The sequence below is a fragment of the Ochotona curzoniae genome, unplaced genomic scaffold, assembly GCF_017591425.1.
Source record: "Ochotona curzoniae isolate NIBS_2020 unplaced genomic scaffold, NIBS_Ocur_1.0 contig_3190, whole genome shotgun sequence".
NCBI lineage: Eukaryota > Metazoa > Chordata > Mammalia > Lagomorpha > Ochotonidae > Ochotona > Ochotona curzoniae.
In genome coordinates, this window is record NW_024465751.1 from 6161777 (window position 1) to 6233865 (window position 72089).

The window sequence follows — 72089 nt, forward strand, 5'->3', positions numbered from 1 at the left end:
CAGCTTGCAATTTCCAATCTCTACAAAATATTTAAGAGATCTAAGCCTCAGTTTCCTGTTAATGACATGGTAGGAATACTGCCAACTACAGGGCTGTGGTGAGGAATAAAGAGGGATGAGCGAGTTTCCAAGGACAACCTCAACAGATTACTATAAACTTGCAAGCTTCAAGCAATCAGAAGTTACTCTCTTGTGTTTCCTCCATTTCTCCACAATGGAGGCCACAAATTTGAAATCAAAGTATTAGCAGAATTTTGCTTCCTCCAAAATTCCAAGGAAGAATCCTTCATTTCCTCTACTGCTTGCTCATGATTCTGGTAATTTCTTGGCTTGTAACCACCCACCCCCCAACTCTGCCTCTGTCTTTACAGGGACTTCTCCTCCTCTGTCTCAAACTCCCTTTTCTTTCCTCTTTGAGGAGTATCTGTCCTTTAATAGGAGGGGGATATAGGCAGTGAGGGGAAGGAGATGGTTGGTCCCTTATGCTTATACATCTATATCATGGGAAAAAAATCTTAAGGAATATTTTTCCTTGATTCATGACCCGGTTAAATAATCCAAGATAAATGTATCTCAGCATTTTTTATCTTAATTTCCTGTTCGAAGCTCCTTTCTCTGAATAAGGCCACGTAGATAGGTTTTGGAAGATATGAACATGTCTTTTTTGGAGGACGAGGGACAGGAGCAATGCTTCCTATCCCTTCTCTCTCTCTCTCTGTTAGCCTCCCTAATCAGGCTTTCTATATGGACTTGTCTATGTTAGATGTGGTACAAATATTGAGTCCTACAGTAGGTGCCTCTTTGTAGCTAGTTTCTTTTACTTAGTAAGTGGTTTTTAAAAGTCAACCACATTATGGTATATCCCAAGATATTATCCTTTTTAGGGCTGAATGAGCTGATGGTACTTCCAAAAGTTTGTGGATAACAATGAGTATCTCAGACAAACAGAATAACCAGAAACTATTACAAGTAACTCTATGCCAACAAATCAGAAGACCTTGAAAAAATGGATAAATTTTTGGACACACACAATCTACCAAAATTGAACTATGAAACAGTTAATGATCTAAATGGATCTAAACTAGGACAGAGATTGAGTCAGTAATTAAGTCCCTCCTAACAAAAGCCCAGGACATGAAAGCTTCACTGCTGAATTCTTTCAATTGCTTTAAGAAGAACTTGCCCTAACTATCCACAAACTATTGAAAAACAGTAGAGAGTGAGGCAATCATTCCAAACTCTTTTTAGGGAGCCGGCATCACCTTAATACCAAAGCCAGAGAGCAACTTCACAAAGTGAGCTAGAGAGTAATACCCCTGATTCACATAGATGAAAAAAATCCTTAATAAGATGCTAGCCAAGAGAATCCAACTAATAGGCAATAATAGAGCTATTAGGAAAGAAAAACAAAATAAAGGAATTCAAGTTGGAAATGAAAAAGTCAAACAATTCCTGTTTGCAAATGATATGATTATATACACAGGAAAACAAGAAGACTCAATAACGACTATTGGAACTTGTAAGAGAGTTTGGCAAGGTAGCGAGATACAAAATTAAGAATGTAAATCAATGGTTCTATTATAGACAAAGAACTTCATAGCTGAGAAAAAACTTGTAGGTACTGTCCCCTTTAAAATATCAGAGAAAAATCTTAAAACTCTTGGAATAAACCTCTATAATGAAAATTATGAAACACAGAAAAGAAACATTCAAAGATGGAGACATTTACCATGTTCCTGGATCAGTAGAACCAATATCATCAAAATGTTCATATTACTAAAAGTAATTACAGATTTGATGCAATCCCAATCAAATCTCAACAACATTCTTCTCAGGGCTGGAAAAGTTGATACAAAAATTCATCTTAAGGCACAAGAGACCTCAAATAGCCAAAGCTCTCCTGAAGAATAATGATTGCACACCTCAAGACATACTATAGGGCAGTGGTCATCAAAGCAGTCTGGTGCTGGTAGAGAAACAGAAAAGATCAATAGAACAGGATAGGAACCCCAGAAGTGAGCACACACATGTACAGCCAACTAATCAATGAAAAGAGAACTGAAACTAATCCAGGGAAAAAGCATGGTCTCTTAAACAAATGCTGTTAGGACAATTTTATAGCATCCTGAAGAAGTAAGAAACAAGATACCCACCTGTCACCTTAGAAAAAAAATCAGCTTTAAGGGGATCAGTGACCTAGAACTCATCAAACTATTTGAGGAGAACATAGGAAGCATTCTAAAAGATACAGGCATCGGGAAAGGCTTCCTAGAAAAGTTACCAAAAGCATAGGTAGTCAGAGCCAAAATAAACAAATGGAACTACATTAAACTAAGACGTTTCAGTACAGCAAAGGAAATGATCAGCAAAGTGAAGAATCAAACAATAAAATGGGTAAAAATAATCTGTGCAAACAACACAATAGATAGGAGATTAATATCCAGGATTTACAAAGAGGCTCAGAAACTCAATGATAGCAAAACAAACAACATTGTGAAGAAATGGGTGAAGGAAATGAACAGACATTTTCCAAAAGAACAAATCCAAAGGGCTAAAAAAATGATCAGGTTCCTTAGCTATTGGGAAAATACAAATAAGTAAGCACATTGAATTTCCAACTAACTCCAGTGAGGCTGGCCTACATTCGGAAGCTTATTGATAACACCTGTTGGCATGGATATGCGGAAAAAGGCACCTTACTTCCCTGTTAGTGGGAGTGTAGACCAGCAAAACACTATGGAAGTCAGCAAGGAGAGTGAAGAGAGAATGAAAATTGACCTGCTGTAAGACCCAGCTATCCTACTCCTGGGGATATATTCAAAGCAAGTGAAATCTTTATCTGAGAAAGTGACTTGTAATCCTATATTAATAGCAACATGATCTATAATAGCAGAGACATAGATACAACCCAGATACCCATCAGAAGAGGAGTGGATAAAGAAGCTGTGATATGTCTACTCCATGGACTAAACTATTCAGCTGTTAGGAAGAATGATATTCCATCATTTGGAACAAAATGGTCCTAACTGGAGACAATTATGCTCAGTGAAATAAGTTAATTTTCAAGACAAATATTATATGTTCTCTCTGATATAAGGAAAGGTAATACAAAATACAAAGATATATAGGTAAACATGTATTCTCACAGATGAACTGTATAATGACATCTAACACACTAGGAAGTGAATATACAATGTAGTATGCAGCTCTACTTCCAGATCAAAGAGACTCAAAATGAAACTGCTAAATATGTCTTAACAATAGGATATAAAATTTTATACCAATGCTTATACCTACAACGGAGTGATATACGCACATAGCAGAATGTTGGATTGGTGATTGTTGTTGAAGGGCTATACGATTGAAGTAATATAAGGGAAAACAGTGGCGTGGGGGGAGAATGGGGTGGGAGGAAGAGAAGGTGGTGGTGGGGATCTCTCTACCTTTAAAACCATATCATGCAATATAATAATAACAAAAATGGAAAAACTCATGAAGAATGAAAAAGATAAGTTGATTTTGCAGTATAATTGTTTTAAATCCATGCATAGTTTTTTGATAATATGCATTTTCACGAACTTTTTGAAGACACTTATGCATAGATTAAAACATTTTTACAAGATAAATTTATTTTAAAAATCATTTCTTAAATGAGTTTTTAAAAGTATTATCGTGTGTGTGTACTACAATCCTTATCACTTGGTGGGTGTTTGGGTCATTTCTTGGCTCTTCTGAGTCATATTGCTTTGAATAATCTCCTAAAAGTATTTGTGTAATGTATGTTTTTTATTTCCTTTGGTCATGTAATAGGGTTTGGAATTTCTAGGTCACATGTTAACTTGAAACATTTTTTTTTTGGGGGGGGGACTGTAAAGTTCTTTTCTACAGTTGCTGAATAGTTTTTAAACTATGTGGATGGAATTCTCACAAAATGCCAGGCACTCTGCTGTGAGGTTCTACTGAACCAAGACCTTCCAAGCAATCCGTAAAGGATCCAGTATGTTCTTTAAATTACAGGGGACGAAACTGAGGCCAAGAGGGATGAATCCCACTTGGAGACAGCAGGGAGGCAGCCCAAGTGTGGGAAGCATCATGTTCTCTGTGTGCTGGTGCTCTGCCACTGCCTCCCTTGGAGATGTTCCCCAGTGAAAAGTACAAGAGGGAGGCTTGCCCTTGCAGACTCTATAGTTCCTACTTTAAATAGTCTTCCAGGCACCTGGGGAGAAGGTTAAACATCTATATGATGGGTAAAATACTGCTTATATGTACCACTTTCTGAAACTGGTGCTTTGATACATCTGCCCACAATCAGAGCATGAAACAGAATTCAGCTAAACTCCCTTGTGTGGTCTGTTACAAATCTGGTCCCCTAGAAAGGCCTTATAATGTTGGTCAATTTTGCCACACTACAGGGCTGAATCACAGATCAGTTCCTTTTGCAGATATAGATTGAGGGAGATTGTTGGAGGATACCACAAACTGGTACAAAATGAGAAGATGCCGGTTTGAATGAGACCTTCGAGAGCTGGAGTGGAGAGAGTGGAATCAATGGGCATTTGGTGGAAACTGTGGACACCGTGTTTGGAAGTTTCTGGAGGAAGGAACTTAGCAGGAAATCAGAGAAGATAGTTAGGAGATGGGAGCAACAGGGGATTTGTGCTCAGTTCCATAAGACAGAAAAGGGGAGGAGACTTCCAGAGATGAAGCAGCCAGGAACAAGACAGGAAACAGAACAAAGCTTCATTCTAGTGGGTCTGTGAGCTCACCTGTGAGTCACAGATCCTCAACTTGTTCTGCAAATGCAAATCCTGTCATAACACACTTCTGCTTGAAGTGCTTCACGGGTGCAGAGCTGCCCGCAGGACGGAGTGCACTGTATGTCTGGCCAGTTTAACCTGGTTCCTGACACCTTCCGAAGTCTAATTGATTTCAAGTCCTCCCAGATTTCTACCATCCTCAGTTTCCTGTGAGCTTTAAAATATTTATTTATTTATTTAAAAGGTAGAGTTCCAGAGAAAGAGAGAGAGAAGGGGAGAGAGATAGAGAAGGAGATGGAGAGGAGAGAAGAAGAAAGAGAGAGAAGTCTTCCATTTATTAGTTTGCTATACAAATAACCGTGATGGCCAGAACAGGGCCAGATGAAAGCCAGGAATCGGGAAAGCTTCATCTGACTTTCTTAGAGGGGTGACAGTGGCTCAAACACTTCAGCCCCTTCGACTGTTTCCCCAGGCACGTTAGTAAGGAAGTTGGATTGGAAATGAAGCAGTCAGGGACTGAACCCATGCCTATATGGGATGACGGTACTACAGGGGGTTGCTTAGCCTGCTGTGCTGTAGTGCTGCCCCTCATAGTGGTCCTAATACTCCTTTATTTCATCTGTTTTCTATATTGGGAGTGCCTTTGACTTCTAGCGAAGACTCACCCACATTCAGCCTTTCTTTATGACTGAATTCCTCTCTGAATGCTTTCTTGTCCCCAAAGTATAATCTTTTGCTCTACCATCTCTTAGTTGGACCTCTGGCAAACTTCTATCCTGTGATTGTTTTTTTATAGGCCTTGTCTGTTGGTAGACTGTGAGTTTTAATGCTTCCTTATGTTTTGTCTCTCCTGTGTTAAGGTATGCAATCAATCTTTGGTGAATAAATGCTTGAGTACATCACTAGATTTGCCGCTGGTGAAGGAATTCTAAAGTTTAGGCTGGCAGCGAGAGCATCACTGTATGACAACAGAGTGCCCACTGACATCTGCCTTTTCCTCTTCCATGATGAGAGCAGAGCCCACACCACACATCAAATGCCTGTCATGATATTACCTGTCTTTCAAAAGCATTTTTGTAAATGAGGCAGTTAGGATAACCTGGACTGAATGAAAAGACTTTAGCTGGTAGTAGAAACAACGGGCTTGCCTATTCCCCAGAGTGACATGATACTGGTCTGTGATATATACATGTCATGCAATTCCTTCTCATCTTCGGCCAACACTGAGTGGTTGCTGCTATGCTGAGCACTAAGGATGCAAAGAAATAAGAAGGCCAAGTGCTGGAGTTGTGGTGCAACAGGTAAAGCTGCTGCCTGAAATGCTGATGTGCTAGTGTGTGACAGTTTATGTCCTGGCTGCTCTGCTTCTGGTCTAGATCCTTGCTAACTGGGGAAGCAGTGGAAGATGGCTCAGGTGTTTGGGTTTCTACCATCCCCATGTGAAACCAGGATGAAGCTCTTGGCTGTTGCTTCCTGGCTCCTGGCTTCAGCTTGGCCCAGTGCTAGTCAGTGAGTCAGAAGATGAGAGATCTCTCACTCTACCTCTGACCTTAAAAATCAGATGAGTAGATAAATTTTTTTTTTAAATAACAAGCCCATCTTGCCCTTCTAGGCACTTCCATTTATTGGAAACAGCCTGTGGGGCTGTTGTGCAGATGAATGTGAAAATGAAAAAAAAAAAAAAAGGAAAATCTACCTCCTAAAGAGTGCTGACGATGCGCTGGGCAATGCTCAATGCTCAACGCCTTCTAGGAGTGTCTCATTGATTGCCCACGTAAGTCAGTGAAGAAGACATCGTTGATATCTCATTTTTTCAGGTGTGGAAATAGGACTTGAGGAGTTGAACTTGACCAAGGGATTTGAATGCAAGACTTTCACACCCTCGAGAGCCATGGGCTGACACTTAACTCTGTGCTGGTTGCTGGTTGATGTCTGTGTGTATTATGGGATGGCAAGGTTGTAGCAGTTACATTTTGGGTTTAAGAATGTCAGCTGTCATTACCTTGACAGAGTAGAGGGGAACTTATAAGATCCAACCCTTAAGTTCTTAGCAACATTTTTTTTCTATAAGACTCGGTTTCTTCCCTGTGTAGGTATATTTTTCTTTCCTTCCCTTGCTTTTTTTCTTGTTCAGCAGGAGAGCAGCTGTACTGATTGCCTAATATGGTCCCACGGCCCCTCCCGTCCCAGTATCTCTGTATTTGGAGAGGGAGCTTCTCCCTGCTGGTTTATGGGGAAATGGAAATGATTGTTCCTGGCAGTGAACCAAAGGCAGGGAAAAAAGGGGGCTGTGGAGTGGGAAGAAAGAACGGGCTTATAGAGCAGACACTGGACTGTCGGTCTTGCTAATTAGAAGCTGCAAATATTTAGGTATAAGGGACCCTGAGTGTGTATCTTGTTTGTATCCAGGCACGTCCAAGCTGCTGCTGACAAGGACTGCAGCCAAGGAGCTCAGGAGAGGCGTTCAAGAGCCTAGAGCACTGCTAAAAATAAAGCCAGTCATCAGAGCACTGGAACACACTTCATATCTGACACACAAATACTTCCTCCAACTTCTGCTAACTCCTGGGGCACGTGAGAGAGGCATTGGCTCTGAATAGGGCCTGGAGGGGAACTGACTGTGGTGTAGAGGGAGCGTGAGCCGCTGAAGACACTCAGGACATACACTGGGTTCAGATGGAGGGAGGGTGTGTACAGTTGAAAAATACTGAGAAGTTGTAGATTCCAAGGAAGGGCCTCTGGAGTTTGATATCTTGATGGGGATGGCCCTCAGTGCAAGATGGAGCTGGGGCGCTAAGCAGGAAAGAGAGAGGGTAGTGCTTATCAACACCTGCTATTGCCAGATGCTGTGCTGTCCACTTAGAATGGAACCTTGACCCCAAGCCTCAGAAATGATGTCACCCTCCCAGAAAACTACAAACCTCAGGGCTCAAGACTTGCCCTGGGTCAAACCAGCAAGTGACAAGTGGGATTTCAAATTCCCAAGGACACAGGTACAACAGCAATGTCAATGCTGTATGAATACACCCAGGGTACTGAGGAGCAGGGAGGAATGGCATTGAGAAAAATGTCAAATGCATGAGAACAGCCTCCCTTTGGTCCACTTGAGAACACCTGCTCTTTCTTGAGAAGTAAACTCAAGTGTCACTTCCTAATTGAAGTGTGAGATTCCTACTGGAGGTAGATTTAGGTGTAGGACACAACTATGTTCATATTTAATCTATATCCCAAACTGTCTTATACCCACAAGACTATGAGGTTCCCTAAGACAGCGGAAATAGACATTTCATGATATTACTACTAGTGGCTAGTGGCCACTGAACATGTCTCCATGTACTAAACAATTCAAGTGCAGCATCCCAATTAATCATCTCATAGATGCATGAAGTAGGTGTGATGTCACAGTGATGTATAGAAATCTCAGTTGGGGTCACTGTTATGACATAATGGGCTAAGATGCTTCCTGCTGCACCAGCATCCCGTCTGAGAGCTTGTTCAACTTGTGACTGCATCACTTTTGATCGATCTCCCTGCTAATGCGTCAGGGAAAGCTGCAGGAAATGGCTCAAGTGCCCGCGTCTCTGCCACCCACGTGAAAGACCCAGATATGATTCCTAGTTCCTGGCTTTGGCCTGGTTCAGTCCTTATCCTCTCAGCTGTTTGGGGAATGAAGAAATGATGAAAAATCACTCTCGTTCTTTCTCTATCCATTCTCTATCTCTCTCAGCTTTGCCTTTCTTTAAAAGAAATATTTATTTTAGTACTGTTTGAGAGGCAGGATTATACACAGAGAAGGAGAGAGAGAGAGAGAGAGAGAGAGAGAGAGAAAGAAAGAGAGAGAGAATCTTTCATCTGCTGCTTTGTTGCCCAAATGGCTGTCAAGGCTAGAACTGAGCCTATCTAAAGTTAGGAGCCAGGAACTTCTCTCTCTCTCTCTCTCTCTCGTTTTTTTTTTTTTTTTTGTTTTTTGTTTTTTTTTTTTTTTTTTTACTTATTGGAACATCACTGCAACAACTGGAATTCTAATAAACTAAAGCTTTAGACATTAGAATTTCAGTCATATATAGAAATATGTGTTGATATTACACTTCATTGGTATGATGTAGTTACAGTGAGTGAACATTTGACAAGCATCCCACCACAGAATTTACCAGAAACTTCCAAGCAAACCAAACCAAATTATTGCTAACTGCTATCAATGACACTGGTGAAATGCAGTGCTGACAATGCTTTAGGGTCTTCCATGTAGCTGTGGAACCCATGTACTTGGGCCAAACTCTGCTACTTTCCTATGTCATTAGCAGGGAGCTGGATTGAAAGTGGAGCCACCAGGATATGAACTGGCCCTGGTATGGGATACCATTGCTGCAGGCTGAAGATTACCTTGATCCACTGCCACATTGATTCCATCTCAACTTTGCATTTCAAATAACGCAAATAAATATTAAAAGATGAAACCACCAAATCTTAGTTGTCTAACAAAGTAGTAGTGAGTTTGTTGTTTGCATAAATATGGGATTCCTTGTTGAGGTGGGGAGGGACTGCTGTGGGTGCTTCTCGTGTCTCTATTATGCTCCAACTGTTGTCAGTGTTGGCTGAAAATTGGGTACAATTGCCTCCTTTCCCCACCCCCCCCAAATGGACCCATGTGAAATGCTGAAGAAGGAGAGGGACTGTCTTGCTTAGGAGGTTACATCAGGGATTGTGGTGGGAGCTCTTAGCCCACGACTGTCTGATACAGCACCAAAATTGTTCTCCTTTCTTTGTACCTCTGGCAGTCAAGCTTTGGCATGTGATTCAAGGCTGCCCATGGATCAGGCCAGGGCTAGACCACTATGGAAACTGCTTCGCTGCTTAGCTCTTTGTCCCATTCTCGTTGCCTCCGCATTCACTTTCCCCAGAGACCCCCATTTTGGTGACTCATATGCTCTCCACATTCTGTCTCTGGATGGGCTGGAGGAAGTCTTGTCCAAGACAGGTGCCTTGTGCTACACGCACTTCACCAGGGATTCCAGCTGGACTCTCCAGACCAGGACCTGGCTTCTGAAGTCACCCTGGCCTCATGTACCATCAGGAGATGGGCAGAGGGAGTGGGAGGAGCAGTAAAGGAGGTGGATGACTCAGGCCTGGAAGTGGTTCTCAAGGCTTTGTCCCACATACCAGTGGTCTACCTCTAGTCTCAGATGTACTTCCTCGCAAGGGAACCTGTGGGAGAAATGCCATCAAAGTATGCCAGCTGGAGAAGAAAATGGCTTTTAGGAGCAGATAAACCAGTCTCTGTGAGAACTCTGAGGTTTTGGTGGCAAGATATACACAGTCTAATGTCATTACCCACACACGTAATTTCCATCTCTCCATCACTGGCAGCACCTCTGCCATCTGCAGGCGTGGTGATTGCTAATAAAGACTGATGGGTGGGCCCGGCGCGGTGGCACAGTGGTTAAGGTCCTCGCCTTGCACCCCCGGGATCCCATATGGGCACCGGTTCTAATCCCAGAAGCCCCGCTTCCCTTCCAGCTCCCTGCCTGTGGCCCGGGAAAGCAGTTGAGGACGGCCCAAAGCTTTGGGACCCTGCACCTGCGTAGGAGACCCGGAAGAGGCTCCTGGCTTCAGATCAGCATAGCATCGGCCCGTTGCGCTCACTTGGGGAGTGAATCATCGGACGGAAGATCTTCCTCTCTGTCTCTCCTTCTCCTCTCTGTATATCCGCCTTTCCAATGAAAAAATAATAAAAATAAATCTTAAAAAAAAAAAAGACTGATGGGCAAGGATTGAATCCAAGAGGATACGTACTGAGACAGAAGTCAGGAGGGGAGATGCTGTTGCTGCCCCCAGGGGTCCAGGTAACACTTAGGGTTGGTGTCTTAGCCTAGCTATGAGTAAGGAGGATACAGGTGAGTGGACAAGGAGAGAAATGGAGCTTGGGTGAAAGCCTGTGCAACGGTCCTGGGATGGGAAACAGCTTATGCATGGCAAGTCCTTCAACTATGGTGCTTTTAGAACACAAAACTAAGTACTATAGCTCAGCTTAGACAGCATTGTTGAAATGGGCTGGAAAGATTTACACAATTCCAGGGTCTCCATTGTATTTTTGGGAGGGGAGACTGTGCCCTCTTTTCTAAAGGGAATAGAAGGCGGTGCTTTAGGTTAGCAGATGAATCTATGACCAACTCTATTACGAGAGGCTGGACCTATGACCAGCCATTTGGGCTGGAGGGAAAGCTCAGCAGAAGAATCTCTGTGTGCTAAGTGAATGTGGTGCTGAATTCTCCACCCACAGAATGAATTGCAACCGATCATGTATGTCTCTCCCTATTCCTTTGATATGTATCCAGGGTTGTCACCTGCCACCAGGCTGTTGCACCTCTTAGGGGGATAGTAGCATGAATTTCCTCTTGAAGCAATCTCAGCCGGTCCTTAGCATAAGATAGAGAACAGTGTTACTTGGTCCAAACCTGATACGTCTGTTACAACTCCTTGGTCCAAAGTCACACTTGAAGCCGTGGGCACCACCCTTTTGCCAAACAATTGTCAGTCCCTGGCACTGTTCTTGGAGTGCTTATCACCAGGGCCTGGTGGGGCTTCCTGTCATAACTTTGCACAAGGCATGGGGTTATCTTTCGGAAAGCTTTGGAGTTGAGAGTTGACTGGCAAACCCTTTTTCTGCGGCCTATTTCATCCTGAGATGAGTGTGCAGAGGAAGATGAAGAGAGCCCTGCCCTGGGTTGTTAAGGTTCCTATTATCAGTTCCTCGAGCTTATATCAAAAAGACATTTGTGATGGTATTTGACCCCACTGAGGAATCTGGGTCATTTGCCTGCAATTATGGCAGCTTTTTCTGTCTGTGGAGCATAAGCTCTCCCAGGCAGTTGCTTCCCACCAGTTTGGGGTCTTAGCCATAAGCCCGAAGCAGGAGACATCACGGTTAGTAGGTGAGGCCTTTGGCTATGTCAGCTAGGAAGCTGGGAACTCAACAGACTCGAGTGAAAAACCCTTTCCTGCAATAAGCCCTCTTCCCCCTCTTCCATGTGTGGATTCTCCTGGCTTCCGCTCTCTCTAGTTGCATGATTTGGGAAGGTACCTTGATTGCTCTGAGCCACAGTTGTCTCATGGGTCGATTGGAAACCATCTTTCAGGAGCAGAGACAAGACCCTGGAGAGCCCAGTGCACTCCGATGCTTCATGGGGATTAACGGCTTCCCACACAGCTCTCTTCTGTGATTCCATGTCTGCTTCTGGAAACAGGAAAAGGAAGTGCAGTTCACCTAGTGGAAGTTAGCGTGAAGAGCTCAGCTTCCAGCTGTAGCTTTTGGAGCCTGATACTGTTTTCTGCTCATGTTGTCTTTCTTTTCAAACAGACCATACTTTTCACATGTATATTTCACACTTATAATGAATATTAAAATCAAATATATTTGAAATAAGTCCACTATGAAGACAGAAACTTATTTTGGCTTCTGGAACTTTGAAGGAAAAAGAATAGGTGTAGTTAGCCTCACTTTGTCTCCAGACACATACAAGGGCACCTATGCAACTGGTGTGCTCCAGGTCAGAGCTCATGCCACCAGCCTGCAGTTCTGCCACATCATTGCTTGCAGCAGGTACCCGACTCTTATCTTGTCATATTTTACTCTTATTTTATTTGAAAATCAGAGTTACATAGAGAGAGATGGAGATAGATAGATAGATAGATAGATAGATAGATAGATAGTGCAGGGATAGGTAGATATTCTCTGTTGGTTCACTTCCCAATGTTCACAATGACCAGAGCTAGGCTAATCTGAAGTTGGAAGCCAGGAGCTTCTTCTGCATCTGCCACATTGAAGCGTGTACCCAAGGCCTTGGGCCATTCGCTGCTGCTTCCTCAGGCCATCAGCAAAGAGATAGATTGGAAGTGTATCATCAGGGACTTGAACCTGCGCTCATTTGAGATGCTGGAGCTGCAGGTTGAAGATTAGCCTAGCACACCACTGTGCTGGTTCTGCAACTTTCATCTCCTAACCGCGTGAAAGCCTGTACAGCCTTCCCTGACTGTCTGGATGGTTTTAGGCAGCACTGTCAGTTCTTGTGTGTTCATCTGCAAAGATTCTCTGTTGTAAAGTGAAGAGCTTGTGTGGAGTCTTTTGTAAGGCTTCTTGTCCTGTCTCTGCCCCCTGCTGCAGCCATTCTTTGTCTACTGATCAGAGCTGACCTGTTTTTCAGGCCTGTGTTCTGAAGAATGGTGGCTTGCCAAGGTGACAGCATTTTGTTGACAGCTAGATATGTACTCAAATCTTAGTTTTGCTGCTTACAAATGTTGTCACTTGAGATAATTCACTTATTTTCTCTTTTTAGACCTCAGTTTTTTCATCTAGAAAATGGGAAAGTAGCCACAGAGGAAGTAACGACAGCATGAGCTTGGCCATGCTACACTACAGCTGTTCTGATTGAGGCTAGAATGTGAATTTACTGCATTTTTTATATGTTATAAAATCAGATATTTTGAAATGTTCTAAGCACGAACACATGTGAGATCTACACTTGATCCTAGTCAAATCGCCGAGAAATGATGCTACATGTGAAAGCCAGTTTTAGCTTGCCGGCTGTGTGTCAGGGCAACAGCAAGGCAGCTAAGCCCATACATTACACTGGGCAAACCCAGCTGTAGTCTTCCATCCCTGTGTGCTCCATGGCTGTGGAACCTGTCTACCATCTTCCCAGAGCCCCTGTCCTCAGAGTGTTTCACTCCAGGAGGAAATGAAACAGAGAGACAGCTCCTCACACAGCTCCTTCCTTCCTTTGCCAACTGCTTGCGGGGAGGTGGCTTTGTATGCTGCTTCCCTCCAAAGGCCAGCTCGTTCCCAGGCTGGCAGGACAGCTCTCATTCCTGTAGGGCTCCTTTGTGTCAAAATGCAAATTCCTCTGGAGTGGCATCTCAGGCTGAAGTGAGTCCATAGACTAGTTCATTCTTCTCAAAACAATAAGCACAGAAGAAATACACAAGTGGCTTAGGCTCTTTCCCTAACACATGCACACCCAGGAACGTAGAGGTTACATAAGTGGGCATTCCTCCAACCTCTCTCCCTTGCCCCTGAGGGGTTTGCATCTTAAATGAGAAAAGTTGAATACCTGGGTTTGAGTTCAGAATCTGGTTCCTAACTCTAGCTTGCTGCTAATACATTCCCTGGAAAGCAGCAAACCATGGCTGTTGCCATTTTTGAGGGGTATTTGGGATCCCAGCTTCAGCCTGGCTAAGCTCCAGCCCCAGCTATTGCAGGCATGTGGGGAGTGAACCAGTGGATGGGGGCTCTCTGTTTGTCACTTTCTCTCTTTATTTCTGTGCTTGTGAAATTACAAAAGAAAAAAAATCTGAGAAGTGTGTTTGATTGACAACATCTCCTTATGTCTGGGATATGTGAAGACGGGAAATGGTGTTACGTCTTTCTAGGGTAGGTAAAGAAGACCCAGACCCAGAAAACAAATCATTATCACTTCCTCAAAGAATATGTGTGGCTTTCAAGGCCAGAGGATAAACAGAGGCAATGAATTCACAGCTCAGCTACAAAATCCAATTAAGTTTAACTGTGTGTCCTTACCTTGAGTCAACTCTCTGCAGGACCTTCGAAGCCAAGGCAATGCCTTCTGCTGCCTGGGAGTATCTCAGGTTCTATTAGGCAGCTGTGGAAATTACACTCAGGTCATTTCCAGGGTAGGTGGGACTGTGCGCACTCAGAGTCTCTGTTGCATGATCTGGAACAGAGTGATCCTCTGTTCCGGTTTGCCTGGGAAAAACCAGGAACGTGCTCAGCAAACTGGCACAAATTGCATGACTTGGGAAAGATGTGGCTGTGTGCCTTAAGGGAGTGTAGGTCATCTTCCATTCCAGTTCTCCAGAATAGGCAGCAGCAAACTTTCTGGAAGGACCAAGAACAGATAGTTTTGGCTCTGTAGGCTGTGTGGTGGTCACAGCAGTACAAAAGATAATACATGTGGCTGTGTTTCAACAGAATGCTGTTTGCAAAAGTAGGCCAAGCCTTGCCCTGCAAGATCTTTCTTTTTCTGAACTTTTTTTTTTGCATCGTATGTGTACAGACTTGCATGCCACACTATAATACTACTTGGAAGTAGGACATCCCAGTGGCCACAGAAGGATTGGACTTGGAATTAAGACAGATGTCCACGTTACCTCCAGCTTGGCTAATTGCTCACTTAGTGAGCTGCAGTATCATGTTCCTTTATCTGCAGACTAAGGATAGCAGGAGTGGGCTGATCTCAGACTCCAGTTCTTGATGGAAGGGTTGTTAGAGAATGTGAGGCTGTCTGTTACACATAGGGAGAGTGGACCTGGGTAGCCAAGAAGGATCGCGAGCACGCACCTCTCTTCACCCTACACCAGGATAGTTCTGCAGCCTGAAAACTCAAAGCAGTGAGCTTTCATGTGGGATTTGCAGTCTGTTAGCAACCGTAGCCAGGCAAGCAGGTCTGTGTAATGCACAGGGTTGAGTGATAAATGGAGAGGAGGCCCTAAGTCCTTTCTTCCTGACAAGCTTCTCTCACTGCAAAGTGAGTCTAGAGGAGCAACTGCTGAAGGGCTGCTGGGGTCAGACAGTGCTGGAGGTGGTTTCTGCTTGGGTGTGGACCGGAGAGGAGCTGTTTGCTGTGAGGGCGTGTGTGGGCGTGTGTTTGTGTGTCTCCCAGTGGACACCTTGTGGGTGTCGGAGCTATCTGATGACAGAGGAGGGGTAGCTCTGATGTAATCAGAGATGTTTACATCTGTGCTTTGGGGAAACACCGGCTTTAGGGCTGCGAAGGTTTTACGGATGCTTTGTCCACATCCTCCTCCTCCTCTTCTCTTCCAGGTGACTCCATGGAAGCCTGATCCAAAGTCACTTTGCTAATTGGTCTCCTGATCTCTCATCTGAACAACACGTTCCACAATACAAGGTCAATTAAATTCTGGATGAACCCAGCAGTTGAGTTCACACAATGCCCCTCTGACTGGTCCTGCTTGATTTTTGGGTCCAACAGGAAGGCGGGGTGAGAACTGGAAAGTAGGAGTGTGTTAGAAACACGGAGTGTAGCACAGGGCACACTTGCTGAGGGGGCTACCTGAATTTGAATCTACATTTTTGTTATGCTCCATATAAAATAAATTCAAGCTGGACATCTAAACAAGTTTGGGTTGATATCATAAATCGTATACTTCCACTGAAACTAGTAAAGAGTCGAATTTAGTTTGATTTCGGGGAAGTGTATTGAGTTCCACATGGCCCTTACAGTGGTATAATTCTGATGAGTTTTAGAGAATGGAAAACACTGCCCTGAGTAGGACTTTTTAGGTCCATGGAGCAGGCAAACTGTTGACCAGGGGGTTTGATCACAGCTCTGTGCAGATGCTTGGTGATGTGTTGGCCTCTTCACACCTCCCTCTCTGCTAAGACTCCTCAGTGCACATCTGTTTCTCTGCCAGGCTATAGAGCCATGAAGTCTGACTCAGTGTTGCAGCTCCTTCCTCCCCGGCAACATGGTGCCAAGTGTGACGCCCTTAGTACGTGCCTGGCAAATGTTTGGTTTATATTTCCATCTGGGAGATGCCATCTCTGCGCTTGTTTCAAAAGCAGTCAAGTTCAAGGGTTATTAGACTGCTTTATGGTCAGAAACAGAAATAAACCTACAAAGTTCTAATAGGAACAATGCCTGATTGTTACTGAAGATGGAAGGCAATGCATATAATTTAAAAGAAAATAAAAATCACAATATTCAAAAAACAGCTACCTCTGTGGTTTTAGAACATATCTTCCCAGACTTTTTCCTGTATGTGGCGTGAGTGCATTTTGCTTAAAAACAACACAGAGAGCAATAGGCACAGACCTTGCTTTCCAGTAGCATAGGAGTGATGTTGCCTAGGAGATGTCTGTCCTCTCCCCGGCGCTGATGCCATGCTGAGGACACGACACCGGCTCAGGCAATGGATAAGTGCAGTGTGGGCCATGCCCCACAGAGCCCAGACTCCAAACAGTGATTTATTTGTTTATTTCATCTTATTTGAAAGGCAGAGAAAGAGAGAGAGGAAACGCAGGAGTGTACACACACACACACACACACACCGCGTGTGCACACACATACACACAGATATGCTACACTCACTGCTTCACTTTCTACCTGCCTGCAGTAACCACTGAGCTTGGCAGCTAAGCCAGGATCCTGAAATGCAATCCCGGTCCTCCTTGTGGGTGACAAGGACTCACACACTTGAGCCATCACCAGCTGCCTCCCAAAGTGCACATTAGCAGGAAGTGTGATGGAGTTTGGAGATGGGCATCCCAAGCAGTGCCTTCACCGCCAGTCAAATGCCATTCTCTCCCCACCAAGAGTTCAGCCTTTAGTCCTCTCAGCCCAGCCTTGGTTACGTGCACGATAGCAGTCCCCAGCCACCTGAGGCTCGCTTACTGACCTGAGCCTTCCTCATTTGACCTCGGATATTGCAGAGAAGAGCAGCCATCCTTGCCATACTCTGAATTGCTCCTTGCAGAAGCAGGGCCTGTGGAGGGTGGAGACTGATTCCCGTCACACCTGATGCACAGTGTGCTTTGCTTTGCAGCATAGGGAATAGGACCAGGCTATGAATTTACTGAACTTGAGGCTCACTTCAGAGGGAATCTGTCCCACACCTGTGTCCTGAAGGCACTTGTTCCTTGGCTGTTTTTTCTCTGTCCTCATTCTTTCTTTGCTTTCATGCTTTTAATTTGGCTCACAAGAGTACTGTAGGGCCCAGTGTGGTATTATAATGGCTAGATCCTTGCCTTGCATGTGCTGGGATCCCATACGGGTGCCAGTTCTAATCTCAATTCTAATCTTGTTAACCCCACTTCTCATCCTGCTCCCTGCTTGTGGCCTGGGAAAGCCATCGAAGATGGCCCAAAGCCTTAGGACCCTGCACCCGCACAGGAGACCTGAAAGATGCTGTGGCCTCCTGGCTTTGGATTGGCTCAGCTCCCACTGTCAACAGTGCTAGGGGAATGAATTATTGGAGGGTCTCTCCTCCTCTCTGTATATCTGACTTTTGAATAAAATAAATCTTAAAAAAAGAGTACTGTAAAAATTCATAAAAATATATTTGGAAAGCTTATTTTGGTGTAAAAAGTTTGGAAATTAACACGTTTATTTCAATATATGCATCTTCCATGAATGTTTTGAAGAGCTCACATGCAGGAGGCTTCCTGCCCTCTCCCAGTGGCCAGTCCTTGCTTCTGTCTACCTTGTTGATGAGCAACTCTTCCACCTTTCACTGATATCAATCCGCACTTGCGAGGAAGTTACAATTTGGTCAGGTGCAGTCTGTGATATGCCAGCAGATAGTCTTGTGTCAAGTTCACTCCAAGGCTCTGCTCAAAGCGGCTTGATCACGTTCAGGGACTTGTAGGTCTCCCTTTTAAGCTTCTAGGTTTCTTGAGCCTCTCGTGTTCCTTCCCTTTTCCCTTTTGAGTGTTTGCTAATTTCATCTCCTGCTAGTTCTTTGAACCGTACCAGGTGGTCTTCACTGCTGAGATCATTTAGTGACTATCTCTGTAGTGTGATTTCAAAATTGGCATTTTCAGGGAGGAACTCCTGAGCTCCAGGTCAGCATTGAATCCACTCAAAACACAGCCATTTTGACAAGGCTGAGAGCTGCAGACTGAGAGCGAAACAGAATACGTTCCTTTCTTTAAAATCTGTGTAAACGTCTGGATTCTTTCCATGACAGCATTAGGTGTCATGTGGGTTACAATTGCAATGTGGACTCTTTGTGGATGCTGATTTGTAAGAAGCTTACGCCAGCTCCCTGAGTCTCCCTGAGTCTTGGGTATTTCCTCTCTGAAATGGGTGTGCGAATGCTGTGACCTCATAAAAGCATGACGCTACCACAGCTGTTAGAAAATCTAATTATTATTAATAGCAACATTAAAATAATCTTACTTTTTTGGAGCATAATACATCCTTATTTGAAATGCTTGGACATTCTAGAAAACATTTTACCATTCAAGGATAAGCATGGTCGCCTTCTTCCACTTCTTCCATGTGTGTACAAGCTTGCATGCCGTGCACATGTATGTGTAAGAAGAGGGGTGGTCCATGTGTTTCCCAAGCTTTTCAAACTAGAAAGCTTGATCTTATTCTTTTCTTTCCCACCTCATATTCTCAGCCAGCAAATCACTCAATTTTTATTTGTGTATTATTTTTTAAAAAATGATATTTACATGGATGATCAGGGTGGGAAGACTCAATGGTTATGGGAAAGTAGGTGAGACCATTGTTGCCAATTTTTTCCTTCCTCCTGTATCTGGAGGGAGGGGAAACATAAGGGGAGAAGTCACACCTAGCCTCACAGCCTCCTCAGTACATGGAGATGGGGAACAGCCACCGATATCATCCTAGGGTCCCCGATGTGGAGCATGCTTTGAGAGTTCTGCTTAAGTGGTTTCAATAGTTCTGAAATGCTATCAATCTTGCCAATTTTAAGGATGAGGAAATCCTTCCAAGTTCTGTTTGCTGACACAGTCCACTTTAGAGTTGCCATTCAACCAGATATTTGCTGTCAATGCTTGACTGGAGTAGTTGTTCAACATATTCTGCCCTTCTGCCTCTGCTATGTTACCAGATGTGCCCTGAAGGCTCCAATGGACTGCTGTATTCTCCATGTGCATCTGGGCATGCCATCCACTGTCCTGTCTTATCCGCTGAGGGGGGCCAGCTCCGACACATGCACTGTTTGCTCAGTCCACTGATCCTGCAAATTTCCTCATGGTTGGAGCTCTGAGTTCAGTGGTTCAGTTGTGGGGATCCCCAAAGAGACCTCATCTTATGAGGTGACCCCAGACTCCTGGGTGTGCTTGCCAGTATGGGGTCTGGCTCAGTCTATCACCCACTTCAGCCTATTCACACAAAGAAAGGAGGAGGAGTTGGAGGAGAGAGAGAAATCCAGGCTGGGCCAGGCTGAAGTCAGGAGCCAGGAACCCTGACCTGGTCTCTCATGTGGGTGACAGAGACCCAAGAACTTGTAGCATCTTCTACTGCCTTCCCAGGCACATTAATAAGCAGTAAGAATAGGAAACAGAAGATCCAGGGCTAGAATCGGTACTCTGACGTGAAATGCCAGCATTGCGCATTGCAGATTAGCTTGCCATGCCTGCTTCAAACAACTAAATCTTCTAATCATATCTGTAGTTTTCTCTTAGAAACAATATTCGTTTTTCCATACTTTCTCATAACTCACTTGATTTTTCTACTTAAAAATGTTTGTTAATTTGGAAGTTTCACTTCCCAAATGCTGCAGTAGTGTTGACTGGCTCAAGGCTGATGTTGAGCAGTAAGAATGTTACCCAGGCCTCCTATGTGCAGTTGTATGGCAGAGACACAAGTAACTAAGTCCATACAACTATCTCTAAGGTTTGTGTTGGGAGGAAGCTGGTAGTAGAAGCCAGAGCTGGAAATCAAATCTAAGTTCTCTGAAGTAGAGCTGGGGTACCTTCACCACTAGACCAAGTACCTGCACTTTTTATTTTAAATGCCACATAAAAAGCATATCCAAATCAGAAATCTGAATGTTCCAATTCCTTCCAGAAAATATAACCCTGGCCACCATTTGCTCACAGTACGCAGTATCTGCCTTCCTTTTCACAGCCTCCTCTTTCTTCTCTTCAAACTCTCACAAGTGTCCATCCTAATTATGTCAGTGTTGCTTCTCTGTCCAGAGCATGGCCCTGCATCTCCACCCATTAGGCACACATGCCTTCTCCTGTGTAAGCCTCCTCACTTCTCTCTGTCCCACCGGACAGCCCTCCTGCCCTTTCCCTGATGTGTGCCAACTCTTGAAACCTGGCCTCCACCCTGATTAGAGACCCAACCAGGCAGTCCTGTGGTGTATTATGCTGCTTATTCTCTATGAAGTCTTTGTGAGAGTTACATCTCCAATACCTGGTGGATGGATGTCTGATGTGGTGAGTATATCAAAAAGGACAAGTATTATGTGATTTGTTTCTTCATCTCTTTACTTGCTCAGCTTGGTACTTAGTATATCTGTGTCTTGGAGTTTTCTTTCCTCACTTTTTAGCAAAGTTGTGGAGATATGAGATACAGGTGTTTGGATAATAAAATGAAACACTACACAAGCATGGCCACTATCAGTTGAAATAGAAGTAGCGAGTGAGGGTTGGTCTGGTTGACTTGATGATCATGGGCATGATTGAAGATATGGAGTCGCGAGCCCAATTCCAGTAGCTGTGTTGCTTCAGGCAGACTTTTCCTGGGTTTCTTCTGGGTCCGGAGAGGCTATCAGTGGCCCTTCCAAATTACCTTTGTTGATTGTGAGGTTCAGGTGTGATAATGCATGCTAAACATCTGTTGTGCTAAATTGTCTGGAAAAGGTGCTGGTGCTATGCAAATACATGGTGCTTATTTCAGCTAACTTATGTTGGTTCTAGAAGGAGGCATGTGTTCTTAGCCCTTAACTGGGATCCCGTGTCAGTCCTGCTTTGGGTCTCATTTTATTGACATCTTGTCTTCTGTATCCAGTGGAACTTCAGTTCTTGTTTTGGATTTCACATCAATGTCATCTTGGATTCCTACCATGACACTTCCCTGCAGAGTTCACTGCTAAATGATATATACTCCATGTCCAGGAGGGCAGAGCTCGGTCATTCTCAGCAATGCTGTATCACAGAAGCTTTCTCCAAGCTCGCAGATGGGTATAGCTTCTCAGATCTATGGCCTTGTCCTTCTGTGTCTTCACTGTGATTTCCCCCCAGTTATTCTGGTGTTCACCTTAGCATTTATTGTCAGTTTATCTGCTGGGCCTTCTCTGTTTCCCTGTTACTTCTTTTCTGTCAAGCAGATGCCTGCTAACTAGGGATGACAAGCAAAAGTTGTGAAACAAAGAAATAGTTTTCTGAACTTACATAGTATCTCAACATGTATGTTCTTACTTCCGTATCTTGGCTCCTACCATTTGCCTAGGGAGACACATGCCTTCTTCCTTCCTTGCACATACACACACACATACACCCACATGTTCACACACTCAGCCACCATTTAAATGAGATGACATATGGAATGCTATTAGCACAGGAAGAGCACTTAGTGGGAATTAGCAGCCACTGCTACAAGTCTATCCTGTTATGCCTCTAATTCATAGCTCCCATAGCACCTGTTTCCCACTTGCTGCTGAGCACACACAGCCAGTGCACATTCAAAGCTCAGTGCACAAATGCACACTTGCTACATCTGTCTTCTTTCAGGAAGATGGAATGGCATGTTCAGAGCCTTCAGTTGGCTGCTTTCATCCATTTATTCATAAAAATGGGTGGTTCAGCTTGGAGAAGAAACCTGCCACTTGTGGCTGGTTTCAGCCTTTGCTTTCCTGATGGGTGAGGATGCAGAGCTGGACAGATAGTAGGAAGAGCAAGCACGACAGAGTCTTTGTGCTCATGGATCTGGAAATAGGAATCTTCAAGAAGCCATGGACTGTGAGCACCTATGTCCACCCTAGAGTCAGACAGATGTGGCTTGAACCTTGGCATGCTCATCATTCTTGGTATCTTGGGGATGCACTAAGCTCTTGAAGCCTCAGTTTCCACAAACCTGAAAATGACATCTGAGCAGTTCAATGTTGCAGGCTGTTGTCATGTTTGGAGTGCCATGTGACGACTCATGATGGCTGGATCAGCGCAGGCTGCTTATTGCTAGCCATTCTCCTCACTCTTCCAATAAGGCAGGTGTGTTGTATTCCTGCTCCCACCCCCATAGAGATGGAGGAACAATCCGCTAGTAATCGTCCTGATTTGCCTTTCTCCCTCCATCACACGGTGGGGGCTCCCACTCCTGCTTGATACTTCATGCACATCAGTGAGTGGAGTAGGTAGAAATCGCTGTGTGCGAGGTCATTGAGATGAAGACAGGTGCCTCCATGGCCTTCCCCCAGGTCCTACATTTTTATGTGTCAGCAGGCATCAGGTGATGCTGTTTAGCTCAACTCAGGTCTCCCATGTGGGTGAATATCTTGGCTTGACCTGGACATGGCCTCTGGTTTTTCCCCTCAAAACCATTCTATCTCGTTGCCTCACTTACCTGCAAATGTAGTGGCCTGGGTTTTGGAAGATTCCAGAAGTCAATCCTCTGCAAAGCATGACATCTCTCTCCCTCTCTTCCTCTTTCCTTCCCTCCCTTCTTTCTTTCCTTCCTTCCTTCACTCTTTTCTTTCTTCCTCTATTACTTTCAATGGTAGAGTTGAGTGTTGCTACATAAACTATTTTGCCTTCAAAACCTTAATTACTTGCTACATGGCATTTCATAGAAAATTTTTTCTGATCACCATTTCAATATTTAAAATAACCAGGTGTTGGAAGTCTGATGGAGCTAGCGTTGCCTGGCCTAGCAATATTCTTGGCCAGCCTGCATAGCTAGTGTCAGATTTGTGAGCCCCAGGGGTGGGGGTCTGGTGGGATCCAAGTTGCTTATCTCAGGTATATGAACCCTGGGGATGCATGGTCTGATGGGGCCTTGGTCACCTGGCTCAGGTCCTTGGCCTGCCTGCATGCTAGGTGCTGGGTCCATATGATCCTCAGAGACGATGGGTCTTTTGGGGCCAGGATCGCCTGGCTAGGGTCCCTGGCCAACCTGAGAGAACTGGTCCTCCTCAGTGGAAAAGATGGGTTAGTGGACAGCTGGACCAGATTCACATGAAGGAAATGGCAGCCTATTGGACCTTGCAAAGGACATCTGTACCATCCCAGAGGAAAGAGGACAGAACAATTGGACAACTACCCCAGCCAAAAGGTGACAGAAAATATCTGGGCAAATGGAAACTCTCAGGTTAACTATATGAGCCAATGGACATTGAAAGCATTCTCTCATCCTTAGATTGATGAAATTGACAACATTTCAGAAGTATTGAAACCACCTGAGCAGAACCTTTGGATTATGTGCCTCACTGGGACCCTGGCTTGATATTGGGTGGCCATTCTGGATTCTGGAGCAATTGGGAGGCTGGATTTGACTTCTCAACTTCTCCCTTCCCCTTCCTTCCCTTCTCCCTTCCTCTTCTCTCTCTGCCCCTCCACCCCTCCAAAAAAAACTAAGAAGGAGAAACAGAAAATTTGGAAATAAGGATCACAATCAATTTTTCCTAACCCTTGATCCATCCAACTCTGATCTACTATGTTAACATTATCCAAACTTAAAATGTTAAATGTTAAAAAAAATAATAAACTAGCCAGGTGTGAGGAGGGGTTTATGATGCTGTGACAACTTCCTTCCCACTAGCGACATGACAAGAGAATCTGAAGGGCCTGTGTGAAAACGTATGGTTCCCCTGGGATTTCGGAATTGTAATGGACTATTTTGTAGTTTCATCTGAAAAATCTAAATGGACAGTATGGGCTTCCTCACTGAGGATCCATCACAGAAAGAAAGCTCTGCCCTCCATAAATGGTGATGATAAGGATGTTGGAGCCTTTCTTATCAGCACAAACAAATGCAAGCTCATGTGGTCTTCCTAGTACAGAAATTGGTCTGCAATAAGAAAGAGGCCATGAAACACTACTGCCTGCACGAAGGCCCAAGAGAAGCGAATGTCCCCTGAGAAATTAATACAGTAATGTTTGGAAGCAGGAATCAGTCTTTATTACCTCTCTGTGTAGGGAGCACCGATGCTGTGTGGAAACTGTACTGGTTTAATAGCCCTAAGTTTTTTTCTTGTAATTCATTTTCCCATGAACCTAACCATGGAATATTTAAGAGCCAGGCCTGGCTGGCTCTGAGGGGGAGGTTTAGCAGAAAGGACACAGCAAAAATCTGCACTGTCTCCCAAGCTTGGGATTTTCAGTTTCCCTGGAGTCTAGGACAGATGAAAAATTTTCAACTTTGAGCGAAGCCCAGAACTGAGTCATTGTCTGAATCTAGACAAAATAATAAATGAAGAGAGAGAGTGGTTGCACTTCTTTCGGTTGCCAAAAGTGACTGGAGATTCTATTACCAAGAAGTAACTGGAAAAACTGTAAATTGTCTGAGGCTTCATCCAAACCTTAAGGAACAGTGGAGTTAGAGGGACAGTGATAAAAAATAGAAAACTTACCCCAAACCTACCTTGTCTCCTTATTTTTGTGAGTCCAATTGCCTGTTGACACACACTTGTTTTGTTTCTCATGACTGACACATCAGCTGCGCCCCATTCAACTCATTTCTCTCCTCAAACTGCCCTTCTATCTCCCTGCTTTCCAGTGGAAATTGGGTTTTACCTCTCTTTATTTTTTTTCCCCTTTTCTGCTCAAATCTCCCCATGTTCTCTCTTTAGAACTTCAGCTCCCTGAAGACCTGGTTTCTGTTTCCGTCACCTCTGTCTTCAGCACCCAGAACAGCATCTCAGAAACTAGGTGCCCAAGTCACCATCATTTAACATAGATGACTCCATGAAAGACACCGCCTGTTTCTATAGGTAGCTCTCAATTCTCAGCATCACTGATTAGTTTACTTAACATAAATACATCTAGGATTCTTTACCCAGGTCAAGAGGACAAAGGAAAAGATGGCAGAGAGGAGGAGGGCAGAGTAAGAGAAAGCTGAGGTGGAATGAAAATATTAGTGGGGAGAAGATAAGATGGCGAGCAGGGGCCCAGTGTGATAGCTAAGTGCTTAAATCCTCACTTGGTATGCTCCAGGATCCCATATGGGCACCAGTTCTAATCCTGGCTGCCCTGCTTCCTATTCAACTCTGCCTGTGACCTGGAAAAGCAGCAGAGGATGGCCCAAGGCCTTGGGACCCTATATCCACGTGGGAGACCCGGAAGGAGCTCCTGGCTCCTGCTGCAGATCACCTCAGCTCCAGCAGTTGGGGAGCTCTAGCCATTGCAGCAATTTGGGGAGTGAACCAGTGAATACAGGATCTCTCTCTCTCTCTCCTTCTCTCAGTAAATCTGCCTTCCCCATAAAAATAAATAAATCTGTGAAAAATAAGATGGAGGAAGTGTTAGGACATGAGATGCAAAGGCATGTGTATAATGCTGTATTTTTCTGTCTCAATGGGTTATTAGTAAGATGAAGTACAGTAGTCACTTTTGTTTTTTCTTCTTTTTAACATTTATTTTTAACTTTTTGTTAAAAGGGTGGAATTATAGAGTGCCGGGAGAGGAAGAGAGAGATCGATCATCTACCTGCTGGTTCACTCCCCAGATTGCTGCAATGGCTGCAGCTGAGCTGGTCCGAAGCTAATCCAGGAGGTTCTCCTGGGTCTCCCATGGAGTTGCAGGGGCTCAAGGATTTGAGCCATCTTTCATTGCTTTCCCAGGTCATAAACCTGGAACTGGACTGGATGTCGACCAGCTGGGACTTGAACTGGTGTCTGTATGGGATCCTGGTGCCACAGATGGAAGCTTAACCTAATACATACATCTCAATGCCAGCTCTACCTTCATTTCTACAACAAAACCAGGCAGCAGGTTAACTTTATAGAGAAATGAGATTTATTTGGCTTATTGTTTTGGAGGCTGAAATATTTATTCTTCATCAGTAAAACTCATTTTACTCATTCTCCATTCTTGTCCAATTGTCTGTGGCACAATTCCCTCTGAATACTTCCTCAACACCACAAAGCTCCGTTACTTCAGATGTCCCATATTTTTCCATGAGATCTGATCACACATCCCAACCTCCCTCTGGGAAGCAGTGCACCAGTGAAAACCTCTTGTCTGCAAGGGTGAAGGACACGGCAGCACCACTGACTTCTCTGCTCATGTCCAGTTGGTCACCAACTGGATCCTATTCATGTCTCAGAGATTTATTCTCTGCTCCCCACCTCCACGGCCATAGCTGAACCCCAGCCCATGAAGTGGTCTTCTATGTTCATGCCACAAACTTTTGCTGTGTAGGACTGTCTTTTCTGACTGCTGCCAGAAGACATATGCAGTTGTCTGAGCTCCACACTCATGCCCATTGCCTACCGGACAGGATGTGAGCAGGGGTGGAGCTCTCACAGGTGTTGTCTCCTCACCCTTTGTTGCTCTTTTGAGTATCTCATGCTGCTATCTGCCTAAAATCGCCTTTCTTTTCTCATTATCACAAAATTTCTGCTTTCCTTTCAGTCTTGTGCCAGGAAACCTCCCTTCATAAACAATACTGCTTTCTCTGTTTGCTGCTGCTATCTTGGTTTCTGTCTCTCTTCTGGCATTTAGTCTGTGCTTTCAATTACATTTATTAGTGTTCATATCTGTCTGTCCTCCAAGTGGACTGAATGTTCCTTAAAAGCACAATTTTATGCTTTTTTTTTTTCACTCACTGGGGCTTGAGACAAAATGGAGACTGAGGCAATAAGTCTTGTACTGAATAGCACAAGCCCTGATTTCCTCTCTAACTGGTTGAGAGGCTTCTGGAGTTGAGACTCAAACTTTGGGATTACATGAGTAAATTTTGCCTTTTTTCCTTCACAATTTACCCTTAAAAATTGGTATAATTACCATACCACAGAATAATCTGTTTTTGGTATGCAATTCAGTGTATGAGTTTCAGCATATTCTAGAGTTTGTGCAACCAACACCACTGGCTAATTCCGGAACACTGTCATCATTCTAAAAGGAAATGCCTTATCATTTAGCAGTCATGTCCATCCCAAACTCCATCAGGTACTTGATCAATGATCATTTAGCTTCTTCCTTTTTGAATGTGCTGCTCTAGGAAGTTTATACAAGTTGTACAACACAGCACATGGTCCCTTGTGATTAGCTTGTTTCATGCTTCACTCATGTTGCATTATCCATCAGTTTCTTCATTCATTTTGTGAAAGGCTAACATTCCACTGAATAGGTGCACTGCATTGTGTTTACTCATCAGTTGACAAGCATTTAAATTATTTCTACTTTATGACTTCATGGAAAATGTATCTGTGAATTTAATGCACACTTTTTTGCAAAAATAGCTTTCAGAATTCACGTATAAGCTGAATTTCTGGGTCATATGACAGGTATTCAGTGCTGACTTAGAAAATGTATGCTATGATTTCAATTGATAGCTATTTATGGAGGACTTACTCCATGTCAGACACTAGTCTAGGTAGTGGAAATTTAGAGTAAGCAAACCAATAAAAATACTGCCCATGGGGAACTTACATGTATTGGTGGAAAAGAGACAGGCAATATACAAGACAAATGAATGAGACAGATAGTGTAGTAGATGGCATTAAGTAGACTGTATTTAAAAAATAAAGCAGGGAAAGGGAATTAACAATTTCAAATAGAGCATGCAGAGAAATGTCTCACTGGGAAGATGACATTTGGGCAAAGACTGAAGGAGGTGAAGAAGAGTCTTCAAGCCACAGGGACTCATAAATTAAAAGAATGAGGTAGTCAAGCTGGCAGGCCCACAGGATAACAGGAGGCTGGCTAATGCTATGAGAATGGAGGGAATGATGTATGTCAATATGGGAAGGAGGCAAAGGGATTAGACCACTTCTCAACTCTGATGAGTCAGTGAATGACCAGATATAAATACAGGTTCACACTTGATATGCCCCATTTTCCCACAGCTTTTCTTTTTTCTGGCTAGTATGCCTAGAATAGACAATAGAGGGGTAAAGCTGGAATCAGCCTTCAGTTTGAGGGTAATACCATTTTCAAGATGGCAGATGGTGATGACATGGAATGAGGACTAGATGAACTGATAAGATTTGTTGGATTCTGGAAAGAATTCTCATTCATTTAAAAATATTTAATGACTGCCTATACTTGCTAAAATGAGGGCAATCACATTTTAAACTTCTTGCCAACTAGTTTAACCCAAAGAATACCTAGATCATCATTCTTGAATTCATTCACTAATATTGAATAAATACCTAGTGTGTGCCAGGCCTTTTGGTATCTCTGATTGAAGATGCATAAGACGTAGTTCCCCCTTCAAAGACACAACCTAAATCACTGCCTATGTGATCACAGTCTATGTAAATGATGAACAACTTCAAAATCAGGCTCCTACTCTGCCTCATCTGTGTGGACCCAGAGCAGGAGGGGTCATTGTCAGGACTGAGATTTTTAAATGGGTTTTAGATGTCAACTTGCCAATCTATTTATATACTTCTGATTGTGTGAACCACCTTATACCTAGTATATCCAAAGTTAGATAAAAAAAAAAAATGACCTCCCTAGCTTTACACCAGACTTCTCAGGAAGGCGAGGCCAGAAGAAGCCAGAATTAGAAATACAAGGAAGTGAGATGTCTTTCTATTCTTTTTCCCACCCATAAAGAGGCTTTTCCCTTGGTTGGGATGCATCCCGAAAAAGGCTCTAGGATACTGGTTTTCTTTTGTTTTAAACATGTAGCCCCGTGACTTGTCCATTTATGCTATGAGCTTCTATTTCCTCTTGGGCCCTCTTTCCTGGACCCAAGATAAAATGCCTGAGGAGCTTCTCTTCTCTAGTGATATCTACAATGGTACATGGGCATTTCCAGATATTTATTCATTAGGTAAAGATGAGAATCTATGAATCTGCCTCTTGTCATGTCCATCACTTAACAAATGTCAACGTCTTCAGTCCTCACAACAGCCTGATGGATTGGACACTACCCTAAGTACTGCAATACAGATGAGGGAACCGAGGCTCAGAGAGGTGACTTCTGCAGGGTCGTGGAGTTCTGAGATGTCAGCACTCATGTCTTACCTCAAAGCTTGGCTCCGAAGTCTGTGCCCTCAAGCACAACTGCTTGTTCTGTTCACTCACAGATCTCGGAGACTGAGAGGATGAGCACTAGTAGGGAGTGCAGATGTTAATCCATAAACACCTTCGAGAGTGCTTTGAACTCCATCTGAAAACTGGCAAGGCTAGACAGTTCATGGTCAGACTGTTATGGTTATGGTTGGCGGTACCTCACTGAAGAAATTCCTATTTGGTCACTGAACACTCTTCACACAAATATCTTCACGAGGAAGGAGGATATTTGATGACTGTCACGAGGCTGATTTTTTTTTTTGTGTGTGTTCCTGTCTCTGTCTATATTTCCTCCTGGCACAAAAAACCAAGTGAGATATAAAATTGTTTCTGAAGAGAATATCTTGTTCAATGATGGTATTGCATGTTTAAAAGATGCACCTTGGGACCAAACACCATCAGTCTGAAACATGATGCCCAGTTTTCCAATTACTCTATGCTTTTCATCTATGTTCTTTCTGGCAAATCGGGGAAAAAGAAATAGCTCAGGATATGGTGCTTCTCCCATTCTATTTCAGTCTGATCTATCTGTTATGGGTTTGATAGGCTTCAGAAGTCTTAAAGACCAACTGAATATTTTGTACAATTTATGCAATTATAGTTTCTAGAGGTGCATTCAATCAACTCAAGACATCTTGGCAGTTTTAATTGTTCTAGAAACTCCATGAGACAATTACTTTCATCTCTAAAATGCAAGACATTAAATCTTTTATATGATTACTTAATATAGACTCACCAGTACATTACTTCAAAGCATGGGAAGTAGGACGGAAAACGGTCACCCACATATACTGACATATACTGCAGCACTAGTTGTAACAGCCAGGAGATGGAAAGAAGTGATGATTCACAGATGAATGGATAAGCGAAAGCCAGTATAGATACACAATGGAATGCCACTCAATCACAGAAAGATTGAAGTATTTTCATTCTCAACATGAATGGAATTGATAATTCTTATGTTAAATGAAATAGGACAGACATAGGGAGGAAAATATGGCATCATATTGCTTGTATGTGGAGCCCAAGACAAAAGTGATTTCATAGAAGCTAAAAACATAGTGGTGGTTCCCAGAGGCTGGGCAGGGAGTACTGGAGGGAGGAACTGGAAAAGGCTGGCTAATGTATACTAAATTATAGTATGCTAGGACTAAGAAGTTCTGGGGTTCTATTGCACAGTATAGTGAATATTAATAGTGTTAATATACTACGCATTTCTCTACTCTAAAAAAGAAAACAACTGGAAGATAAGATTTGGAATTTTCCCCTCTAAAGAAGTGTTAAACTTTTGAGGAGATAAATCTATTAACCCTGATTAGACATTACAGAAAATATACCTGCATCAAAATGACATGGTACCTCATGAATATATGTGAATTTTATGTATGTGTTAATACCAAAACCTAATCGCATGATTACCATGCCCCAGAGGCAAGAAAGAATCCTTCAAAGACTAGCATTTATTCTTATTTTATCCTACTTTTGCTCAAGATATGGAACAGGCAAAAGTGTGGGAATAGGCCATGAAAAATGACAGCTAGCACATTTTGAAAGCATGTTATTCACTTGAATTAAACCTCATAAGAACACTATGAGACCAGGAATATTATTGTGCTTCTTTTTATAGATGAGAAAACTGAGATACAGGGAGCCTCATATTTCTGAAATCATGTAGTTAGTAAATGACAAAGCTTGGATTTGAACCCCTCTAATCACCATCCCACATCAGTTGTTAACTGGGGTTATTGTACTAGCAAGGCCAACCATAAGCCAGCTATAACTAGCCACCCAATCTGAGCCCGTTACTGTTTTTTCCCCATCTAGAATATGTTGTCAAGCACAGTTTAAAATGTTTCCAAATTAGAGCCCTGCGCTGTCCTGTCTTTGACAGCCTGGTGTCAACACTCTCAACTCCAGGAATAGCTCTTGGAAAGTTTTTGTAGCAATTGCGAAAATATTCCTTCCCTCCTTCTTCCTCCACTGGCTAGCTTCCAATTCATAGGTTTTAGGTCGGGGAGTCTAAACAGCATGAACCTGCAGGATAAGGCACAGTTTGGAGTTTCGAAAGAGGGTTACTCTTGGAAAGTTGGAGGCAGAAGGAAGAGAAATCATGTTAACCACAGGCCCCTGCAGTTTCCTTCCACAGAAAGTATAAAAGTCCTTGCACAACCTTTCTCGCTGAATGTCCATACAGAGTACACAAAATTTACTATTTTTGCTCCGAACAGAAGCTGACATTCTTTGGCAAAGATGGAACAGAACTGGTGTCTCTGAACTTTGACATGGCATGAACCTGACCTCTCTGCTCAACATTGCCCTTTTACTGCGCCAACTCAGGGGATGTTATGGAAGTTCTCCTGGATCTTAGTCTAACTATCTGTAAAATGGGATAAGAATAACTTTCAGGATTGCTATGGCTTATATCAGATGTTACTCATAAATACTTAGGCCGAGAGCCTGGTGTAGAATAAGCAGTCAATACTTGCTGCATTGGTAGTTGTTCTGCTTCTATTCTTTCCACACAGAGATAAACATTTCATGAATTTGGACCCTTGTCCATGTGGAAAATGATCTGTATAATATGGGGTCCAGACAAACACCTTTGGGATTTGTTTGTTCTACAATCTTTCTTGTGCGCCCAGAGCTGCAGCAACTTCTTGGAGGTGATAGGAGTGTATAAAATGGGAAAAGTAGTTGTCCTTGTACCTGGGGAGTTACCCTTTGATCTAGACTGATGCAAGTGAAACAGTAAGTGAGGGTTCTTTAGACACTTGCTAGCACATGGCTGTGTTGAACCGATGTGAATTATACACATTAGTGATTGCTGTGTTTATGACTGACACTCAGGTTTAGTCAACACTTGCCATAGTTGGATGTGTCCAGCCTATGATTCCCTGTCTGCTTTGCAAAATAGAACATGGTAGATTAACATATGTGATTTCAAAAGTATGGGTAGCCTTCTAAGAAGAAGCAACTAATAATGATGAAATTACTTTTAATGATACATTGGAGTCATGCAATTGGCAATTAAGGTAAAGATTATCAGTGTGACATCACACCAAGTCTATAAAATATAGTGTGTATTTTGTCATCACAGGAAATATTAGTTTTTCCTGATCACGTTTCAAGCTCTCAGCGACCACACATGAAGTGTGGCTCTCATGTTAGGTAGTGCAAATGCAGATAATGACTTCTTCAAGGGAAGGGAGAGTTTAGCCCTTTTATGCATCTAAACATTACTCATATTTTTGCCTAAGATCTGTCTTCTGACACTATGGTATTCAATCTTTATTGCATGGATTTGAGGCTGATTTTCACACCATTGCAAAGACTATCTTACTCTATCTACTTTACTTACCATTTCTTTTTTTTTAATTGATAAAGATTTATTTTTAAATTTTTATTGGGAAGTTAGATATACAGAGAGGAGGAGAGACAGAGAGGAGGAGCTTCTGTCTATTGATTCACTCCCCAAATAGCTGTAATGGCTGGAGCTATGCCAATCTGAAGCCAGCAGCCCAGAGCCTTTTCCAGGTCTCTCATGCGGATGCAGGATCCCAACGCTTTGGGCCATCTTTGAGTGCTTTCCCAGGCCACAAGCATTGAGTTGATGGGACACAAGGCAGCCAGAATTAGAACCGGTAGCCATATGGGATCTTGGCACATGCAAGGTGTGGATATTAGCCATTAGGCTACCACGCCGGTCCCCTTACCATTTCTTTAATTCAGTGATTATCTTTTCTGTTGCTTGAACGTTGCTGATTTAGCCTTGGTTACTAGTTTGTAACTGTGCATTGCTGGAATGAGTGAGAATTTGTAATGGGTCAGGTAATCATTCATCTTGGTATGGGTAGGATTTCAAGGTGTTCTAGCAGGTTATTTGTGGTTCTGGATTATCTGATTAATAAGTGAATATTAAGGGATTAAAACTAATGAAAAGGAGAGCAGCAGAGAGTAAAACAACAACAACAAAATCTCAGAAGTTGAATTTATGTAGACAGGTTGACAATTTCAAATAAATATATTTATAAAGCTTAAAAATAATTCTGTATCTGGAGTTAAGAAATAATTGTATTCAATATTTACAAAGAAGCCACTGTGTGTCAGGCTATGTTCTGAGCACCTTATGGACATTAATTTAATTAAGACTCATCTTCAACAACGTAGGCACCACTTTAGTCCAAAATTTTAAAGGTGAGGAAACTGAGTTTTAGAGACAAAGAGGTTAAAGAGCTCACTGAGAATTTCATAGCCAGGAAGTGGCAGCTCGGACACAGGTCTGCACATGTAGACTCCTGTACACGGCGCTGTGTTGCTTGATGCGTGGGGTCAGTCCACATTCATTGCTCTATCTAAACAGGAGCCTCCTGCCCTTGAGTTAGAAGGGCTTGGCATGCGCTTTATCACTAGAGCAAAACTGAACAGAGTGAGGGTTATTCATCCTGTGGTTGTCAAATCATGTGGAGACACCCAAAACTTAACCACAAAATACAATCCCACGGGTGGGGCATTTTGTGGAATTTATAGAAAGGAGACGACCTCTGATTGTCCTTGCTTAGAAAAAAAAGTAAACCATTTTCCCATCTAGAATAAAACTCATTTGTTGAGAGTTTCAGAACAGCTAAGGGAAGGCAGGGTTGTGGAAGGTCAGGGAGAGGATTCAGTTCTGGTTGGGAAGGTAAGAGGCGTGCTGTGATTTGGAACGGTCTAAAGGATACCCTCCATGTCCTCAGTGTGCTGATGTCCAGAGCTAGTGGAGTCTTGGAGAAGGGGCAGTGCACGTTGATTGGGTCACTGGCTGCTGTCTTCAGCAGGGCTTTACTTTGTGTAGCTTCCTCAGAATCCTGGTTATTTGTCTCCAGGGGCTTGTTACGCAAGACCGGACCCGGCCACTCCCCAGGCTCAGGCTCCTGCTTCTGTGATGTCTCTTTGTGTCACGATGTGGTACAGCCACGAGAACTCCTGCCAGACACAACACCATGCTTCCTGAAGTATCATCTAAATAAGCCTCTTTCCTTACTAAATTTCTTGGTCTCAGGTATTTCATTCACATGATGATAGAAAATGGACTAAGACAGGGAAGAAGGGAGGAACCTGACTTCACTGAATGCCAGTCATATGCTGTGCACTTTCTTGGATGCCTGTTTTCAATTCTGTATGGTAGCTCACATCAGTTCTGTCTATTTGTAATAGACAAAAAGCAGACTGGAAAACTATATATAATGAGTTTCAAATCACAGAATTCTCAAGATACAGTTCCATAGGCTTCCATAGAATTTGCCCTAACATGGAGATTGGAGGAAGTGAGCCCATTTTAAGGAGGCAGTTTTCTTATCTCCCACCCCTCCCCTACCTCTTGGGCTGACTTTGTAATTCTCCTGACAGCAGACTCTTCCTGTGCTCTCTGCGTTTCTAAATGTCTGGAGAGATTATAATGAGATTGTGAGAAGGCTATGCTCTTTGCAGTTCTTTTTCCATTCTTCTGGAGAGCGTCTCAGTTTGGCATTGCCCTTTCAGACCTTTCCAACTTTGGCTCCGGTGTTTATAAAGGGAGGGAAAACAAGGCCCAAGGAAAGCGCTTTGTTGGGCAGCATTATCAAGGTGGATTTTAGTAACATGGCCGTATTTGCATTGCATTTTCTCTTTTATTTACTTGAATGCAATAGTTTCTTTGCATAGCAAATTAATTTAGGATAGAAGTGATCACAGTACACAGATCAAAATCATAAAGGTGTTCCAAAAATGGCTGAGGTTTGAGAAACAATGGTCCACAATAATGTTATCCTTTTGTGGCATGAATCTGGGCGCCAGGGACAGGAAGTTTCTTGTTTACCTTTTAACATCGTCGCTCAGATTAACATGAAGGCAAGCTCTGGCTCGGTTTTGGAGACTTGGGTGTTAATTTCAGTCTTATAACCACAATGTGCTTTTGGGCATGTCCTTTTACGTGCTCGGAGCTTCTGTGTCTGCTGCATTACAGAGATAGCTTGATTCCTCTGGAAATATTTCTGTCTCTCGTGCTCTGATTTCAAGAGTGCTGAGAGCCTTCGTTCTCTGGTGGTGCAGGTGAGGGACTGATGGTGGAAGGAGAAACGACTACCAGCTGCTCAGTGTCATCAGCATTGTCATCTCCCTAGCGACTGTCCCCTCAGAATGGAGTAAGAGACAGTTCCTTTCAACTGAAATGCCGCCGATTGCCTCCGAGGATGGTTTGGCATTAGCCCCTCACACAGTAAACTTTCTTAGCTCTCTTGACTCATAAGATCTGCTTTCATTCTATGGGTGGCTTTAGCTTTATTTAGAGACTTTCAGAATTTATGAACAACATGTTTTCAATTTGTCTTGTAAAATAGATATTTAATTATATGTATATTGTTTGATAAATTTTTAAATTCCTTTCAGTATTAAGTATGACCAAAGAATTAGCATCTTTTAAGGTCTGCAGCTACAATGCATGGCTTCTATTTACACATTCATTAAGAGCAGCATTGGCGGATCTTTTCTTTAGAGGGTAAGATGGTAAATATTTTAAGATTATGGAACACGTCATTTCTGTCTCACCACTCAATTCAGGAACATAGTATGAAAGTGGTCACAGTGTACAAATGAATGACCATGGCAGTATGCCAGTAACACTTTATTTACAAAATAACATATCTGGCCTGACTTGGCTCTTGGGCCATGGCTTTCCAGTTACGTATTTATTTTTCTAGATCTTTCTCTGTGCTGGGTGCACATGCAGATGCATTGATAACAAGGCAGCCTCGCAGTTGTGGATGTCTTGGACTGACTAGACCTGAACACGATACCTAGAGCTCTATGAATCAGGAAATTCATACACCTTCCAGAACTCTTATAAGAATGAAAGATGAAATACAATATGCTGACTCAGTGGATGCTGTATTCCCAATGTAAATATCCACGCTGAGTCCCAGTGCAACCTTAAGTCAGAACTAGTGTCTCTTTCCCGTACTGAAGTGCTTGTAGAACAGGCCTTTCTACCAGTACGTAGGCCTGGATCGCATAGATCCAGTCTCCTTAGGTGCAGTGTGTGATTGTTCTTGGCTTTCTGACTTGCTCTTCCATAACCTAGGGTGTGGAGAAAATCAAGCAGCCTCTTCCAGGAATTCAGTGGGAAAGAATTTCTAGGCAGACTGCCTAAAAGCTACACTGTGTTCTTAGAAAGCAGCTGCTCTATCTGTTAAGAGTTGCCTGTGCCTGCCATTGCTAGGAGCTGTTCTTTGAGGACCAACCTGTCTGTGAATGACAGCATCAGCACTACCTCCACAACCAAAGATCTCTACCTTCAAAACCATCCTGATGGAGCTTTCACCACTTCTTGAAGACAAAGTTCTGCCCAATCCAAAGCTAGAAACAATGGGAGGAGCAGATAGGACTTCATCAGGTGACTTGATTTCTTTTCCTTGGCTCTGCCTCAGCAGGACCACGTGTTACCCAAGTTGGTTTTCATTCCACATTAATGAGTTGGTACAAGTCTTTTGCCAACCTCGTCAGAGCCAGAGAAGCCTCTGATATGCCCGATTGAAACTTTTTTTTTTTAAAAAGGATTCATTTATTTTTATTGGAAAGGCAGATATACAGAGAGGAGGAGAGACAGAGAATAAGAGCTTCTGTCTGATGGTTCACTCCCCAAGCGACTGCAATGACTGAAGCTGAACCAATTCTGAAGCCAAGAGCCAGGAAGTTCCTCCGGTCTCCCACACAGGTGCAGGGTCCCAAGGCTTTGGGCTGTCCTCGACTGCTTTCCCAGGCCACAAGCAGGGAGCTGGATGGGAAGCAGGGCCACTGGGACTAGAACTGACTCCCATATGGGATCCTGACGCATTCAAGGCGAGGACTTTAGCCACTACTCTATCATGCCAGGCCCTGATTGAAACTTCTGAGCTTTCTCGTCAAGGAAGTTGAGGCTTAGGGATAATATCGCTTGACTTAAATCACATACATTTCCTGGACATGTCTGGGGTTGTGTGTCATAGGAAGATAACTATATCATCTCATTCAAATGTGGAATTCAAAAAATTGTATAGAAGTAGAAACCAGTAAAGTGTTTAGTAAGGGTTGGGAAGGGTAGGTGAGGAGGGAGAATTAGAAGTTGGTCAAAGGATACGAAGTTATGGTTAGTAGGAACAAGTTCTAGTTTTCCATTGCCCAGAAGGTTGACTTTAGTTAGCGATAGCATATTTTCTATTTGTCTAAGGAAATAGCTGGAAAGTGACTTTGAAAATTGCTTCCACAAAGAAATGGTGAATCTTTCGAGGTGGTACACATGCGAATTATCCTACATTAACATTGTACCGTGAACACAAATATTGAAACAGAATGCTGTTTCCAGCAGATATGTACAATTGCAATGTTTATATTATAGATAAAATAATTCAAATATATATACATATATAGAGGTTAAGTATTGAATGTCTTATAAGGAATGTTTTCACTCTTCTTTCGTATCTCAAACTACTATGCAGCTCTTTATGACCATACACATTTATAAATCACAAATATGTATATATGTACAGGTAAATGTGTTTGTGTGTATATAGATGTACACATGTATATATGTGTGTATGTATTTAACGTACTTTACATATTATGGATTATTTATTTATTTCCTATGGAATGAGTGCCATTATGCTTCAGATATTGTAATCAGATCTTTGTTATGTGTGTGCACACATGTATTTCTACATAGGAGGAACAATGGCCCGATATTAAACAATTCATTTTTCTGGTCCTGTGGAAGCTGCTACTTTCATGATTTCTATGGGTCAGAAATTCAGAAAGAGCTCAGCTGGATGAATTTCATTGTGGTTTGTCATTGGATTCTAGTCAGATGCTGATTGGAATTGCATTCTTCTGAAGGTTTAATTGAAAGATGAGGCTGTTTCCAACTTGTCTCTATCACTGCACTGGAGTTAATCTAATGCTGATTGTATGCCAGGGTCCTTAACTCTTGTTTATAGGGATGCCTGGGTGTTCTCATAGTATGGCGGCTATTTTCCCCTGAGTGAGAAATCAGCAAATCTAAGATAGAGCCACAACACCTTTTATAACTTAATCTTCATAATTAAGTATCTTCACTTTTCTCAATTTTGTTGGTCACAGAGGAACAAAAATGTGTTAGTATAAGAAGTGGCCACAAAAAGTCGGAATACTAACGGGTGAAGCTGGTTAGGGACCATGTTGTGTACTAGTCTGCACCCGACACGTTCTTTGTGGGAAATGCACAGATAATAGTTTTGGTAGTATAGACCATGAAATAAGTACACGGTTCAAGGCAGACAGTGATAGGTATTAATGATTTTATCTGAAGTTAGGGGAAGATGGTAGTAGTAGTATTTTAAAAGACTTTTTGGAGAAAGCAATATTTAATCCAAGGCATGGCGATTGAATAGGAATTGGGGAGGGTTTGGGTGAGGGTGTGGGAAGAGTATTCCAAGCAGAGGGAAGAACATTCCTTAGGTTACAGCTAGAATGACATTTCCTCCAAAGCTCTAGTCCCAGGAGATGCAGGACAAAATAATTCTGGTGCCTAAAAAAGTTGGGAAATGCAGTATACTTTGGTTCTTATGAGAGATTTACAATTCTCCCTGATACCTAATGGCTTGAGAAATTTTGCACAAAAGATATTTTTAAGCAATTGAGCCCTTTTCTTGAACATGGAAAAATGTAATATTCCATGGAGTATGTTTTGGGAAATGTCTCATGTGATAAACACAGCCGTACTTTCAGTTGTTGCCAAGCCTTTGTTATCCAACCCATTGACTTAAGGGGATGCTACAGTAGAATGCAAGCATATTTCCCAAAGTTTCCTCACTTCAAGAGAGCCTAGTTGAGGGTTTGTTCATTTACTCATTTTAATAGTGAACACTCTCCAGGGGTTCACTCTAAGAAGTTAAGTCAACCTGAATTTAAGTGGCCTTAAGTAAAAATGGGAGATGATTAGTTCACATAGCAAAAAGGCTGAAGGGTAGATCGTCAGTTACACGAGGAATCATGCTTTCAGACTGAATAACTAGGGGACTGGGTTGTCTTTATTCTCAGCACAGGTGGTATTTAAGATGAACCACTTAACCAACTCCACTTTACTATTTTCTTGGTTAGTAATCACTGGCTGAAGCAAAGCTGGATTTTTCCACCTGAAGACTGGAGATAGAATTTGATTAAAGTGGCATAGGTCACAGGGAAGTAGCTTGAATTGTCATACGCTGTTACATCTTTGCACACAAGTGCTTTGGAGAAACTCCACTCAGATCACATGGATGTGGGGAGACAAAGAAGTGGTTTATCACAGGTGACTTCTTAGAAGAGATCTGCATAAATGAAATAAAAATTGTCCACTTCAACAGGCATTTATCAAGTTTTTTGAGGATGCACAGTGATTAGGTACATTGGTGTTGACTCTTTTCTTAGACATGGAATTATGAATAAAATGGAGACATCCTGACTTGGTCACTACCCGATGACTTCACCCTTACATACAATCTTCCTATGTAAGAGTTTCAATTCCTGTTTCAGAGAAGCTGTCAAACCATGTTCCCCTTGACTATCACATGGACACAGTGACTGTGATCATTCCTGCCCAAGGAATTTTTCCAGTGAGGCTTATGCCAGTGACAGAGAGGAGAAGGTAATTTGTTACCAACTAGACCAGTGATTCTCAATCTCATGGGGAAACTGAACAAACACAGAAATTACTCCTTCAGAACCAATTCTTCTGTGGAGAAGCCACTGAGAATGGATTTTTTTGAAGCCTCCCAGGCTTTTGATGCAAAGGGCAAGGTGGAAAGGCCAAAATCTGCACTTTGCATGCTTGCTGGACTTGGTTCACCTTTGTCGCCATGATGAAATGCCTGATTCTGAATAACTTTATAAATAAACGATTTTTATTTAGCTCATCATTTTGGAACTGGAATTATAAAGTTGAGCAGCCTTATTGGTTGGGTGCTGGGAAGTCCCTCTTGGTGGATGACATCACAATGGTGGGAATAATTACAGGAGGGGGAGATTACATCAAAACAAGGGACCCTGGAGAGTGAGTCACATCCTTGGCTCAGGCTTTGACTGTCATTTGCTCTTATGAGAGTGAATTTAGGTGTTCTGTAAGGACTGCTCCCATCCCTTGTGAGGGCAGCTCGACCAGTGATGCTGCATCTTCCACTTGATCCCACTTCTTAAAGTTTCTGAACCATCTTCACAAAATGAGAGCTGACAAGGATAAATGAATCCTTTGATGAAGACCCTGTCTATATATCATTCCTATAGACTCCCCAGCCTTCAGCACAAGGCTTAGCATGTCACAGGTGTTCAGAGATTATTGGTTGAACAAATGAATGAATGAAAAACTTAACACATAATAATTCAGTGATAAGTATTGGTTTTATTCTTCTTCCTACATCCTGACAAGGCATCACTAATACTAATGACATGTTATTTTCACTTAGGCAGTAAGTATAAAGAATCAAATATTTTTAGAGCATATGCATGAGCCAAACCAACAAATTTAATCGTAACATTAAGTGAATATGTTAGGATTAGATCTGACACTTTCTGAGCATCCATGTTATGCTCAAATTCTTTACCTGAAGCCCAGAAGAAAGTGAGTCTGTGAATAATTTCACATATATCCAATATAGAAAAAATGAAATCTATTGTATGTGGGTTATATCAAGCAATATGAAGACATACATTTGTGAATTGAGTGAGGATCACAATGTTATGATTAAAGACCAAGGTCAGGACCACAGAAAGTCCTAGGAAGGAATAAAGGGCTGCATAAATTGGGCAGAAGAGATTCGTTATGTTCTTAAATCTGTATACACACGAAATACATGAAATGTGTTCATGTTAGATTAAAAATTCTGATAAAGTAAAAAGACGATAATCAGATTTTCCCTCTTGGCTCGGTGGGAACTGGCGGTGATTGTCTTGCACTTCCCTTCTGTATTGACGTTTACACTCCCACTGGAGATTCCTTGAAGGAAATAATTCACAAACTCAACCTTTCCTCTGCTCAAGTTACGGATGCTGCTGTTCTTGTCCATCCATCACAACAGCTTTTATTTCAAGTTTTTTCAGAGAAAATTTCAGTCATGTATGTTAAAGGAAAGTTTTCTTTGTCTTGCAAATAAAAGAGAGTGTAAATTATAGATACAGCAGTTATTCTCTGGATTTCTACCCCCAGGAGGTCAGAAGTCTTAGCATAATTACAGCAAATAAGTCAGACATGATGGCTTTATTATTTGTCTTCCAAATCTATGAGTTCCTTTTACCTCCTCTAATTGCTTACCATAGTAATTTTGCCTAGTCATGGTTGCATAATTTTTACTTAGCATCTTATTTTGTGTATTTCCTGTTAACATCTTCAAATCTTTCAGGAAGATGTTGAGTTCTACAGACACCTGACTGACTAGGTGAGTAGATGTTCCTTGTTGGAGGTAGAGCCAGCAAGGTGAGGTAGTGAGGAAAATGGACCCAGCAGAGTGTAGATGTCATCACTGCACCTTCTCACCGTATGGGGCAGAATCATGCTTGTGATGAGCCATGACTAGCTGCACTTACTGCCTCTATATCCCGAAGATCCTTTCACGTAACTCGAAACTGAATTTCCTTTTTAAAACTTGGCATCTGTTTTTGTCTGTCCATTGATTCTCTGTTATGAAGTTATTTCGAGCTTCTGGTTCAAACCATCACATCCTATGTTGAGCATTAATTCCTCCATTCTGATCAAATTTCCATCATTGTGCATTTCTCCCCCTTTTCTTCATCAATGCCTTCTGTCTAAAACTCTTAAAGAACGACTCCATTATTGGCTATACACTTTGTGCTACATGTGAAAATTCGTTCTCCCATGACATCTTGGCTCCAGGTGTAAAGAGGAGACTAGAAGAGGATGCTATTTAACTCCAAGGGGTGAGCCTGGTACTTGAGTGTTTAATGTCGTTTACAATTCCGAATTATGAAGAGCGATAGCAGGCATATTCCTGGTGTATTATGATTCTTAGTAAACATTCAGTGTCTGTTTTTGAAAATTAGCCAACAGACTTAGTTTTAGAAAACTTACGTAATAATGGAATTGGTTCTCATGTGCATGTGCAGTAAGTAGTTTCGGACCCGTGTCACAGATGAGAAGGAGTCTCTGAATCGTGAACTCAGTAGTGGTGGGATGTGGTGAACCCCCAGCACTTAATTCCAGTGATCTCTACTGGCAGAGCCCATCATACAAACTTGGCTGAAGAGAAGTAGGGAAGGAGATGCTTTCGGAGGGGAAAGGCTGAAATGCTTCATGTATTTCCTAAAATGTAAGAGAGCCTTTAAAATATAGTGTAGCTTCCCCATAAATACCACATTTAAAAAAGGAAATCTGCATAGCCTGAGGCCAAGTAGACTTGCTTGCAGAAAAACACTTTGCTCTTCTTTAATTATGTCATTAAAAAAAGACAAACATATATTATTACACTTTTACCTATCCTGGTAATTAAGATTGTAATCTGGATGACTGCTAGAGCTTGTAATGAGATTATATCCCCCTATTAAAGGAATGATCCAGTGGTGTAATGAATAAGGCTTCAGTTCTACTTAGTATGCCATGGGGCTTAGGGGATGCACGAAATAGCATAAAGTGGCACCGTAAATGAGAAAGAGCAATCCCAGAATGTTCATGGTGCATACCAAATCTAAAATATTTAGAAATAAAACTTTTTGATTTTTTTCTGTATTTATTTTCCCTTATTTTCATTGTTCTAAGCTTGGAAATTTCTATTGCTATTTTCATTTCTTTTTTTAGTCTAGTTCTGAAATGCAATACTGTAATTTCTAAGAGATTTATTTATCTGAAAGACATGGTGATACAAAAATCTTCAGTTTGCTATGTCTTTCCCTAAATATTTGTAACAGCTGGGACTGGGTTAAGATGCAACCAAGATCTTAGGATTCTATTCAACTTTTTCATATGAGTGGCAGGGTCCAAGTGCTTGGGCCATCATCTACTGCTCACACGTGCTTAAGCTAGGAAGCTGATCTGAAATATGCTGTAACTTGGTCTCAGACTAGCACTATGATGAAGGATGAGGCTGTCCCACTCAGTGAAAGGTATTCATTTCTGCTTTACAAGCTTGCTTCATTGAAATCCTTCTTGAATTATAAAAATTGCATTAGATTTTTTGCATTTTAAAAATATAAAGATGTCAAATTGTTTTCAGAGCATACAGTTTCAGCATTTCATTGATAGTAACCTATTGTCTGAGAGTCACTTCTGACTCTGCACTTGAATTCAACACGTAATGGTCATGGCAAGAACTTCATTGACAGTAGATGATAATAAACTTACAAATTGACTAAAGCAAAATATTTCCTATAATCACAAAATTCATATCCAAGCTTTCTCTCTGTGTGTGTTTAAATCAAGAAGACTACAAAACATATTTGATGTATTTGAAAGTCAGAACTGAAGGAGGGAAGGAGGAAAGGAGGGAGAGAGAGATTTTCCATCTGCTGGTACACCCGTCCGTCAAAAAACCTGCAATGGCCAGTGGAAAACCTGATTGAAGCCAGGAGCCGACATGATTGGTGAAGACTCAGACACCTGTGTCATCTTCTATTCCTTTCCCAGGCCATTAGCACGGCATCGGATTGGAAGTGTAGCAGCTGGGACAGAAACAAGTGCCATTATAGGATGCCGGCATTGTAAATGGCAGCTTCATCTATTACACCACAAGGCTTGTCCCCCCACAATGTACTCTGATCTCTGTCCATCTCCCTCTTTCCTATCCTTCATGTCTATTACATAGATCCTGCGAAAATTCTGATGAGAATCCTTATTTCTCTAGTTTGGATCATGTGCTTATTTGGAACCAGCATCTGGGACTTAACTGTTCATGCTGAAGTCTCAGAGCACCCTTGGAGCAGGAGGGTAAAAACTTTTTAATGTGACTCTAGGGACAGACAAGGGATGGACTGGTTCTTAGAAGGAAGGTCTGGATATCGTTGGAAGTGAAAGCCAGACTCCATGGATTTTCTCTGATAGCTGTCTAGTTTTTCCTAGGTCTCATGTATATGAGCTTATTTTCTGTAGAAATATTGTCTTAATATTTGAATCGTAGTGAATCATACAAAATTCTTCTGGCATTCATACATTTTTCTGAAAAGCTATTCTCTTGTTTAGTTTTTACATTTGAAGCCACACAAAACCAGCTCCGCTCTTCTGTTGCTTGTGAGGCTTGCATTCTGCATGTCTCCTTTCCCAAACTCTCCTTACTCCTCAACATTTTACATCTTTTAAACCAGTCCACTTTGGGTTCCTTTGTTTCCCCACCTCTGCAGTATCTATCCAGTCACAAAATTGTCATGATTCTCTACCTCCCATGTAGTCCTCAAAGCATTTCCTACTCTCTGCTTTCACAATCACTGCCTATGTTCAACCACCTCCTATCCCTCTTCATGCATGTGGATGAAAATGCTCCTCGCTGATTTTTTTCATTTTTTGTTCTTATCCTGTTCTTCCCATCCTTGAGCCTGCTATCAAGTTATCCTTTTTTAAAAGATCTATTTATTTTTTATTGGAAAGGCAGATTTACAGAGAGGAGAGACAAAGATCTTTCAAATGCTGATTCACTCCCCAAGTGAAGGAAGCATGACAGTACAGAATAACATTAGATTTTCTAGCCTCCCTTGCAGCTAAATGCGTTTATGTGGTTAATTCCTGCTAAGAGGTGAAGTGCTCTGTGGAAGCCTCCAGTCACTTTCCTTAGCAGGGAATAGGTATAGACGCAATGTCTTATTTAAATGCACTTACGTCTGCTGGCTTAAATGTGGATGGTGTCCTGGTCCCTGTCTTAGTTTGTGAGCTGACTGTGAGAATAGAAGGTTATCAGATAAGGGAGTGTGTGTGTGTGTGGGGGGGGGGGGACAAAGCAGAGGGAAATTGCGTCCAGAAACCTCAGCAAACAGAACACTGCAGGTGTTTAACTGTCCATCTCTCAGTTATTGACATGTTACAGAATTACATTTTTGTTTTATTTGGGCTATGGTTATTTTCAGGTATTTTAACCTTGCAGCTGGACTGATCATCTCCAAGGCACATTTTCACTATTCTAGGTTGCTTCACTTGGTGTTGCTTTTTTCTCCTACTCTGCTTTAATTAAATTATGATTGTCTGCAACTGGCCCTCAACACAATGTGACCCTGAAGTCCTTTAATGTTGATCTAATTTAAGTCTAATTTTCAGGAAATGGCTCTTGGGGTTCTTTAATTCAGACATTAAGGAGCTGAAAGATTGGTAGGGCAATAGGATAAACAATGATAATTAGGCGCCATGACTGCAAATTTTGTTATCTTCATTTTGTAGTACAATCCATTGTTTATCCAATCATCTTTTAATTAATTAGCAATTAAGCTTGCTAAGGATGTGAAGATGTACATTAATAAATCTTGGTAAATTGCTCTCATGGGCTGAGGAAAAATGTATTTCAATCATCTCACCTTTTGGAAAAATTGAAATCAATTGTCTTTCCGATTATTAATTATGGTTCATTTTCTTGCCATGAGTACAGATGTGGCAAATACTAAGGCTGCAGAGCATGACACTTCAATTACTACTCAGGTGTGTCTTTGTGGTTTTGATAACATACTAGTTAAGGAGATACCCAAAATAACTGGGCAGTAAAATGTGATACAATTTATTTATCCCTATCTTAGGAAAAAAATCGTATTTGCATAGAATACCAAGGAATTCAAAGTTCCCTTTCTGCCACATCTTCATTTTGGAGAAACAGAAAACCAGGAAACACAAGTAAAAAAATACAAAGAAAGGAAAGCAAAATGAGTTGTAAATAATTCAACTGGTTAGTTGGTCACACAGATTGACACCTATTTTGGTTAAAATTGGTAAATATAATGCCATTTCCACCTTATTTAAATAATCTTTAAAATGCATTTGTCACCATAGCACTATAGCAAAGAAGACGAAAGTGTGTTCCTCGGGGTATCGTCACGTGTCACGCGAAGCGTATTGATTATGGCACAAATGTTCTTTTATCTTTCTATCTTTGCTAAGCAATATGGACTCTAACTTCATCCCTTGCTAAGCAATATGGACTCTAACTTCATCCCTTGCTTTGTACCAGTTATGATACAATTCTGATCTAGCCAGGCAAGAGTTTTATTTCTTCTTTTTCAATCTTCTAGTTCCAAGACCAGCCTTCCTTGGAGTCTTTGTCTCATCCAAGAGGAAAAGCTTTCACTCTCTGTCATTCCCAAGGTAGCTCTTGTGCTGCGATTTTCTGGCACTGTCTTTACAAAAGCCTGCTGTTTTGGTCAAAGTCCTTTCGGAATGTGATGAATATTGAATAATTCCTTGATGATGGCATGAATGGAAAGCAGGTGACAGGTTCTGGGCAGTCAGAATGTGGCTGCTGTACTGTCCAGAGATCCTATAGTTGAAACGTGTTTATAAAGCCATCAAAGCACATGGAAGATAAAGTGTGATAGATGGCAGCTGATGACGCATGAACACCTGAAGTACTCTGCTGAGTGATGGGTGGTGGTGCTGGTACTTCAGATCACTGCTGCCCTCTATGTCTTGGTTTGAGGCCAAGTTACATGTGTGATTTCTCAATAACGGTAATTACTAAATTACTAAACGGGCAAACTAACCAAAGATTAGAGTGGAAAAAAATCCAAGTCACCGAGTACTGGTGTAGGTGTGGAGTGACAGGAGCCCTCGCATGTTGCTGGTGGGCATACGAAAGGGAGCAGCCATTTTAGAAGACAATTTTGCAGTTTCTTATCAAACTAAAAAGATTGTGTTATACAATCCAGCAACTGCAGTCCTTCGTACACACTGCAAGGCCTGAAGGTGTGTATCAGTGCAAAAGTTTTCACGCAGATGTTTGTGACAGCTTTTTAAAAGCAAATATCCAAACTTGGAAATAAATACAACTTGGTTGTTGAAGTGACAAACTATGGTACTTTCAAACAATGAAATATTATTCAACATTAAAAATAAATGACATTTCAGGCTATGAAAAACAATTGGAAGATTCCTAAATCCACATCACCAAATGAGATCAACCAATATTTAAAAAGTTACATACTATACGATTTTAGCTATGTGGCACACTAGAAAAAGTGAAATACGGAAACGAAGCACAGGACATAGATTGCCAGGAGCTAGGAATGAATTAGGGCCACGCGGCTCATCTGGGGACACTGTAAGGGTAATGCATAGGGAATTATCCATATTTCCTGAATCACAGAATGGACAACAATAAGCACAATTGGGTGATAATAACGTGACATCGTACTTTCAATTTTATCAAGCTGACAGTGGGAAAGACTGTGGGTATGGGTGGGTGAAAGTACTCTGGGAACTCTTGGTTTTTTTTTGTTTTTGTTTTTTTACAGGTGGAGACATTAACACTTTTTTTTTTTTACTTACATTGTACCAATGATTGTGACGGACACTTGGCATGAACTATCTCACTGAACCTTCCAAACGGAACACAATGCAGAATTGATTGAAGAACTGGGGATTAAAATGTTTAAACACCTCTTCCAGGCTCATAGAACAGACACATAACAGAAAGATATATGAATTCACACCTGTCAGGTTCTGAATGTTTGCTTGTTGCGCAGCCACGACAACCTTCAAAACCACCAGCCTGATATCCATTCCCCTCCAGATCGCACAGGCAAGGGTGTCCATGACAAAGTGACTCACAGGCGGCAGCCGGAAACTGGTATCTGAGAAGTCTTATAAAAGTTGGTTTGGCATTTTGCCTTCCTCATTACTGCACTTGGGGTAATTATAACAGCCTTTTGTCTGTGGAAACGAACATCAAAGGTCTTGACAAAGAATATCTCTGGTGGGAACTATTATTATCCCCCTTTTATAGCTGGAGAGACTGAGGGATAGATTTATTAAGTATCTTGCCCAAGGTCAGCAGTTAAGTCAGGTAACTGAGTCTACAATCTGTTGGACTCCCAGGCTACACAAAGGTTCTTGCACCATAATTCTGCTCTTGGCCCCAAACATGTGCCATGTTCATTAAACTAATATTATCATTCCTTGGTGACAAATTAAGGGATTAAATCCAACCAAATCACAGCATCTGTATCAATGTGAAGTGCACAAGAAAAGGCTCTGATCTCTGGGAACTAGGTTACTAGGCTTAATATTTTGACTAATCTTCTAGAGCATATATCTTGGGAATAAATTCACGAGAGCTTACATAAACCACAACTGTGTGTTCAGGGGCCCCTTTCATCCCACAGAGAGATTCACTTTGTCAGTAATTCAGAAACCTTAGATCATCAGCTATGTGCCTAATACTTTACTTGAAGTATGTTGTTGTGCATGCCAACATGTGGAGAGCAAAAAAACAAACAAAAAAAAAGATTGGGAAGAAAACTTCACTGTCTCGGAAGATTGGGCCATTTTTATAATCTACATTCTGAATATGCAATTGTGTTTTGTATGTCTGAACATGAGCAAGGAGTGTGTAAGATACGTAGTTTAAGGTGGTAGTTAGCTCAGAATTCTAGAGTCCTGGTCTCAAGTTAGGTAATATAACAATTTGCCTTTAAGACTCAAAGCTCCATAAAATCTATTGACTGAGTCTGTGTTGCCAGCTAGGGAGGGTGACTGCTTGCAGAATGAAATCAAGGCAGAGAGATATTAGTCTCATTCTCTTTGTGGTCAGGGGGCAAGAGCAAGGTTATCGTGGTTGAGTCGTGAGATCTATAGGCTTAAATGATCCAATACAAGGGGGCTGGACAAAGCTGGTGTGATCTACTCAGGTGTGAGATCCCAGGTGGCAAATGACTTACTTCTTCTATGTTAGATAACCTTTCACTTTCTCTGTCTGCCACTTCCTCTTTGTAGACTTTCCCCCTCTCCTATGCTGTTTAAACTTTTTTTTCACAGTGCTCTTATCTATCACAGTTATGCCGTTGTCTGTTTATTGTGCCTCAGACTGTACCATAAGACTATAAGCTCTTTAAGTATAGATAATATATATGGTACACCTCATTTGGATCAGAGCACAGAGAAGCAATCAACTCAGTGGGACTGATTTGGCTGAGCAAGAACTATACAGGACATCAGTAGGACTCACAAGACCTTATCCCAGCTCTAGCCTTAAGTCTACCTCCACCATGACCTCTGCCCAGCTATTATTCAAATTTTCTTGTCATTTGTGTCATTTAGGATCTGCAGAAGTGCAAATGGTACATGCTCATTCTGTAGTTGAGGGAAGTTTCACAAAAATAATGCTTAAGCAAACTGTGAAAGGATAAGATGGTCATGAGGTACAATAAAGTATCCTTTGAATGTATCCTGAACTAGCGTCCATGGGGTAGTGTACTCTCTAGTTTGAATGAAGAAAATGGGGGAATGGTTTTAGGATACAGTCATGGGACAGGATACATCTCCAGACAAGAACTCAGTATCTTGGGCGAATGAACCCAGCTGGTGCTTTGCCAGTTATCCCGACTTCACTGTCTCCTTCCTCTTGAATTTCCCCTGGCAGCCCGGGGAAAGGGCTAGTTCATTGCTGCAGCCTACACTACTGACCTCTTGCACCATAACAGCTGCTGCAGAGTGAGGAGAAACAAGGTATGGAGGGGCAATGGAAGGTAGCACATACGAAGATTCTATGTGGCTCCCTCAGTGAGCCTCTCTGGAATCCACTCTCTGAGGAGTCATGGTAAGAACCCACAATGAAGCAAACAGAGCTCCTCTTGGACAGGTTAGTTGAGAGTAACCATCTGAGGACCTCAGTTTCTTCCTCTTAAAAAGGAGATGGATGTGAGTATGAGTGAAGACTACTGACACGTAAAGTTCGTCACATTTGATGAGCATTCCTTCCATCCTCTATCCTTCCATCCTCCGGTTTGCATTGTTAAGTCAGGACGCAGTGATAACCTCTGTGAATGAACGTCTGCCCATCACCATGTATCTTTGGATTGGATGCACTGTGCGATGGATTTTCTTCTTCAGGCCGAGTTACGATGCTGGACTTGCTGGGAATCTGGGTGAGCACCTTCCTCACTGCACCCTCCCTTCATTTTAAGGATGTGGTCTCATCGGGACTGGACTTGTTGACCAGCCTAAGAGTGACTTTGATCTGGCTTTAGGATGGTTTGGGTGACAACAATTTTAGCCTTTCATCTTTGGATATTGTTTCCTTGAAGAAGAAAGAAACACATCCTGGAATTCATTTGAAGGTCAAAAATTTAACTATACGTGAATGCCTATCCACGAAGGTCTGGGATTTTAGTATGTGTAGTTTTTATAGATGATTTTAAGTGACTATAAGCATCTAGTCAGTAGGATGAACATTGTACATGAATATATGTGACTGCTGGAGTAGGATCAGGTGGCTAAGGTCAATGGTTTGTCCAAATGGACACATAAACTCAAATCTGTTGCTTAGTTTAGCATGCTTTCTTCTATCTTCCCCGTGTGGACTATAGCCATTATGTAAAACTATCTAAAATTAATAACCTACACTTAATAAATATAGTATTAAATGAGTTTACCCACACTGCTGGAAAATCTGGCATAGTCCTCACTTCAGGGTGCACATAAATCATTCCATAAAATGCCTATTTTTCCCTCTGAGGGACTGTGTTACATAGAAACTACAGCTAATTTATTTTTTTTCTGAAACCTCATTTATTTAACAGCCTTTTCACAATTTAATATCTTCTATCCAATGGGTGCTATGATAAACATGTTAGAAATACATAGGGCTGCAAAGAGGCAGATAAATACTCCAGTTTACCTGGGGTGAATTATACAGAAAAATTGCTCCTTCTCGACTCACTTGCGGAGTTCATTTCTTCACCTGCTTCACCTATTAACTGCTGCTTGATTTTAAGATCAACCTTTGCACATCAGTGTCTGGGTGACTTGGCGCAGAATGGATTTCGTTAAAAGACTTGTTTCTCTAAAATTACATTTTACTTTTAGAAGAATTTGCTTTCTGGAGTCATTACCAACATGTAAATTGGAATTTCCAGAATCTGGAGCAAAGATGATAAAAGCTAATATAGGATTTGGCAAAGATAGAAGGATCTACACCAAAAGTACTGACTTCATTATGATTGTCTAATTTTCTCTCTGTTGTTTAGTTGCCAACCACTTGCCCCTCATCCCTCTAATTCTGCCCTATTATTATTCGAGCAAACTATGGGAAAATATAAAAATACATGTTTTCTTTTAAACTTAATAAATTGCACAATAAAATCCACACACATTTGTTTAGTGACCACTTTACATGAGAAATATCTCTCCCTTCTTCTTCCTAAAAGATTTACTTATTTTTATTTTAAAGGCAGATTTACACAGAGAGGGAGAAATAGGACTTCCATCCACTGATTCACTTCCCAAATGGCTGCAATGGCTGTAGCTGAGCTTATCTGAAATCAGGAGCCAGGAGATTCTTCCATGTCTCCCATTTCGGTGCATGGACCCAAGAATTTCAGCCATTTCCGGCTGCTTTCCCTGGCCACAAGCAGACAGCTGGAAAGCACATCACCCTATCCTAAAAGGTGTTGTTGCCTCTCCTCCATCCCATGCCATCCCTTTTAATTATTCTATTGCCTATCTATATTTGCCTCCTACATAGAATTACATGAATGACATCATGTGTAGTTTTATTTGCTTTGTATGTTATATGTATTTCTATCACTACTGTGTTTTGATTTTCATTCAAATGTGAAGTTGGCACTGCAGGTCGCAGCTTAACCCATGATTCCACAGTACTGGTCCTTTGCACAAGATGTTTGACACACTTTGCATTTTGACCGTAGTTCATCATGAGAGGAATTGTTATCATGACATCATGCCACTCACAAAGTTAACACCAACTGTTTGTGACTGGGAAGCCACTTGTGTGGCTTTTATCATGGAGACTGCTGCAGTAAAGAAAACTTGAAAGTGTGTGCAATCTTTCGTCTGCTCCCTCCCAACGTTTTTTTCTTTTACACCTTGAAATTCACAGTACCCCACAGAATGAAATACAGGCATTTGAGTGTGTCGCTGTGTGCCCTGACGGAAAGCCATCTCCTTCATTTATGCTACGTTAAATGAAGTAAATAGAATTACTTCCAAAAATTTAACAAGAAATTTTAGTTTGTTTCCATAAGACTGTTTTCCTTGATATTAGGTTCTGTTTGAAGGTGCTATGTACATTTTCTACTGAAGCCTTTTACATGCTGTTTTATTTAAATTATTGATGACACCTGTACATGAGAGAATTTTTCATAGGCAGGTGAGAATACATTTCAACTTGGAAAATCTGTGAGAATGACAGGCTGTGATGCTCTCTAATGGCAAATGGATTATCAAAATTACTTCTCACGATGCAATTATATTTCAAAACCTAGGAACAGTTTTATATCAAATAATTAAAAACAATGATAATGCTCTAATTTTAATGAATAAGTAGTTATCTGAGATGCTGAGAGCACATCAACGAAATCAGAGAGAATGATCTGCCACATAATAGGAACAGTCAGAGACAAGTCACCACCGAGGGCTGAGCCAGCAGAACATAACCTCAGCTTCCGTGTGCCGAGTCCTGCACGGGGCTCCTGGGGCAGAGGTAGGTGTCTGTGATGACACGCGTGAGCAATCTGTTATGAATGAATGATAACCCTTTCTGGGATGGATTTCCAGTTTCCTAGTTACCAAAAAAAAACACCCTGAGATTCTTATATTTTTATTAACTTTATGCACATTGTATTTTATAATGCTATAGAAATGAATGTCTTTGGAAATTTATTTTCTGTTTTGTTTCTATAGTAAAATTGACTTATTTTTATCTTTCTGATTCCTTTAAAAATATTATTTGTTTTGACAGGAAAGGCAATTTACAGAGAGGAGAGACAAAGATCTTCCAACTACTGCTTCACTCACCAAATTGCCACAATGGCTGGGGTTGAGCTGGTCTGAGGCCAGAAACCAGGAGCCTTTTCTGGGTCTCCTGTGTAGTTTCAGGGGCACAAGGACTTGGGAATTCTCCACTGCTTTCCAAGGTCATAAACAGAGAGCTGGAAAGGAAGTGGAGCAGCTAGGTCTCCAACCAGCACCTATGTGGGATCCCGGCGCTTGTAGGTGCAACATGAGCCAGTTCAGCACAGTGCCGGTCCCTCTTCTATTGCTAAAATCTAAATATTTAACTCCCACACAATAAGATGCTTTTATTTTCATCATGTGTAAGTAACGAATATACATTCTATATTTGGAAGATGATAGCAAAGATATTTCTCTTTACTAATCTACCTTTACCAATTATTTCCACACCTAAGGCATTTACAGGAATTGGTCGTTGCCATTGAAGATACAAAATGTGTTTTCTTGGAAAACTACAAAAGGTATCCTATGAAAGGTGAAAAATGTGAAAACATTTGTACATGTGATTGAAATTTTTAGCCTCTCTGTTGAAATAATTACAGATGAACATGAAATTGAGAAACAGTACAGCGAAAATGTATCTGTCCTCCCAGATTCACCTATGTTAAAGTCCTGGAAAACTATGTTACAATCAAAGCCAGGATGTCGACATAGATGCAATCAAAATGTAAAACATTTTCTTTTCTTTTTTTTCTTCAAGATGTGTTTATTTGTACTGGGAAGGCAGATTTCCTGAGAGAAGGAAAGACAGAGAGAAAGATCTTCCACACCCTTGGTTCACTCCTCAAGTGGTCACAATGGCTGGAGCTGACCCAAGCCAGGAATTAGGAACTTCTTCCAGGTCTCCTACATGGGTGTCGGGTCCCAAGGCTTTGGACCATCCTCAACTGCTTTTCCAGGCCACTGCAGGGAGCTGGATGGGAAGTGGAGCAGCTGGGACAGGAACTGGCAACTGTATGGGATCCAGGCACATACATGATGAGGATTTGGCCACTGAACTATCACACTGGACTGGCATAGAGTATTTTCAATGCCGTGAGCATCCTCTGTACCCATATCCCACTTCATTATCTTTTTCTTTTCCTTAAAATCCTAGCAACCCTTAATCATCTCTTCATTTTCCATAGACATCTCATTTCAAGAATTCAGTCTGGAAACCTTTACAATTAGCTGTTTTCACTCAGTGTAATCCTCCTGAGATTTATCTGTTATTACTTGTATCCAGTTTCCTCCTTTCTATTTCCACAACAGGAATTGGCCACAATTAGCCATTTATCAATGGTAGGACATTTGTGTTGTTTTCACACTTTCATTATTGTAAATAAAGCTATTATGAATACCTGTGGTACAAGTTCTTGTGTGAACATAAGTGCACTTTTCTGTCCTTAGTAATGTGAATTAAAAAAAAAATTGCCATTCTTGTAGATGTACAATGATATATTAATATGGTTTTAGTTTGTATTTCTTTTTTTTTTTTATTGTTGCTTACATTGTATTATGTAGTACAGTTTTATAGGCGCTGGGGATTCCCCCCACCCCTCCCATACCCCTCCCCCCATGGTGGATTCCTCCACCTTGTTGCATAACCATAGTTCAAGTTCAGTTGAGATTCATTGCTTGCAAACACATGCCTAGCATAAAGTTCAGCGTCTTATTGTCCAGATAAGTTCAGTGGCCTCTTGGGGAGACCTTCTATGGTCTGAAGATAGGTCTAACAGAGTAAAGATCCGGTCAGTTAAAAGCCCCAACAAGGCCTCAATATCAATATACAACATTATGGAATTAATTGACATAGTATTGGGTAAACAATATGTTAAAAATAATGCAAGTTCCATTCTTCGAAACATCTGGGTTGAGACAGTATCAATGACAGGTTCAAAAAATAACAAACAACCATACAAAAATTACAGGTTAAATCAAGGCAAACATGTGGTATCTAATCTTTTGGGATTCACTCATTTCCCTTAGCATTATAGTTTCCAGTTGTGCCCATTTAGCCACAAAGAACTGCATTTTGTTTTTTTTTAATAGCTGAGTAGTATTCCATGGAGTAGATGAACCAAAGCTTTCTTATCCAATCTTCTGCTGATGGGCATTTCGGTTGCTTCCATGTTTTTGCAATTACTGATTGTGCTGCAATGAACATAGGGATGCATGTTGTTTGTATTTCAATGATAGCTAGTAATGCTGAATATTTTTTCACATCTCTATTTATTTATTTACATATATACAAATTTAAATATGTATCTGTTCTCTGGAGAAATGTTCCTTCAAGTCTTTTGCCCAGATGTTCATGGGATCTGTTTATCAAAAATTATCTGTATGTGGATTGTGTTTCTTGCTGTGAATTTTCAACGTTATTGGCATAGTCCTAGATTATGAATTCTATTTTTTAGAGGATTCATTTATTTATTTGAGAGATTGTCAGAGAAAGGAATCTTCCATCTGCTGGTTCACACCTCAGATGGTTGCAATAGCTGGCGATGGGCCAGATAGAAATCAGGTGTCAGAAACTTTCTAGATCTCCTATGTGGGTGTAATGAGACCAAAAAGCTTGGGCCATCTTCTGCTATCTTCCCAGGTACATTAGCAGGGAGCTGGACTGGAAGTGAAGCAGCCAGAAAAGGAACCAGAGCCCATATAGGATGTTGCATTTCAACCTGTAGCTTAACCTAATGTGTCATAAAGCTGGCCCCAGAGGGCTATTGTTGTTGTTATTATTATTGTTATTATTGTAAAAGTTTCATAGTTGTACATTCCACATGGAAACAAATGACCCATATTGAGTCAATTTTTGTCAGCTATGAGATTTAATTTTTCTTTTTATTTGTTTTTGCTTCCAGCAGCATTTGTTAACAGCATTTGTTGTGTTGATTCGTTTTTACATTTTTGTCAAAACCTCTGTGTTTTCTAGTTCATCTATTCCATTTCTTTTATCCTTGTGTCTATCTCTTTGTTATATTACACAATCCTGAGTACTGTAACTATGTAACAAACCTTGAAATCCCATGCTATTTTTTTCCAAATTGTTTTAGTTATATCTCCAGTTATCTCTAAATCTTCTGGGATTTTTATATGATTATATTAAACTGCTACACTATGAGGAAAATTGATGTCTTTATTATGTTCAGTCTTCCTATCGGTAAACATGATATATTTATATAGTTATTAATATTTTTAAAACTTGTAATCAGCAGTTAGAGTGCTTCACTCTGTAAAACCTATATACAATTTACTAAATTTGTGCCTAAATGTGTCATATTCTGCTGTTTACAAATTACATTTCATTTCTAACTTCAGCATCTGTATGTTCCTTATTGGCACATGGACACACAGATTTTCTATTTATGCTATAACTTAAAATCCTGCTTTGCTCATTTATTACTTCTAGGAGTCTTGATGGCTTTCCCAAGGTTTTCTATGTAGTTATGGTACACAGAGACAGTTGGATTCCTTTCTTTCCAATCCTTACATCCTTTTCTCCCATTATTTCACTTGCTAGATCTTTGAGTTACTGTATTTATGTAATTCTTCCATTTTATTCTTGGTTGTTTTTTCTCTTGATTTTTCTTTTTCTCTTTTCTTTGCTCCTTCTGAAGGTTACTTGAATACTTAAAAAGTTTTCATTTTGATTTATGAGATTTTAAAATGCTTGTATATATATTGGAAAGGTTTATGTATTTATTTGAAGGAGTTACAGATTGACAGGCACACACACGGGGGGGCGGGGGGAGAAAGGAGAAGGAGAGGGAGGAGGAGGAGGAGGAGAAGGAGAGAGAGAGAGAGAGAGAGAGAGAGAGAGAGCTTCAATGACTGGTGCTGAATCAGGCAAGTCAGGAATTGGTAGCTACATCAAGGCTCCTACATGGATGAAGAGGACTTCCCAGTACGAGGATCATCTCCCATTGGTTTCCTCAGGCCATTACCCAGGAAATAGAGTGGCTGGGACACGAACCAACTGATATGGGATACTGGTATTACAGACAGAAGTTTTCCTTCTGTGTCATAATACTGGCTACTTTAGTTGTCTATTTCACATAACTTTTTAGTGGTTATATAAATTATATTATATAAATTATATAAAGATGACTTACTAAAGTACTGCTGCTGAAATTTTACCTGAAGTGAGAAACAGAAATGTCATCTCTCTCTTTCTAAAAGATTTATTTATTTCTATCAAAAAGTCATATTTACAGAAAGGGAAGACAGATATATAGAGAGATCTTCCATCTGCTGGTTCATTCCTCAAGGGGTTGCAACAGCTGAAACTGAGTTGATCTGAAGCCAGAGTCAGGAGCTTCTTCCAGGTCTCCTACGTGGGTACAGAGTCCCAAGGCTCTTGGCCATCCTCTACTGCTTTTCCAGGCCACAGGCAGGGAGTTGAATGGAAACTAGAACAGCCAGGACATGAACTGTTGACCATATGGGATGCTGACATCTTTAAGCTGAGGACTTTAGCCATTAGACTAGCACGATGGGCCCTCACCTCTTTTTATTTTTTCTTTTACAGCTGTCCTAAGTACTTTCTATACACATGTTTATAAATAATTAACACAATGTTATTATATTGCTTTTATTTCAACTATCAAGCAATTTAGAAAACTGAGAAAGAAATCTATTGTATTGCCCATAATTAATTTTACTTTTTCTGTGGTTCTACTTCTTCCCTGATGTTCCCAAATTCCTCCTTTCATCACATATATTGTGTTTCGAGAAATTTCTCTAGTCAATCTTTCAGGGTAATTTTGTTGACAAAAATGTCTTAGTTTTTTGTTTTTTTTCTTTTTCATCTATGAATTCCTTGACATCTCTTTCAACGTAGTAGAATGTTTTGTGCTGAATATAGAGGTTTTTTTTTTTCCATTCCGCACTTTAAAAAACACTAACGTCGTCTTTCTGGTTTCCTTAGTTTCTGATTATACATTTCCCCAAAACTTGTACTGTTTTCCCCTGTAACAAAGGAGCCAGCTCGCTCTGACTTCCTGCTGGGTTTCTCTTTTGTGTGTTTAGTTTTCAGAAGGTTGCCCATGATGAGATTCTCTATGGATTTCTTTGAATCTTGCTTGTTTGTGGTTTGCTCATTCCTTTGAATTCATCTCGTTTGCTTTTGGGTAAGTTGAGGAGATTTTAGCTGTCATTTTCTTACATGCTTTTCCACTCTCTTCTTTTTCTTCTTCTGTAGTTCTGATGATGTGAATGTTAGTCTTTTGTTAAAGCACATCTGCGATTCGCTCTCTTATTGTATATTTTTACTTTTGGTCTGATTGGAAATTTTCTCTTTTTCTATGTTAAGTTTTATCGTTCCTTCTTTCTTTCCTCTGTTCTACAGCTGAATTCATCCACTGAGTTTTAAATTTTGGTGGTTGTGGTTTTAGTTCAAGCAGTTTCTCTTGGTGTTTCTTGGTATGTTATATTATCTTCCTGGAATTTTTAAGTCTTATCCCTTGTTTCAATATGCATGTGCTTATTGAGGTGTTTGTGAGAGCTGCTTTCCAGCCCCGGACAGACAATCAGAGATTCTCTTTAATCTTGTTGCTGGCATCAATTGATTGCCTTTTTTATTCATTAACGTTGAAATTTTTCTTCGTCTATGAGTAAGGGGTGACTTCTGGTTGAAGTCTGGACATTTTGGGGATAACTGATGATAGCCTGAATTATCTGCTTTGTGTTGTATCTGATCTCCCAGAACGTTCTGGCAGAGAAAAGAGAGGTGGTCTTGCTCCTACTAGGTGGGGGTAGAAATTCAGTCCCTTGGTTGGTCCATGTGGGTGGAAAGATTCCTCTGCTGCTGTGGCACAAGGGAAAGGCTTCCAGGTCATCGCTTGGACTGCTGATACCACACAGGCAGGCACAGAAAGCGTGCCTGGTTATTGTGTTTCAGCCGATCTCCACTGAAACTCAGAGAAATGATCTCACTGCTGTTGGGCAGAAGTGAAAGTTTTAAGTCTGCAAAGGTCCTTTCATCTCATCGCAGCAGGGGTTTTCTGGGATCACCACAGGTGTGACTGGAAGGCCCGGACCCTCATGATATCTGTTGCCAAGAGGGAAGGAGGAGAGGATCGTTATCAGCTGCTGAGGATGGCGGTCCTGACAACTTACCTGGATTTGGCTTCTGTAAGTGAAGATAAAACCATATGGCCTTTTCTGTGGAATTGTGATAGAATTCAGCAACTATTGTCTGTTTCTTTCATCATCTCATTGTAAATAAATGCGCTTCTGACCAATGTGCTGTCATTTAACGATTTACTCATAATTGTACGCTTATGTATTTCTTGCAGGTTCAGTGATATGAATTTATATAAACATGCATCAGCTAATTGTTGACGCAAAACGTGCCATGTGAGCAACCACTTCGTAATTCAGTGTCTTATTCTGATTCAGACACATGTGAATTGGCTGTGAATGACTGATACTGGAATTCATTGTTTTTATTTTGCCTAAGTCACAGATTGAGTACAGCCTGGATAAGTGGCTTACTAGAAAGGTTAATCAAAGTACTCTCTGACCAACTGCGCATGAATTGCTTCATCTCATCACACTAACACTATCATAAAATGTCATTAATTTAATAATATTTTCCACCTTTAGAGTAAATAATGCAGTAATCTGCTTTTATATTTGTACAACCATGGGTTGGTTTAATATTATTTTGTTCAAATAATTGTTGGTAATTTTAAATTTGTAGCTGATTTTTTTTCAATCCTTTGATAGTTTAACTTGCCAGATACTACAAGCTTTCTGTATGCCAAAACTAATTTATCTTAAAATCCTCTTATACAATTTACTAGTTAAAATAATTCATCTATCTAACCATTCAACATTTCCCGAATAACTACTGTATGCAAAAAATGAATCTGAAAACCTGAACAGTAAATATCTTTTTTAGGACTAATTATCACCTAAACCATTTCTTAATTATGTTAGGATTTCCCCATTGTAGACTATTTATTTTTAAAGCTTATTGTACTTGACTCAGTGACGTGGGAAATCATCTTGTGCATTTAACTGTATAATTTTAACAATAGAATGTACTGGGGGCATGCTAACTACTCTACTTAGAATTAATTAGAATGTATTACTCATTTCATAGATGAGATAGTAAAGTTCAGAAGGTTTAGAAAATGGCCTAAATTCATCCAGGAGGTGGGGCTTGGGATCCAGTTCTGGACCCACATTCGTCTGCCCATTATTTAGACTGTTAGACGATATTACCTCGGAGTGGCAATGAGTCTGTCATGGACTTCCATGCATGTCAAACTGCAAGTTGGACCTGTTTTATGGCACTCTGAGGTTTCATGAACCACAGGAAGAAACTGCCCTTCTTTGCCAAGTGGTCGCATTAAGAAAGGGGACTGTCAACAAAGAGAGCTTTAGTATTGTCTCATGTGAACAGCCTTCGCATAATAATTCTTTTTATATTAATCGCTTCCTAATCCTTTCCCCCTTAAGTGAAGGAGTTATCACTAAGGTTTTAAGAGGTGAGAGAACAACACAAAGCCTGGTCCGCTGTGTAGGACCAAATCAGGAATTATCTTTCTCTTTCCATCCTCTCCTGAATAACTGGAATATCTCTTCTGTTGAATAGATACTGGTTTCCAAGTTCATATTTGGAGAAGATCCAGGCTTGGGGAATGTGAAGTATGACACAGAAGTAGGCACAGTTTACTTTGTTGGCAGGTGTTTCAGGACCAGGAGTCAAGTCAGGGACTTATTCCAGGGACTTTGATGTGCTGTCATTCTTGTCTCTGGCTCAATCGCTTTCTCTTCTGGATGCAAGGACAAGGTCTGTGAGTGATAACTTTGGTTGCTGTCAAAGGAAAAGGCATTCAAAGCTCTCTCATGACCAATGTGATACTATGATATTGTCCTTTATGCAGGGAAGGAAGAGCTAAAAATTCAGCTAGTTGATTTTCCATTGAGCTATTCCCTGTTGTGTCCACTCTTGAATTTTTTTTTTCAAATTCTGCAAGGACGGCTGACTTCCTGTAAAGTCTGTGACCCTTATCACAGTGTATGAAATTTTCTTTTCTACTTGCTTCTTCTGCTTCATTTTTGTTTACCTTCACAGTTGACTCTTATGAACCATGGGCCAAACCTTTTGGGCTTTTTAATGTGCTAAATGTGGAAAGCAGCTTTATCGCCTTACTCAGCATATTGAAGGTTTTCTCACTATGGGACACCCCTCCACGGAACCTCTTTCAATAGAATCCTGTTCCTTCAAAAGCTGATTTTTTTCATACTTTGTATTATATGTGAACCTAACACTGTTATTTCTAGATCTTATTCCTTCTTTACTGTGTGTCCTAGCATTATTTATGTTTAAATCTCTTTTCACAAAGAGCCAGTTAATGTATTTTTGATTCATCTAATAACATTTGCCAAGTATTTTGTCCACTTATTTTTTTCCCTGTCTTATAACATTGTTGAATATCAGAACAGTGGAGGCCAAAGTGCTGATGTGACAATCTATGCTGGCCGGTGAGGTACCAACATACAGTTATTAGAGCTTAGTAGGCTGAAACCACAACAAAAATTGCCCAATTAAATATGCAATGACTATTCCTATCACATATCAGTAGTCTTCCAAAAGTTGTTAAGTTCATTTAAACTATCTATTCTGAAATAAAAAAAAAATGCACAGATTTTTTTCTTACTTTCCCAAAGAGGTTAGTGTCACATTGGGAGAGATTGTGTTCTTTGATTGGCTTTGCATTATGATTATGTACTTAAGAGTTTTGTATGTGAGGTTTGAATGGAGCCATGTGCAGGGTCAAATTGAAACTTTCATAAGACACTACAGATTCTGGCTCACATCTTGGGTTTCATTTTTATTGTTAGCCAATCTGGTGGGAGCTTTATTACAATATTACTTTACTATAAACCAAGAGTTGACAATGTCCTGACATTCTGTGGTTTCTACTAAACCACTATGGTAGTATGAAATCAACCACAGAATGAAAAAGAATGGCTGTGCTCTAATCCATCTTATTTATAAAAATGGGCAGCACACTAGGTTTGACACAAAAGGCATGTTTTACCAGTGTCTATTATAAATCATCTTAAAAAATTCTTATTCATTCTTTCTGTCCTTCCTTTCCCTCAGTTTCCTGAGCTCCTTGATGGTCTTCACTTCTGCATCCTTCCTTTTGTGCCTTGCTTCCATCTTCTTCATATGTGGATGGTACATCGCCCTGTGTGAGTTGTCCTTATGTCACTGTATTTGCTGTTCTGAGGCCGCATATACAGGGAACTACAGCAAGAGATAATATGTTCTTGATCTTGGTTGTAAATCACTTGTCCCAGTCAGTCTTCCTTCTCTATTCTAGTTAGTTTTTGAATCTCCTGATCTCATGGCTTATGTTTCCATGTTCATGTTTGCCTCACTCACACAGAATTGATGGTTCTCCTTTCCTTGCCAATGCCTAAAAGGCCATGATACATTTAAATAGCAGAATGTTAGACTTGTAACTGTTACTTAGGGGCTATACTATTGTGATAATATGAGAAAAAATGGTGGAGACAGGGAGAGGAGGGAGAAAGAGGAGGTGGAACAGAGAATCCCTATAAGACTATATCATGGAAAAGAATAATAACAATAAAAAGGGCAATGGTCCTTATGTCCTTTTTAATTGGATAGAAATCAACTCTCTCTGGTGCTGCTTCAGGCTGTATATTCTGCTGATGTGATGTTGGGTTCCCTGCTACGGTGCAGTCTTTCCAACCATATTCTAAATTGTTGACCTGGCATTGCTCTTGCCAGCTGGAATAGGACAAGTTATTCCTGGTCCTGTGCCAAGAGCCCAGGAACAGATTAGAATGGCATGGTCTGTGTGCTTCCATTAGACATAATGGATAAGAAATGCATCTGATGTTAATATCGTATGAGAAGGCAGTATCTGCTGGCTCCAGGCTTGGGAGTGATAACCTTACGAGTGAACACAGCGTCAGAGGCGACTTTAGCTTGACCTGAGTTTCACTGCTCTGCCGAAGAACCTACTTTCCTTCCCTGTTGTCTCCTATCTCAACTCTAACGATCACCACGTCTCCTTCCATGTTCTATGAAACCTCTTATTAATTGAGCTCATAACATTGCACTTCCCTGTAATCCTTGATATAAACTTCTGCCTTAGGTACTGCAAGTTTCTTAGACTTGCCGGCACACACATACCACTTCATACCTACATGCCTGCTGTCCATTGTCATCACTCATCAAGCGTGTTATCCTGAAAGGACTAAACCATCCTGAGTGTCACTGTTGTTCAGTTCTTACTAACCACATCTAAAGATCAGCTTAAGTTCTTCCTCCCTCAAAGTGTTCTGTAGTCATTTCAGTGAATCCTGACTTTTCCCCTATTCTTAGGAAGTTAGTAAACAAAAGTTTAGAAGACGATACAGTTAATTCTTGGCTGTTTGTCTTGTAGACATTTCACTGCTTTGTATCTGAAATGAATTCACATGCAAGGCCAGTGTTTGTGTTATCTTGGACACATTACTTCACTTTTCTGTAGTTCCGTTGCCTCCTTGGTAAAATTAGACTAAAAATAATGCACCTATTACCCAACAAATAGTCATCTTTCTGTCTGGTCAAGTCCTTGGTAAACTCAGGCTCTATTTCAGTTACTATTTACTTGGCTGCTTTCTTCTCCTGCCAGCAGATAATAATTGGCACGAGACTTGAGATATCATCTGTTGTGTTCATATCTCCTGTGCCTGGAAAAACTGGCTAAATATTTGTTGAATCAAAGAGGGTCAGCTGCTTGCAGAAAGATTTTTAAAGTTTAACTGAGATGGTGGTTACTTGACTGGCTATGAGTGAGTAAATGTGCATTTCCATGACACATCTACTATTACTTATCTACCACCATCCTTATTACTATTATTGCTACTGATAACCAAAACAATTAGAGCACTCAGCAACTTAGAGGAAATTATACTGGTCGGTGAAGACGCATCTAATTGTAGTGGAACTTCTGTGAAGCTGTGGAGGTCTCAGAACAAGTTGTGTGAGCCTCTAAAAGAGTACAAACACGCATAAACAAATGCAAACACCAATAAATGGTGTGAATAAACAGCATCTGGAAGCATAAGGAGAGTTAGAGGGGCCAGGATTTCATTCGGTGAGTTCCTACCTGTTTGTTTCTCTGTTTCTACATCATTCTGGGAACTAAATGGCCATTTGGATGCGAATCTGAGTTCATTGCCCTTGCACAGATCAGAAGGTTGGACTTCTATTTTACTCTATTAACTAACACCATCTTCTTTTCTGTTGACTTACTATTTTGTAGTAATGAATCAGTTCTGCTTATAAGTTGCAAATTCTTTTCATGTCTTTATTAATTCACTGTGAGCATAATTAACCAGTTATTTCTCCCTAACTGTGAGGTAAGAATAACTACACTGCCTAGATGAAGGAACGGAGCCCTTTGGTGTGTCTGGCATTTGAGGGACACTTGGTGATGAAACCAGGACACTTCTGCTTAATTTCTAGACTTCTTCTATTACTTTAAAATTTTGTCCCAGTTGGAGTTTCATCTGAGTTTTACCAATTTCAGGAATCATGAATTGAATAACTATGACATGCTGGGTGCTGTGGTAGGTACCTGAAGAAAAGAGAGAAATTAGATGTTGTGCCTATTCAGTTGACTTCCCAGAGTAGATGGTTGGACAGATAAGGAAACAAATTATTTCAGAAAAAAATGTGACTTGAGTGCTAACAATAGTATATAAAACATGATACAGCTGCAAGTCAAAGGGGTTGCTGGTTAGTAGCTGAGAAGAAAATTTGGAAAATCATCACAGATGAGCTGGCATTCCTATGGCTGTGAGAGACGGATAGGAGTTTGTCAGTTGGATACAATGCCACAGGCACATCAAGAAGTAGATATCTGAATCTTGAGCAAGTCCATGTACACGCTGAGTGTTGCACTGAGAGATACACACCGGGCTGTAAACAAGAGTGGGGGTGAGATTTTGGCATAAGTGTTTAAGGCATCACTCAGTTCTGAAATATCCTGCATTGGAGCGCCTGCTCTAGCATCCCGACTTCCCGAACCCAGCTGAGTTCCTGGCCCCTGGCTTTGGCCTTACTAGGACTGGCAGTGGTGGATCCTTGGGTGGGAGGGGTGGTAAGCCAGAGGTTGAAAGGTTTCTTCCGTTTGGTTTTTGTTTTTTTAATGAAACAAGCAAATAAATGTACAAAGGATCAGAATGCAGAAAGATTGCCATGCTGGGTGGGACAGGACACAGATACATTTCCCCAGGTCAACATAAATTGAATTCATTCTGGTTTTCCTCTTCTCTGGTGGCTTTCTTATCCAAATATTCAAACTGGTTCTTTTGTATCATTTGTCCTATGGAAATGCTTGACTCATATGGGCTGTAACACGAGATCATTCCCTTAGGACATGGACATCTCCTGGAAGAGCTAGCTTCTGAGTTAGGCAGTGTCCTGCTTACACACATGTATCAAATATCCATACTTCCCTTTCCTCTGCATGGTTGGAGAGACAGAGCGGAAGATCTTCCATCCACTGATTCACTCCCCAAGTGACCAAAATGGCTGGTGCTGTGCCGATCCAAAGTCAGGAGCCAGGAACTTCCTCCAGGTCTCCCATGTGGGTGCAGGGTCCCAAGGCTTTGGGCCGTCCTCAACTTGGCCAATAGAAAGGTCTCTGTCTTTGTGGGGGGAGATTTCTTTGGCTGCTCTTTGCTTTAATAAGCTTTAATAAGTCACTATGGTTATCTCAGTTTAAGGTGGCCCAAAGGACACCATTTTATATTTAATGACAATGTGGTAGAGTAGAAACATTGGAAATCAGAAATTGGGAGAGAGAGAGAGAAATCCTTTGCTTTAGTCATCTGCTCTCATATTGTGTTTGAGGTCTGCATACGGTTGAGACTAGTTGAATCCTGCTGACATGGAATTCACAGGATTTTCATGAATATTAGATGAGGTCTTAAGCTGATGATATCTTGTAAGTTGTAAAAAATGTTCAAATTTGGTTGATATTCACTATTTTAATTTTTATTGTAAACTGATAAATAATACTGGCATCTTACTTTCTCTCCAGGAACCAGTAACTTACTCTGGTTTTCGTAGTATATTCTTTCTCAGAGCTGATGAAAGGATTGAGTCTTGCTTCTTTCAAAGTTGGGCATAACACTTCTTTGTTATTTTTGAATTCCTCTATTTCACACATAGACTGAGGTCCCGGATATAGCGTATGGGCCTCTATTTTCCTCGCTTTAAGAGAGTAGATCCTCTGCATTATTGAGTTAAGCTGAATTTCTATTTATACATCAGCATGAACTAATGAAGAATATATAGTTCTAAGAAAATTCATTAATTGGGGTCATGTTAGCTCTATTATCAATGAACATAATCCACTTGTTTAAGTTCAGAGCTCAGTAGTTTATGCTAGTCATTAATGTGTCTCAGTAAGATACGGTTGTTTACAGCATTTTGTGAGAATATGTGCATTTTCCACTCTAAAGAAAGCACAGCATGATAATCAGCAAAGGGAAGCTTGTCCAGAGCTATGGACATGTGGTATGGACTGGCAGTTCTCGTTAGCCACCATCACTCCATATTCTAAGCCTTCCTTGCAAGGAGGGGGACATGTGTCCAATTCTGGATAATGGAAGAAGTAGGTCTGCTGAGAGGACATGCCCCATGTGTGTGCTGGCTATATAGTCTCTAGCTTCAACCTTTTCACTTCCTCATTTCTTTTTTCATAGTTGATGGAAACAGGGAATTCAGCTGAGCACTCCAAGGATAACCTAGAATAGGGGTCAACAAACTTCCTCAGGAAAGGACAAGATAGTAAATATTTGTCTTGTGCATGGTACGGTTTCTGCTCTCATTATTCAGCTCTAGCATGATAGTGTGATAAAAGATGTAGACAATATGTAAGCAAATAAGCACGGCTATGTAATAAAGCTGCATTTATATAAACAGGAAGTGGTTGGATTTGGTTCACAGGCACTCATTTGCTGAACCCTGACCTAGATCTTTGTGGTGTGCAAGACATGAGCAACCAGGATCCATATTGAAGGCTTCTGGCAAAACACCTGACTGTAGTGACACAAAGTATTGTTTTGTCAATTAGCTAGGAAATGTATCTTGTTTGCTAAAGCAGCTGATACTTAAAACAATCATTTCAGTATTTTTTGGGGCTACTCAGTTTAATCAATCATGAATCTTTGCAATATTGTCACTAAGGCCACTGGACTGTCCTGTCCTCTCACCATCTCATCTTCCATGCAATACATACATGGGTGGATAGACTCTTCAAGCACAGACGTGAAGTCTCCAAGTTTTGTGAGTCATCCCATCATTTGGGAGATCACCTGCTGTTAAAGCACAGCTTTTGGGTCAGAAAACAGAGTTTAAATAGGAGATGAGATGAGTTCAAATAGTAATAACTCTGTTCAGCTGCCTCATGAGTTTGCTTGAATTCGCTCATCTGTTGAAGAAGGACGGTGCTTCCTTCCTGACTTGAGTGCAACAGAGACGAAAGGTGATTGCGTTTGTTAGGCATTTCTATTGTGGGGCTCTCCTCCATAGCTCCCGGCTATTGGGTAGTCTGTTTCTTTCGAGGTGATGAGACCAAGAGGTAATTAATGCTACTTGGATACATTTGGTGGTTTCTGGGGCCATGTGTGATCATCAGAGTGATGGAGGTGCTACTGACATCCAGTGTGTAGACTGTAGGGATTCCTGTCAACATCCTATAATGAACATCTTAACCCCACATGACACCTAAGGTTCTCTGAGCCTAAATGTTAATAGTGCCCAAGGCCACTGAACTTATCTGGACAATAAGACGCTGAACTTTATGCTAGGCATGTGTTTGCAAGGAATGAATCTCAACTGAACTTGAACTATGGTTATGCAACAAGGTGGAGGAATCCACCATGGGGGGAGGGGTATGGGAGGGGTGGGGGGAATCCCCAGCGCCTATAAAACTGTACTACATAATACAATGTAAGCAACAATAAAAAAAAAAAATAGTGCCCAAGATGAGAAACTGTTTAAGGAGATTTGTGTGAAGTTATAAAATTTACTCTAGAAAGGATACATACTTCACAATCATGAATTTTTAAGGTTTTTAAAGTTGATAGCCCATCATAGGGCACTGTAGGCAACAATTTTTGCTGGAAACTCTGCCTGATCCTATCTCCATGCTCTGCATGCATGTGGTAGGCCTCTGGTGGTCCCAGGAGGCCTTAGAATAGGCCGCTATTATGGGAATTTTATTGTTGTAATACACAATAACTTATTTGAGGGCAGAAATCTTGTCTTCTCCAAATTAAACTTTTTAAAAAATTGAATGGATTTCCTTCCAGACCATTTTCTATTCTGGTACACCAAGATCTTGGCTCACGATTCACCTTCCTCTCCATTTACTCTCTAAAACTTGTCCTCACCTTCTTTGGGCTTAACCTCCATACAATTTGCCCTTAGAATTACTTGCAATGTCTTATTTGAGAGAAATCTGTGTTTAGGCTTGATACTGAGCTTCCTGGAAGTATCTTGATCTCCATGAAGCATCGCTAGTGAAGAATCTGGAATTGTGAGGATCTGGATATCTTCTTGATGTACGTTATGTGTGCATGGGTCCCTCGGAGCCTCTGATGGCTCATTATTTCAGACTCCTAAGATTGTGGCTCATCCATGCTCCGATGTTTGATGAAACACAAGATTCCTAGACAACCTTATTTTCTTTGTAACAAATGATAAAGCAGATTTCATAACAGAAAACATTTTAACCTTTACTTACTGACTAAATCTAAAACAGGGGGAGGATTTCTAGGTGCAGGGACTGACCTGCATATGGATCACACATAATGTCTGCTTGAGTGGATGGTCCTGGAGAAAAGTAGAACAAATATTGAACACTGTCCCACATCAGAATTTAGTAGAAGAATGGCCATAGTTGATGAGAAGTGAGGTATTGGAAAACTACAGGCTAAGAACCTGGAATCTGAACTTAGGTCATTTAAATTGCAGTTCAGGGACTACTGTTTATCTAGTCACAGATATGAAGGCATATCCCCCACAATCTCTGAATGTTTATCTTTACCTGCAAAACAGAAACCATAAATAGGCCTGTGCCATAGATTTGTTGTGGAGACTAAATCTATTCCTATATATAAAATGCTTATCACATTCCCTAACACATGAGTAAACACACAAAAACATTTTTTCTCACCTGCGTTGTACTTTTTATCCTTATCATCGACACTGTTGAGGCATTTTGCCCAAGAGGAGAGTCTGTTTCTGGATTACTTTTGAAGGAGCTAACCATTAGCATCCCTCATTAATGTACAAAGGAAGTGGGATATGGAAATCAGTCAGCTGACTCCAGTTGAAATTCGGCCTGCTTTAGGTGTTCTGCCATGTGGGAAGGGTTGCAGCAGGTTGACGAGTGGAGGCAGTAACATTCTGCTCCTTAACGGAAGCATTTGTAAGTGATAGATGTACAGAAGGATCCTGTGGTTTACTAAATGTTCCTCTAGAAAACATTGGCTGCATCAGCTTAAGGAGCAGGAGCTGGGAATGTTGCTGTAGATGCATACCTGCCTAACCAAGACCGTTTCCATCACAGGGACATATGTATGAAGCCCTGCCTTTCATGGATTGACTTCAAGATTACACTGTGTTTAACTTTTGTATAAAATATTTGATATGTAGGCAAGAGAGAGAATGAGTGCACTAGCATTTGCTTGTTTACGTCCCACATGCTTTCAGTGTTAGGGCTGGATTTCACTGAAGATAGAATCCAGCAACATAACTCAAGTCTTCCGTGTGTGTGAACGAAGCTCGACCACTTGTGCCATCATTCTTGCCTTCCAGAGTCTGCATTAGGAGAAGGCTGGGAATCAGAAGCTGGAGAAAGAGCCAGATGCAGAAGCTTAGCGGCTAAAGTCCTCGCCTTGCATATGCCAGGATCCAAATGGGCATCGGTCCATGTCCTGGCTGTTCCACTTTCTTTCCAGCTCTCTGCCTGTGTCCTGGGAAAGCAGTCGAGGATGACCACGGGCTTGGGTCCCTGTGCCCACATGGGAGTCCTGGAGGAGGGTCCTGGATCCTGGTTTTAGATCAGCTCAGCTCTGGCCATTGTGGCCACTTGGGGAGTGAATCAACAGACAGAAGATCTTCCTCTCCGACTCTCCTTCACTCTGTAAATCTGACTTTCCAATAAGAATAAATTGATCTTTAAAAAAACCCAAAAGCTAGAGAAGGGAATCAAAACCAGATATTCTGATGTGGGAATTGGACATCTAATCTGGCAATTTAACTTCCAGGCCACTTATCAGTCATGGATTTAGCTTTGTTGAACTCCTCTTTCATCTTGAGGAAATGTAGAAAGAATTTCAAGGACAAAAGGGGTAATTGCAGATGGGCATTTAGCCTGGCAGTTAGTATCCTGTGTAGGAGTACCTGGCTTCAAGCTAGCTCTATTTCCAGGGCAAGAGTTCTGATGATGTACATCCTGGGAGACAGCGTGAAAGGCTCCAGTGGTTACGTCTGCCACTCATGGGAGACCAGGATTAAGTTCTGGACTCTTGTTCTCCGGTTGGCCAAGTCCTGGTCATTTTAAGTATTTGGAGGAGTAAATCAGTCAATAAGAAATTTCTCTATCTCTGTGTGCTGCAAAATAAACAAAAATAAAGAAATGAGTAAATAAATAATTATTTAAAGAAAAAAAAGAAGTGATCAGATGTGGAAGAAGTAATGACATTTAGATGAACAGAGCAGCAAAACAGAGTTATGTAGGGAGTTTTACTTTCAATCAATTCTTAATGATTGACAAAGCAAGAATTTATGACCATAAAGGGAATATATGGACCATATAGACATGTACAGACAGGCACTCCGTGCTCACTAAATGGGAGTAGAGGATTTGCTGTGCTAAACCCTGAAGTTATCCCTATATTTGAACTACTGTCCTGTACCTAGTAGACAGTCAATAAGTGATTGACAAACTGTCAAATGGATTAATGGAGAAGGAGCAGAGCTGAACGCTGATTTTTTAATAGAAGGTGCTAATTTCAATCTCACTGAGAGCAAAGCAAAATAATTTAATCATTAATGGATTTCAGGTGTGAATACTGAATTAGATTTGATCTTAGCCACATGGATAATACTCTATTCACATCTTAAGTGCTAAATGTCAGCATGCATTTATAAGACTCTGGGTTGACCTTAATGGCCAGAGTAGCTGAATAAGGCTGTGGGTGACTAAGTTTAGCTCTGCCCAGCACTAGGTTAACAGGAATACTAACCATATACTGGACCCTTAGTGTCAGTCTATGTTTCCTTGGTCCAGAATATGTGTAGAATCAGGAAAAACCCAGGTATTAACATTGTTCATTAAGCAAGCAAACATTTGTAGAGCACGGCTGAGCTAGCTGCTGTAGTAGATGCTTTAATTTCCTGACTCTGCCCTTACCACCTGCTTTAGGAAGCTTCTGTGAGTCTCCTGTCTTTCTCAATGGACCTAATTCCACCATCTCTGTACTGAATGCATTTTGTAATTCTGCTTTTCCCCCCTGCATTCACTCTTGAACACTTATCCAGAGTAGGTCCTCCATGTTGTTTGGATTCTTCAGAGGCAAAGTGAGGGCTCTGGAGCCCTAACTCAGCTGAAGACTTGTAACCTTGCAGGGAACCCAGTCACGAGAATCA